Source organism: Buteo buteo, chromosome 7 (genome assembly GCF_964188355.1).
Source record: "Buteo buteo chromosome 7, bButBut1.hap1.1, whole genome shotgun sequence".
In the NCBI taxonomy this organism is placed as follows: Eukaryota; Metazoa; Chordata; class Aves; order Accipitriformes; family Accipitridae; genus Buteo; species Buteo buteo.
The window spans coordinates 5,295,564-5,354,960 of NC_134177.1; the positions used below are offsets into that span (position 1 = coordinate 5,295,564).

Sequence of the window (59,397 nt, forward strand, 5' to 3'; positions counted from 1 at the left end):
ACGTCTTCTGTTGTATTTACCAGAGGAAAAAGTCCAGATGAGTAATAAAAGCCCCAGATATCCCAAACATCTACATTCACAGCAAAATATAATGTGACATAATAAATGTGTGTGTGTATGTCATGTCAAGCAACTTCAAAGCATGTGGAAGCTAGACAGGGCAAGAGAAGGACGGGGGCTTGGGGGTGGTGGGGTTGTTTGCTTAGTAAATGTATGTGAACAGTCATCTCTGAAAGAAGCTAGTATTTTAAAAATAACTACAGTGAAAGGTATTACATGACAATATTAGGAGAAAACAAAAATCTTGGTTTCTGTTTCTAATTATAAACATCTGTGTATAAATGAAAGCCATTTCTCCCTCTATAAGCATATCTCCTCCATGTGCCTGATTCCTCTAAAGGGCAGGAATCCAGTATGGATGCTGTAAGGCCCATCATTAAGTGAGCTGGCCTCCTGATGTGCTCATTTTCCAGTTGTTACTGGTCCTCCTGTTACTCCCTCTCCTCCTTCCCCTGCCTGTAAATTAAAAAATATGCTGCCCTCCAGGTCTGGGGCCCATGCAGCTATCTCCAGATATAAGGCAGCCCTCCTAATGTCGGAAGGGTTTTTGTTAGGCTCTCTGGGAAGCTAAGGACAGAGGTCAACAGTCTCCCACAAAGTACAACGGGTGACAGTTGTATAAATACAGCCCAGGGAAGAAGCATAGCCAGCTACAGCCAGTGGACCAAGACATCTGTGGGCTCTGCCTAACAAGGTAAAAACTTGGTGAATTGAACTTTAGAGCCCCTGAAAAAAGAATAGATGAAGGGCTAGGGTGTGCATGGAGTGGCCGGGAAAGGGGGGATCGTTGAGATTGAGTTTGTTTTGTGGAAGTGCTTTCCCCACTAGACTTAGCTGTGATTTGCTCCTCCAGCCTTCGCAGATTTGCTGAAGCCTCAGTTCTTCCTAACAGTCTGAGGACAACTAGCAACCTCTGAGTGGAAACAAATAAGGAGACAACATGGTGCTACACAAGGTAAGCTAATTATTATACACTTTTTCATAGGCCATAAAGCTTAGGTTATTAATCGCTGAATGTGACTTTGCTGGAGAAAAGCAGCTGGTAAGCAAGTTTCTTGAAAGACTCTGTATTGCTGAAGGTTAACACTCTCCTTGCATTTATCTACTCTCCAAGACTACTGTCTGCTTCCCAGCATGGGACAGCATGCTGAAACACCCTCTTTGGCTACTGCGCTGTACCTCACGGCTGCATTTTGTGCTATGCAAGTGGCATATCTTTTGTTCTGTCTGCTGCGACTTTAAATCTTTCAGAAGCAGACTGCTGCTGTGTTCCCATTCAATCTCTGTTCCTTTTTGTTTCTAAATACAACCTGACTTTGGAGTGAGTGATTTCTGTGCTTGGGAAGTATGCTGTGGTAAAGAGGTATATTTGTGAAGCCATCTACCTGAGGAGAGTTGTGCCTCCTGGGGATAACTAATGGAAATTCTTGTGCTGATGATGTATGATATGCGAATGTCTTCTTTCAAAGTGCTGTGAGGGCTGGAGTTCCCTTAGGACTGGTCTGAATTCATCCTTCCTTCTCCAGCCATCTCGTGTTGTTTTAATTAAGTTGTAATTCATCTCTTTCTTGAAAATAAATTGTTTTTCTAATTTACTTGGAGACGCACCCTTTAATTTGAGATAGGACTATACAGATGGTATGCTATTTGCAGTAGAGCCAAGGTGCAAACTTTCAAAGAAAATGAATAGGGTTTCTCAGATATGCTTAGCTCTTGTCCTTTTCTAGAGATAGGTGAAGGGCAAGTCTGCCTGTCACCAGCCGGTACGTGGTTCATTCCTGAAGCACGGGGCTTTGTAACTCCCTTAGTACTAATTTTAGCTACTCACTATAGAATGTCCTTATATTCATTTCAGTATATAATCCCATTTTAACAAAGCCCATTGATTAAAAGAGAAGATATTCACAGAATTACTGGCTTAGCTGTTAGATAGATATCTGTATGAGCACTGAGAACTGTCACAGCAATTAATATTGTCTTGGGCGAAATAATATGACCTGAAATATCCAACAATAAGAATTGTAGAGAGCAGAGCAGCCACCAAACCCCGGCCAATAAACTGCAGTGCAACTGCCAAAAGTTAAAGTTAATTAGTAAAATAAAAAGAGGGTTTTTTCACTGGAATGAACTACAGTCAAAAGAAACACAGATTTCACAGAGAAACACTGAACTTTTTGACAGTAATAATCAGGTGCAATTTGCTGCTCTTCCTCTCACCCGTAAGCCACTGTGGGTCTCCTGGTTGTCAACTTTTTGCTAAAAATGTAGTCTGTTGTGTCCAGCATGCCTGAAAGAGCCTACCTGAGGTAGCTGGCCATAGGCCTTGGGCTCAAAGTGCTTTTTTTCCCTCTTTGTGCTGATTTTTTGAATTGTGGAAATTACTCTTCAAGGCTTCCTGCAGGTCTCAAAGAATTCTGTTTCACAGGATGCCCAAAGGAATAAAACCTCTTTATTATGGTGCTTCTTAAAATTAACTAGATGTTCATTTGAAAGGTCTCTCTTTAGACTCACAAGGTGCCTTTTCTGTGCAGATATTGAACTGCCAACAATCAATTACGGTAGAGCTGAGCACATTCAGTTCCTCAAAGCACCCCATGTATCTATCACAAACTCTTTCTGTTGCGTGTTGTTGAACTATTTCTTCCTACAAAATTATGAAATTGAAGTTTCCACCCACTAATTTCCACCTCAGATAAGGTCATATCAATATTTCCATTCTTCAGTTCAGGTGTGTGTTAATGAATGGCCCCGTTGTTTCTTGTTTGCACTCCTCCTGTAATCAAGCATCTTTTTTTTTCTTGCCAAAGGCAGGTGGGTTTGATGCCTGCCTCACAGGTGTATCATGTTGCTGGAATACATTATATAGTGGTCAGGACAAGGCACATTAGTGTTAGTGGTAGGGAGGTTGTGGTGGATGTTGCGTTGCTGGAGAGTTCAGGTTGGAATGGAACCCTCTGGAGGTTGTCTGGTCCAGTGTCACCTAGGTAAGGGATGATCCTGTACCCAAAAGGTTTCTTTGCCCAGCTTGGTAGCACAAACTGATGGGTCTCACAAATGTTCAAGATTCAATACGTTATACCAGGGATCTCTGTTTTCATATAATCTCTGTGTTAATGAGTGTGTTGGAAATAAACTGCACAGAGTGCAGCACTAAGCTGTGGTTTGAGAGCAGTTTTTAAGTGGTGGTGTCAAAGAAATGATATATCCCATTTTGCTCGGATATCAGTTGACAAGCTGAAAGGGACTTCAGACAATAAGTATTTACCCAGTGTTTTTCCTAGATGTAATAATGTCCAGTATAGCTTTTTCATCTGCTCGGCTGCCAGTGGGGATCAGGATGTTATATACAGGGAAAAAGAGTTCTCATAATCTGTTTTTGAGGGCTTTTGTTGTTAAGTTTTTATTGTATAATGGAGAGTCCAGGCTGCTTTAATATTATACAATGTCTTAGCACATTCAGCTGTCCATATTTCCTAATCCTTTCACAATGAAGCAAATATTTTTTCCTTTCTTGAGAGATACCAGAAATCCCACTTAAAACACAAAGCAAAGCTAAACCAAAAAAACCCTCTTGTAAAATTAAATCGAATGCAGTAATACTGAGAAGGCAGTTCAAAGACAGTGAAGCCTATACAGAAAGGTAGCTCCAGCCAGCAACTACTGTCTGCAAGAATGGTTTTAAAGTGTTTCTGTGTTTTTCATGCTCTTTTCTTTGACCTTTAGTTCAAGGCCATCTGTGCTGAGCAGCTGACTTTTCTTGGTCCCTTGAGTGGCTGTTGAAGATAGGCTTCAGTATACATAATGAGGAACAAAGCCTGTTGGAAGAGTACATTTTTAAAACTTCACCTTTCCAGATAAAGTATGATAAAACTAATTTAGCCCTTGAAGGAACAAGTCTATTAGCCCTTTGATAACTAATTTAATTCCTGATAACTTATTGTGCTGTATGAGTTGGGAAAACAGATTCAAATGTCTTTTGGATGGTAGCAGGAAATCACTATTGGGGAAAAAAAGCCACTATGGAAAAGGAAAACAGCTGAAAGATTAGGCAGAGAGAGATGGAAGTGCCCGCTTTACATGGGTTGTGTAAGGAGGTTGGCAGCTTGAAGGGGGGAGCTGAAGGCAGGGGCAGTATCTGAGGAGAGGATAAGGTGAAGAACTTGGCTTGAAGGAAAATACACTCTGGTTTTAGGCTGGTTTGTCATCTCAAGGTGTCAGGAGTTTATGCTTTTCACCATCAGATAAAAAGGCCTGTTTTAATGTCCTTGTGTGAAGAAGTAGGAGGCAATGGTTAAATCTGAGACAGCATAAATCCCTGAGGTTCTGGAAAAAAAGACAAAACAACAATTTATTTGATTTTATCTATTGTTCCCATAGACTTTTATCTCTAGATATGGCCACAAAGTGCTGATTTGTGTAGATCCCCTGTTGGGTTTTATTATTGAATCTGGAGGATGGCACTATGCTCCCTAAGTGAACAGCCAGCATCAAAACAAGTTATTTGTATGGTAATCCAAAAAGAGAGAATTTATTGGCACATGCTAGGTTTCTGGCATACGAGGGTAGGTAAATGGTCTGCCAGCAAGCTAAGCAAGCAGCAAAGCTACTCATGTTTGCAGGACATCTTGCATATTAACATGCATTTTCCTCAAATTCAGCCATCCTACCAGTTCAGTGAGCACAGTGCAGTCACTGAAGTCCATGTCTCTGCAATATGCATCTTTTCCTCTAGTAATGTATTTTGTGGCACCACAGTTGTTGCCAATCTGATTTGATGACTGCCATGTGTTGACAATTTTCCTAACATAAAACCAGCTAGCTAACACTGCATCTTTGTGCTTTGGTTAGGCTCTGGACCAGGACACAAATTTCAAGGCATGTGGGAGCCCTGCTCCCATTTCAATTTGTAGCCTTGTCATAGATGTTTTTTCTGTTTGTTTTCAGGCTGGCTGCTTTCTCTCTCAGTGCCTCCTTCTTTCAAGTTGTTAGTGAATAACTGGTTTGTTTGAAGCATAAGGTTGTTAGGCAGAGAGCAGAACACATAAAAACTAAACCCCACGGTTTAAAGAGGCGGTTGAACAGCTTGACTGATGTGATGTTCACTCCAGCATCTTCCTCGCTGCAGCTTTCAGTGGGGTCAGGTTTGAGAGGTTTTCTGCCATCTCCCAGTATTTGGGGGACCAGATGCAATATGGGCACATAGCTGCCTCTGGCTAATGCTCCAGCCCGTGGTTCCTTGCTGAAGGACAGGGCTGTTGGTGCAGGGGGGCAGCTGCCCAAAGGAGCGGGTCTGGGGGACGGAGGCTGCAGTGGCAGCAGCACCCGAGAAGCCAGCTCTTCCCAGAGGCAAAGCTCTCAGGACTGACAGGTTGTTAGGGATTCGTTTTCACTTATGAGCCATGAAATAAAGCTCATCTCCCAGGCAATTTACTACTATGCAGTCCCATTGATTTTTATAGGAGTTGCCTGTGTTTCATAGCAGAATGTAATTCTGGGTTGGGTTTTTTTTGGATGTTTCTTATTTGCCTATCATTCACTGAATGGTTCAGTCAAGAGCCCAGTGAGCCTTTTACACTATTTAAATAGGAGACATCAGCATAGCATGGATGCTTTAATGCACTTATATATGAAACTTTAATATATTATTGATCAAGTCCTTGTATTATAACAAAATGCTGTCCTCCCCATTTACACAGACAGAAAACTGAAACACAGAAGGGAAACTAATTGCAAATATCATATACAGGATTTAGCAACAAAGACTCAAACCCACTTATCCCAAATTTAGTGCCCAAACTCTGGGATCGTCCTTCTACAAAGAATAGCAAAACACCTTCTCAAAGGAAGAAGTCAGAGGGTTTTTGTGCACAGAAGAGTCGTCTTGTCTCTGTCTCTCTTGGTTATTTGTTATGCACTGCTGTGTTTGGTTTGGTGAGGCTTAATCCTGCTCTGTGCTAAGTCTTGATTTACAATTAGAAGAGAATTGTTGCAGAGGAGCTAAATCAGGTTCTAGGGTTTAAAAGGCCCTAAAGGTAATTACTAATTTATGAGGGTAAATTGTTGGTAAGATTATGTGAGCATGTGGAAACAACTCTTGGGGTCATTAAAAAACAAGAACAGATTTATTGACTGATCAGATGTCAATAAGCTTCCCTTACAAGTGTGGACATTGTATCCTGTGAGGGAGTAAGAATGGGCAGGGAAGGTATCTGCTATTGCTAATACAATATTAAATAGAAATCCTCTCTACTTAATCCTCTTATTAGGTATTGTATTACCTTGGCTGTTAGCATGTTTGCGACCTGTTGGTAATGGGAAGTAATGAAGTGTTCTATCACTTTTTGAGAACATGGTAAATGATTTGTATAAAAAGGGATGATACATCAATCAATTTGTATCAGTACTGTGCAAGAGATGATACCTGTACAGGCCTAGATCTTGTGAGGGATGGGGAAAATTTGCTAAAAGTTTAGCATTTTCTGTCTCTGACAGTTAGATGTATGTCCTGTCTTGCAGAGGATGAATGCAGTTTGCTCGCTGGCGGCTAAGTTATTGAATACGGGTCTGGTAATACGAAATGTGGAAGACCTTTATCTGCCTATGAAATCAGAAGGAACTGAACAAACCAAGCCCCTCCTGGGAGTGCTGAAGCTTTGTTTCTTTGTTTCTCTTTTTTCCTTGTGTGCATTCACGGTGATGAAATTTGTGGGTTTTGGAGGCAGAGAGGAAGGGCTGAACTCTGTGTTACAAATCCCAGTGCTCCCACCAGGCTTGCAATGGTAAGGCACTGCTGGGTGGCTGTATGGATGGGGTGTTAACTGGTGGCTGAGTGAATGGTAAATAGAAACGGGCAGGGAGGGTCTGCAGGGTCTGCTGGAAACCGAACCTGGCAGCTGCTTTGTCTTCTGGGCACAACTATCCCAAGAAAACAGCATCTGAAGGAAAAATACCATTTTATGGAGACAAGGAAACAAAAACTTCTGAAAATCGGAACCTGACTCTGTACTTCTACTCGAGTACTACTTTCTACAAGAGGCATGTGGTAGCAAAATTCAGCTGCCTGTGAACAAAGTAAGAGACTATGCAGGATGAGCAAATCATGCAGACCAGGTTCTGTGTAAATGTGTATTTGGCTATAGACAATGTGAATCACAAAAAGAATTGGCAATCTGTGAAATTGCAATTGTTCTCTGTTCACATAAACCAACTGAGCAAGGTGTGGGATTACCCTATAGAAAGACCAATGGTGATCTTTTTTTTCTCTGATGCTTAAAATAGAGTCAACCCATGCTAGATCTTCATCCATGCATCTATGATGCTGTACCTGGTATAAAAAAAAATCCACATCTGTAGCACACCAGAGAGAACCAAGGTACTTTCTAGAAAAGCCAGGGCTCCTTGAACTATCCATGAATCCTTAGCAGTTTCCTAAAATACAGAGGAATTTCAGATGATCTCCTCTTCTTTTTCCATACTATGACCTTTATAGTCCAGGAGATGTGAAACCTTTGCTATTAAACAAGACAAAAATGCTCCCTTCTTTCCTTCACTCCTTACAGCACTGATTATAATTCTGGTATTGCAGATGGCCCACTAACAATGTGGATTAGGTATGTGCAGCTCAAATTTTGAGTTTAAATTAATCTAATGGAGACATTACCTGCAAAGGGCTTCAATCCATAAGGCTCAACAAAGCAGCTTGGTACATAAGGGAAAGACCTGAGGTAGCAGTGCTGTTTGTGTGGATTTACATGAAGAAGTGGAAACCCAGTCCTCCTAAGAAAAACTGTTAAAGGCAGGAAACCTAAAGAGTATAAATAAAAACAAATTGAGACAGGACAGGAAAATGGTGCTGTGTCACATTTGGCCTACCACTACTTAACAGTTCTTCACGTTAACTGAAGCAACATGGCATGAAGGTTTGTCTGGACAGGGAGTGTAGCAGGCACTAAGGTAAATTGTGAATTTAATGACAATTGCTGTGAGGACAAGCCCTAAGGGGAATGTCTGACAGTGTGGAACCACCATGCAGAATAGCCTGGTGAACTACTAATTACATTACAGTCAAAATCAATATGGAAAATCGAAGCAAGGCTAGAAGCTATGACATATTCTTTCCTCATACTTGTATCAAGTCACCTTGCTTTGTAACAGGAGCACCAAATAACCCACAGGATCTCTTAGTTTTTTTGGTTTTCAGACCAACAGAGCTGGATCTCTCTCCTGGTAGGGTTTATGAACCCCTGTACAAAACCACCAGTGTGAAATTCCTTTGTAAGTAACTTTTCTAGTATTTTCAAACTGCAGAAGGGTATCAGGTTGTCTAATATTCTGATTTTAAAGAAACTCTCTCCAGAATAAATGTTAATGGCTTTTCAGGAATAACATGGTTTGTGGCTTTGCACATTTATCACTGAATTATAACACTTCTGTGAATACTTTCTTCAATTACAGCATTATTTTCAACAAATATATTTTAAAACCAATCAAAATATTTATCTTGAGATTGGAAACATCTCAACATTTTTAGTTATCACACCACATTCTCTAATTTTACAAGCAAATCAGTACAATAACATGGCCATCTGACATATCAGTAAAACAAGTGGAACCACTTCCATGTCTTCTAGAGCATTTGGAAGCCCAAGTTGTGTAAAGGAGTGCAGTTTTCTCTTCTGTGTCACATAATGTTACTGCTCGTCAGTGGAAGAGGCTGGTATGTAGTAGATATTCATAAAGGTCTAACTTGGATTGCAGGAGAAGGGCAGTAGCTGCAAACTTGGAACTGAGCTCATCTGCAGGTGCCTTTTGCCCAAAGATCAGGTAGATACAAGTTGGCACAAACTATTTCTTAATGTGATATATATTTCTGTGTACCTGTATGTTCTTTTTACATACCTGTATAATTTCAAGGTAGCTCAGATTACTCCATAGACACTAGAGCCAATGAAATCCGGTGTCATGTGGGTTTTATGTCCTTCATCCCCCTGCCTTTTTTTGGCACGGTAACCCTGGCTCCAGTTATTCCATTTCTGCACAGCCCCTCGGGTCCCTTCGATATCCCCCGCTTCCCAGCGGTGCTCCGGCACGACGGCTGGTGCTGAATTATGCTTGTCCTTTGTGGCTGATAAAACGACTGTGATGTCCAATACTTGCCATGAGGTCACTCTTAAGCTGTCCAAGGTGTAGCTGCTGTAATAGGCATTTGCATATGTTCATTTCTAATACCTGTTCGTTATTCCTGTGGCGAAATAGAAAACTCCTTTAATCTTTCTTTAATATCAACTTCCTGGCATAGGCCCTGGTTAGCTGTGACTGAAATACAGCAGTTTTCTTTGGCACCACTATTGCTTTTAATAGATCATTCTGAGGTGTGTCGAGGTGTCTGGCAATATTCCACCTCCCATTTGTGCTCTGCACCAACTTTTAAATGAGTACTCTGATCCCTTCTAGGTCTTCCCAGATCCTGATATTTTTTTATTATTCTTTGGCATTACAGTATAAAACTACTAGCAAAGCTAAATCCAGGTAGGATTTATTTGGGTGCGAGGACGTTGTTTAGTATTATAAACCATCTTACTGTATACGAGCCATCTCATTTCTCACCTGTCACAATAAATGACCAGAAAATTGGCTGCCTGTAACACTGGGAGGGCTGTTTGCATTCAACTTGCAATATCTCCTGTACACAAACAGCTTGGGGCTTCTGCAATCAGGAGAATCTTGTACAGGGCTGACCTGGGTTATTCACCACGATTACTACTTTAGAAAGGTACTTTGCAGCTCCTGCCAGGAAAGATTGAGCCTGTCTTTTCTACAGGTCAGGGAGAAACTGCAGGTCTTGCCATTTTCTTTGACACCAATGGAATAATGTATCCCAAGTAGTCTGTGAATTAGTTTCATAATCTCATTTTTGCACAACTTTGGCTATTTTGTTCTGATGAACAGCTAACAATACCATTTGTTCATTAATTATGGATGCTGCCTTTTCCAAAATGCCATCTAGGACTCTTTTTGTTCCCTTGACATAAGGCAGTATATAAAATTCCCTGTGAAGTTTAACCTTTCATTAAAGCTCACCTTTTTTATCTCTTTCAATTCATAGTTAAGGTCTTAATTGCGCCCATGGACAAATGTAAAATGGTCAGCTTTGACATGAATATGAACTCTTTCAGGAGAGAAACTGTGCTAACTTATTGGTGATGTAAACCAAAATCCTTTATAAGGAGAGGCACGTTTCCATTGGATGCTATGCAAATTCATGGTAAAACCCAGCAGCCTTTAGAGAAATATTAATGCAAAGGCAGACCTTCCAATTTATTTGACCACTGAGGCATGAGATCCCCTAATCCTGCTTCCATGGCAGTGGGTTATTTGGTAGATATTTTTGCTCGTTTGAGAAAAGAGAGGTTGTGGAGCCACATCTCTCACCATCACTGTCCCCAGCAGGAGGTACTGCTGGACCAGCCCTGGCCGTCTGCTTCCAGTCTTTGACCCTGTCCTCTGCATGAGGAAGATTTGCATGAGCCTCCTGCATAATGCTGACAACTTGAGGAGTCCCTACAAACATTTAGGAAATGGTAACTAGTTTATCACTATGCTTGTGGCTTGCTTGACAGCTAGGCTCTGACCTGTGGCACACTGAGAGCTCAACCCTGATCATTAGCCATGAAATTTTTTTTACGCAGAAGGTTTTTCGGCAAGCACATCCTTACAGTTGCCTTCTCCCCTTTGGAAAAGGACAAAAAAAAACCCATCAAGAAATTGCAGAACAGCTTGTTGTGTACCTCTAATCAGAGTCGACACTGACTTTTGCCTAGTATTCAATGTAGGAAGATGTTTGTTTCTTCCTGCAGCCTGGAGGAGAAGAGTGTCGTTCCTAAAAAGCACCACTATAGCACTTCCTTATAAAATGCGACCAGGGAACCACAAAGGCTGAGTGACCCAAGAGGGATGCAGAACTGCCTGTGCTTTGCACGGCGCATGATGATCGAGTGCATTGCCCACAGAACTGCAAAATGAGCGTGCTCGTTGCTCAGGGTGACTGATGGCTGTTCTGGAGGCCCATTTTCAAACGGAGAAACAAATGAACTGAGAGTTTAGGTGGCAGGGGAGAAATCTCACGTAAGTGCTAAGGGCTGAGCCATTTCCTGCTGTAGTCAGTCTGAGTCCTTCCTTTTTACCTCAAAAGCTTTACCAGTGCCTGTGACTCATGTGTTTGTGGAAGTCAAAGTTGTTTCAGTTCAATCAAGCACCGACCATGGTAGGGTGATGGGCAGCAGGAATGGAACTGGCTGGTTTTTTTCTGCAGGCAGTAATGGTTTATTTTATGAAATAAAAGAAGTGCTGAGGAGAAAGGACTGTATTTCCCAGCTGTTGTATGTAAGTGGTACCTAGAGATGGACGAGTTAGCACAGATACACAAGCAAGGCAGCATTCTTACGTTGGTGTGGTTGGTTGGGAAGGGGACTCCTACCCAACTTGAAGCAGCAGAGCTGTGTGTGGGCATCCTGTGAAAGTCTGTAGGGCTATGAAAATGCTGGCAATTGTGTCAATCACTAAAGGCAACTCTGTAAATGACAGCTCTTCTAGCCGGTTAGCTCTGTGATGGACATTCACTGGAGCATCTGCTCCTCTGGCTTCAAGGGCAGCATAAGTGTTTTCAAGGCATTTTGTGATGCTGTGGTCACCTACGTGGCCGATGTACATAGCGCTTGCGATGAAAAAATGTCCTGATGGTTTTGCCACCTCTGAAATTTTGGTGGAGCATTAATTTGTGTAGTTGAAATGTAGATATGGAGCTAAGGAAACACGTATGCCCTAGCTAATGTCAGAGGTGATGCAAAGCGAGGCCAGGAACTCTTACAAGCAAGGCCTGTAAGACTAAAATAGTGAGAGATCAACCCCAGGCCAAAAGTCTATTGCAAAATATTTTTTTGAACTCATAAAAGCATTTTGCTGTGTGCCTGAAAACATGCGGAAGATACGGTTTAATATTGCTGATCACAATCAGAAGGTACAGCAGGAGTCTGGGGCTAAACCCAGGCCCAATCTGATCTCTGTTCTCAGGTTTCCTCTTGAAAACCTTTTCCAAACCTCTTGCGCTGCCTTGCCTTTGTGCCTTTCTCTAAGATAGGGTTTAACACTTTTTACAATGACTTGAGATCTACAGATAGAAGAAACTTTGAGAACAAAATATTTATTACAGTGCAATGATTGTGTTTCAAGGATTCATAGGTTAATGATAACAACATGCCTGTGGATTTTCTATTGTGCATTTCAGCATGTAGGAACAAGTAGAGGCATTGCTGATCTGGTCAGCTGAATCCCTGACTATAACAGAGCTGATAAATACCTTTAATACGCTGAACTTCTAATAAAAATTTAAAATTACTTTCTTAGTAGATATGGCAAAGTTATTTGGGTTTTTATTCCCTTTAGAAGTGACAATGATGAGAAAATAATGAATAATTTTACATTTGAACCAGCAAGAACTATTAAAGCAAGACCTGTGGAAAGGAAACTTGTTTGAAGGCTGATGATGTGTCAGGTGTATGGAGGCAACTTTTTATCTTGCCCTGGATATGTGGCTTTGGGTTTCTCATTCCCTTCACCCTGCAAACATTTTGGCTGTAACGATATAAATTTATTTCCTGCATGTAGCTAAGTAAGAAGTTCTGTGCACAGAGTAAACACATTTTATGTGCTCAGACTTGAAAAGCTGAGTGAAGGTCATTTTTAGCAATGACTGCTCTGCAGCTCCTTTGTCATGAAAAGCTGCAGCAAAAGGGGATAAAACTTGCCAGAAACTAGTTTGTACTTCAATGACAAGTGTATCTGTGTGTTTCATTCTTAGTCACAGTGATTTTTTTTGTTTGCTTTAAAGTACAGCTGTCTAACTCAAGTTTCAGCCTGGGTTAGATCAAGGCGTAAGTTAGCATGCTGGCATTTCATAATTTGGACAAAACCCGGACACACAGTGTGCTGTTTGCACACTGGTGCTGAGAAGGTCCCTGATGGTGCACGGTGGCTTTCAGCCTGCAAGGGGTTTCAAACTCCCTGATGTACACAGAGCTGTTAAAGGCGATGTGGCAAGGAGCGGTCGTTTTACTGAGGTGAGATATTGTATCTGAACCATTGGAAGATTTCCTGACCTATGGAATGAATTCCACTGGATTTTATTTTTTCCACTGAGTGTTATTGCTTCATGTATTTTATGGCTAGAGCATGCTATTATGATCCTCTTCACTGACCTTTCAATTTATTGTAGGCAGTAGGACTTCTTTCATGATGCCCAAGCTGGGGCTGAACTAGAAAGACTTTTAAAAGATGTCTAGTGATCAAGAATTCATCACAGCCTGTAAAATAATTGCTGCAATGCCTAATTAGCTCCATTACTAAACATGTATGCTGTATTTCTGGCCTGAATTTTATTGTGGGATTTTTCTTTTGCTTTTCTCTGGGAGGCTGAGGACCCCTGTCTCATCAGGTGGTTGCCTCTTTGGGTTCTCCTAGCCCATGATCACTTCTTTCCTGAGCATGAACTTTCTATAAGCCCAGTTTTCCCATTATTTGCACCCTGTTCCCTGAATGGTCTCCAATATTTTGATGAGTGGTTGCTAGACCTGGTTACAGTATGCCAATAGCTGTCTTGCTGCTGCCAAATCCAGAAGTGATGTAACTTTTCCCTTTGAATTCATATTTTCACTCTGTTGGTGTGGGAGACTCATTAGTCCTCTTTGCCACAGCATCACGCTGGGAGTCGCGCTCTGTGAGCAGTAAAACCGAGAGCGTTTCCTTCTGCCATTCGTTCTGTACGCCCACAGGGCTGGAGCAGTGGACCATCTCCCGTTTATTTTTAGGTCACATGAACACATTAATTCCTTGATTTAGCAAAGCATTCAGCATTCCCTGTATCCCAGAAGACATCCTATGGCAATGAGGACCAGCCGTGTGGGTCCACCTTCACCACCAGCTCGTCTACCAAACGGGACCGCAAGGTCTGGCACTAAGCGACGTGTGTCGGGCAAAGAGGTCAGAATCGTTGGAGGTTGAGCAGCTACAGAGCAGGCAGTTGGGCAAGGTCTTGCGTGGTTTGCCCTTAGCCTTTGCAAAAAGGTCCTTGGAAGAACCGAGGAATTGCGGTTTGAATCACGCCAAGCCTGAGATGCTGGCAGGGAGCAACGTTGGCCAGGGAGTTGTGGGAAAGCACAATCCGTTGCTGCTAGAGCAGTGGCTGGGGCGAGTTACGGAGATTACACGCTGCTATTGTCAGCCAAGCCTGAACTCTTACTCGGAAAGTTGATCTTCAGTCAAGTAACTCTTGTCTGAAGTGAATAGGCCCTTGATTAAGGACAGAACAGGCTTTCATTAAGACTTTCTTGGCCTATTCACATTAGATGTGAACTTGTTATGCTTGCTGAAGTAAATATTGCATCCGCTGTGAATACTGGCTCATACAACGCACAATAGGAGCCCTTATTCTGCAGCTTCTCATTCTGGGCAGAGTTTTGTTGTCTCTCTGGGCTCTTGCTGCAGCCACAAGTTATCCAAGTGAAGCCCGGCAGCCTGACAGTAAACAAAAGGACATTGTCAAAGCTGCTTAATAAACATGCTCTGCGCCCAGGGGCCTGGGCAACAGCAGGGCCCACAAGCCAGCAGAACATGCAAGCACCTGTTTAATTTCATTTGCAGCCAGCAAATTGCTGAAGCAAAGGGAGAGAAGTAAGCAGCAGCTTATTTTGGTGCAAAGATGCTGTGCTGGTAGGTCACTTGTACCTGCAGATGGCTTTGGAAGTGGCTTTTTCCACACTGTAAGTGGGGCAGAACGGAGTCTTGTGTTCTCCATGTCTCCACAGGCAATGCTGTATGCATTAACGTAAATGCTTGAAGCGTATGGCTTGCTATAGGTGTGAAAGATACTGTGAAAAAGATGGAGCCCTTTGTGTTCTGGTATGTACCTGTACCTTCAGAGTTAGTTGTCTTCCTCTGCCAGGGAGGAAGGGCTCTCCTCCCAGCTTGAGCGGGCCCAACGTGGACAGCAGGGATGGCTTCCCCCACTGTGGGGTGGGCAGGAGAGAGGACAATGGGTCCTGTTTGTGGGAGAAGCTTGTGCAGAAAAGGGTTTGGGCTCTCCCTCCTCCTCTTTCACAGGCCCATGTTTGATAAAAAAGGCTTTATTGCTCTAGCTGGAGAAGGACCTCAGTTGCAACAATGACTTAAAGAGCACATCTACAGAATGCTAAAAGTGCCACTAGTGCTAATGTTGGGCCTTACCCTGCTCCGCTTCCCTGAAATCCCTGAAAAGTGGCTCTGAGCTCCCTCCCTCTCTCTGCCAGTCTCCACTGTGCTCTATTGAGTATGAATGCATCATTAGGATAACTACAACAAACCATCACACGTGTGAAAGATCAGTAACTATATTCTAGTTTATTGACTGCAGTCAAGTTTTATTATGCCTCAAATAATTAAATACTGCAACTGTGACATTAAAAATACAGGCCAATTTACCAAAATAATTGTATTCTGAAGATTATGTACATATTATACATTTTACAGTATCATGTAAACTTTTTTTTATACATAAGGTAAATCTGATTTATGGTAACTAGAAAACCCAAAGTACTTGCCGACAAAAATATTCCTATGAAACATAAGCACTGTGTCTGGGACATTAGGAAAATTGCAAAGAATGGAAACCAACTATAAAACATAATATAATTGAGTTAGTAGAAAAATGAATTAAATTACATTCATATAAAAAGTTAAACTAAAAACATTGCTATGCATCATCATTAAAAAAGGGAAAAAATCTCAAACGTTCTCCTCTTATATATTAACACACACTTTCACGGGGAGCTACTGTGCACCTCATTTCCAGCAATGGGGCATAGCCTAGGAAATCCAGATTCCCATTCTCCTTTTAACATATATTAAATAACTAGGGTTTGTACCAATACAAATATTGTATATATTCATGCACTGTGATTATGTTCATAGTAGCCTACCAAGGCACAATTTTTGTGTGGTTCCCCCCCCGCCCCTTACATTTTGGCATGCAGTGCTAGAGATGTTTGCTGTTCAAAAAAAACTTCCGTAGGATTAGTCTCTAGTCTGATTTTTCACACTAGGTGACACAGAAATCCTTCCAGCATAGACTTAAAAATAAATAAGTAAAAGAAGGTAAAGGCCTTAATTCAACATCTTGTACCAATCATGTCAACTCAGTTAACATGCCTTAACTCTTTCTACAGTTTCCAGAAAGCATGTCACTGAGGTGATGTAGTTATATTTCTCCGGTCAAACATTTTATATATTAACTAGAACAACAAAATTGTTCCTTCTGTAAATCTTCATTCATGTGACAGCTGTAGTGTTTTGATTTGGTGTAATGGATCTTCAAGTCTAAATTGGTTTCTAGCTTGCATCTCATCCTGGCATACCACCATTTGCATTATCTGCTATGTAGTGCATGTAATTAAAGTACCTAGGTATGCTCATTAAAATAAATGCATAATTTAACTGTATATAAACAGCTGCCAAAATTAACAGCTGTTAACCTGGCTGTATTTTGAAGGCTTGTAAAACTTGCATATTTTATAACTGTTCTGCACCATAAAAGGCCTGGTCCTGCAGATTGCTAGGCATGTGCTTATCTTCAAGGATTTGAAGAATCTCATGAGATAATAATGAATGAAACTACCCCTGGGCCTCTACTAGCACCGCAGATCGTGCCTCGGATGGGTAGTGTGGCCAGCCATTAGTCATAAAAGTTGTGTCAAGGAAGACAATGAGAGTTGGAGTGACTAATGTCGACTGGGTTTAGGCACTAGATATATTCCCTCAAGTGTTGAATGTATCTGAAATTAGACCAAACACCTCTGTCAGGCTTGGACAAGGTAAAAGCGTATTTCAAGATGGCCTTTATAAAACATGCCCAGCATTACAAAAAATTAAACCTATGATGTCTGTTTATGTACAGTTTTAATAGAAAAGAAATCCTAAGCTAGAGTATCAAAATACCATATTCATATAAACATATGAGAGCTTCTAATAGAAAAGTAAAAAGTGTAAAACAAACTTTTTGGGAAATTAAATATCCTAAAAAAGTTGTTGGTTTTTTTTTTTAAAACAAACAAAAACCAAAACACAGGAATTTGTGTGCTTAAAAAAAAAGACTACATCTCCCCTCGTCTACGAGTTTTTGCTGCAACAGCTCGGCCTTCCTCCTCTTCCTCCTCATAATTTTCTTCATTAACTTCTTTCTGGTTGTTCTCTTCTTGCATTTCTTGATCTGCTCCTCTGTTACTCTTTTCATCTGCCTGATTGGGGGCAGGGGGAAACAAAAAAACCCAAAACACAGATTAGTACAACTGCCAGTTTCCTTATAGTTTATTTTAGGGTGATGAGATGAAGTTAAGGAAAAGGAAAAATGACTGTCAGCTGGGGTTGTTAGTGCTGATGGACAGAAACAGGAAAAGATTTTTTCGAAGTCCTCCAGGCAGCAAGAATTGATGTGGGGGTGGAAGGATGAGCAAAAGGAAGTTGGGACAGCATGAAATTTTAAGGTCTTTGATTGAAAGCAAGCTACAACAATTATTACATAATGTCACTGTGACATGATTGCAGTTATGTTAAGTGTTTAATTGTGTCACCGAGTTTGTGGGTTTACATGGTACTTACATTTTCGTCATTTTCACCATATGGCTCTTCAGCATTGCGTTCCAGTTCTCGTTTCTTCTCTTCAGTCAAATCTTCCTGGATCTACAAAGCACAGAGATGTTCTGTGTATTTTAATTTCCTTTAAAAAAGTAGCCTGTGGTGTAAATCTACACATTTTCACAGCTACACTTTCACAGAATGAAGATTCAAAAGAAAGGGAGGAGAGGGCATGGAGATGTTAAAGGAGGAACACACCCCCCCCCCCAACAATTGGGAAACTTGCTTCCTCTCAGACCATACTTAACTTTTAACTACAATTTTCACAGCTAACACATTTAGATTTCCATTCCATGTTTTAACTTTACATACATATTATCTTCTCCTTGTCCTTCATGGTAAGACTGTTGTGACATAGCAAAGAGTCGTTAACTGACACTTTCACCCCCCCATGGACTCCTAGAACTATTTCAGTTCTGAGACGCAAGGTAGGTATTTAATGGTAACTTTGTCCACGTTTTCCCAGCAGTTGAGCAATCTTTCTGCTAATTGCTCCTGGAAAACCACAAAGGAGCAAGGGGGGACTGGGAGTGAAGAATAATCTCTTCCAACTCTATCCTTGAAGAGAGCAGGCCACACTGACTCTGTTTTCCAGGTGTTCTGATGTTGATCCAGCACTTCTTGTATGTTAGTGCTCTCCCTTGCTTCCATGTCCCTTTACGGTTAGGTGCAGATTTGAAAGAGGCATGCTTTTCAAAGTAAACTTGATTTTTTCTTTTGGACAATGCTGTTATGCATATCTGCTCCAAATGGTGCCCTGCAAGCTGGGTAAGATGCTTCTGTAAGGCCATACAGCTGTCCCCATGGAAAAAAAAGCTGTTTCACCTGGCTGGGAAGCATTCACCACTCAGTGCTGCCACCTACCCCTGCCACAAAGAGCAAGGATGAGATTGCTGCTTTCGACAGGGCTCCCTGCCTCTAGCAGCTGCTATCACCTTCTCCTGAACAACAGCAACAGCCTTCTCAGCATCATAGGGAGCAGGAGAGTATATTTAGCAATTGCTTCCGACAGGAGACAAAGCTGCTTGTGAACAAGTTCTCTGAGGTTAGGTATTGCTGCCAGCAGAAGGGCAGCCATCAAACCTGGATTGCTTTGAGCGATATATGGGAAAGATCTGAACAACAGTAATGTATAATATTAGAGTCTACCTACTAAAGAGATTATTCCTGATTACAGCATCTTAACTCTTTCTTGATTGCTCATTCAATCACTGTTCACTCTTTAATACTTCCAGTAAGCACACTGGTCATAGTCCTTTATGAAACTTGTATTAAATTACTTCCTGTAAGCCAAAGAGTAGTTGCCAAAGGCCAACTATTCCCAGTTCCTAATGACCTGATTTGATTTAAGCTACCGTATTTTGAACTGGTGAATTCTAAGTGCATACCAGCTAATCTAGACAAAGTGTTCCCCATAAGGGAGTAATGAGTAGCTGTTTCTATTGCTTTTTGTAAATCATTGTGTATGAAGTAGAAAATAGCAATTGATTAGGTATGTATTGAAGAACTGCAGGGCAACTTATGCTAGCACATGCATAATGAGCATGCCATTCAACATTCAAAAGAAAAAGTCCCTTCCCCTCCTTTTCTCCTCCAGTTCAAAGCAATGTGCTAAGAGCTTCCTGACTATTTGACTCCATGAATAGTAGGGGCTTACAGAACTTGGATTGCTTAGGAGGATAAATCAAAGTCAGAGCTAAAGAGCAAGTAACTGGCCAAAGAAGCAGTTTGCCCAGAACAGCAGCGTGCGATTAGAGATGCAAAGTTGGGGTTTTTTAGTGACCTGCAGAGGGCTTGAGGTTTTCAGGAATTTTTCCTTCTGTTGTGAATGGCTTAATCTTTTCAATTTTTGCACAATTAATACCATGTTGCATGGAAGACTAATGGATTGCAGCATATAAGTATGAGTAATACTAAATGTGTCCAGAAGTGGACACCAGAGTAATGGCAAAGACCTCCTAGGTTTCATGAAGTCAGGCCAAGTGATTTGGGTTCATCTTGTAGTTACAAAAGATACCAATGTTGAACGTGAATGGAGACATGCTATGCTACCTGAGTCCGCATATGCCTTATGTCTGTTTTCTTACCTCTTCTTCTCCTTCTTCCTGGTATTGTTCATCCACATTATCTTCCTGCTGGTCAGGATTTCCTGCCATCTGCAGAAAGATCATATAAAAATTCAGTTCTGTGTGCATGCCTATTAGCTTTAGAAGACTGAAGGTTAAAGCTTCTTGTTCTGGAACTAAAACTTTATGTAAAGCTAAAGTAACAATAATAGCATAAGAAGTTATAGTGCATTCATTAGCACTAATGATAGCCTGGCTACATGATTTAGAACTGCCCTAAATTAAAAAATAGACAGCAGAATGATTATAATAAAAATCACTTCACAGAATAAAGCAAGACTTTCTATACTAAGCAGGAAGACAATGAAATATTCACACCATTAAAGACTAATGCCATAAAAATACAGGTTATCTCTCCCTGGAGGAGTTCACAGTTTAAACATGGTTGAAACGCACAGCATTCACTGGAATGGCCATAGAAGGAAAGTGATGCCACTGCTTACAGTTGATTGAGTGGTGATGGCATGGAAGTGGCATAGAAGGGATTTGTGCAAAGACCTGATTGTATGAAGGGTGTTCTTGCGGGGGCTTGTGTGAAGGTAAAACACAGGGGCCCTGAACTATGAGATTACAGAACCTCACTGAGTGGAGCCAGTGATGAAAGACATACCAGTGTATCACCAGGAGTAATTCCACACTTTACCTGCGCACATCATATGGCTTAAAAGAAATCTTTAGAAGTCAAAGTTCAGTGTTCTCTCACCAAGCTGTGCTAAACTGTCCTCATAGAGGACCTACAAATGCTTCCTTTCCCTTTACTGACCACTAGGTGCTCTTCCATTCCTGGATGTCCTTGTTTCTGACTGGTTTGCTTGTGCTTTTCATTTTCATCTGGTAGATTTTCTTCTCTCTCTTGCTCAGCTTCCTCAAATTCATCTTCTCCCTGATTGTTGGGGTCATCAGCAGGATTCACATCTTCCATGGCTGCCTTCTGTAATTTTCAGAAGTTAATGTTAAATACTCTTATCTCACAGTCAAATTCCATTTCACTTGAAAGCTACCCCTAGCATGAGCTGTGTTAGAGCCAACTCCATACCCACTGAAACCAGCTGGAACCTCTCTACAGGTGTCAGGGGTCAGTAGATCAAACCCTAGCCAATCCACAAGTGTCAGTTCCTGAAAGAAAAAGTACTTCAGCACTGAGCACAGACAGAATTGCAGTATGGGTATCTGCTAGAAAGCAGATTGAATCCGATGACTTATTTCACATAGGCTGTAGAACTCCTTTTGTTTACTGACTATCTGACAACAACAATGCCTGATAAGACCAGGTGCAAAAAAGATAAGAGTTTAAAAGCTCAGAGCTCAAAAGAGCTGATGTGATCTTTCAGTACCAGTCTGTCCTGCGATATTGACCTTGTCTACATCTATAATAAAACAAAAGAAAACAACACTTGCTTTTCATCATACTTTGCCATTCAGAAAATGAGCATTTTCTTTCTGCTTATCATTCAGTAAAAGCATTTCTGATATCTTCATAGCTGACAAGTTAAATATCCTTTAGAAATATTTACTATACAACTCTAATTTGCTGAGGGGGAAGGGAGTGAAGATGATACGCTTTATGTTCCACAATGCCAAGTAAGATGGAACTTGGGGGAAGGTGCAGGACAATCTCCTGCATCCAGATCTCTGTGCAATCAATATCATGGCTGTGTTCAGTGCTGAGGTATGTTGCCTTCCAAGATCTTGCGCTTCTTCTGTACTGACTCCAGCTGGTTTCAGTGGCTATTCAGTTGGCTCTTACCCTCTTAACTACTCATAGCATAAAAATACTGTCACCTCCCTTTTTGACTGACCACCAATGAGTTACTCCTGTGTTTTTTTTTTAATCCAAGTTCATCTGTTCAAGTCCCAGCTAAATCCAAATCCTTTATTCCACCTAAAGCATGGATCAAAGGAATGTAGAAAAACAACTTCCAATAAGGAAGCTTTTTTTGATTTCTTCCCAAATCAGTAAGGACAACTTTAAATAGATCTTAGATGTAGTTTTAAACTGTCAAACTTGTCTTCCTAGCAGACCTCTGGTTCATCTTATTTCTGTAACGTGCAATTATGTTAGATGAGACTTCTGGGTTTTCACTTCAGTAACGACTGCAATCCATAGCATCTTAATTCATACTCACTGATTCATCAGCCTGCTGATTTTCTTCTTGATGTTCTGGTTCTTGCTGTTCATTTGGATTATTTTGATCATCATCTTCACCTTCATCCTGGTGGTGGTTGTCACGTTCATAAGCTGACAAATTTTTGATATTATTACTGTATTACAGCAGTTTTTAGTTAGCCTTTTTAAAAGCCTCCTATATACTAGCTTCCATACGTGCTTTTAACAGTTGGCAGCCTTTACCTAAAGAGCCTACCTAAACATATAATGCTAACAAGAACTGTTTTACTGCTAGTAGGATACTGACAGTGAAAGATTATACAATTTGAAGAGATCAAACAAAATCATAGGCAGAGCCAGGAATGTAACCAAGATCCACAAAGCCCGATCCTAGCAGCTCAATCGCAAGGACGCTTTTCCTTTCAGGAATGTGGATATGATCTTTAGTAACTCCTGTATTTCACTCAGTTCAACCAGTGTTATGTGAGCTTCTGATTTTAAACTGTGAGTTTATATTTCACTTGAATCCAAACTGGGTACGAAATGAATATTAAAATCTCACAGGGAACCTGCGAACATGGTAGGGACACACATTTTATCTTACCTCCTTCCTCTTCCTGAATACCTTGCTCTTCTTCCCCTTGTACAATATCATGGTCCATGTTATCATAATGAGCCTGTTGGCTGAGAAAATTGAATGCAAATACATCATTTTGGTTTCAAACCAGTGTGGTTTTGCTTTAATAAACAAACCATCCTACTGCATCTCTGCCCCTCCCAGCTCCTGCCAGAATGGGTTCCAGTTTAGCTTTCTATTACCTAGTATGTTTTCACATCACCTTTCCTGTAAGAAGATAAACTTCATAGAACAAAGACTTTCTTGTCCTACTATACTAACTTCTAAGCTTGTATTTCTCTATATATCAATGGGATCCGCTTTGTATTTTCAAAACTCCTAAGCTAGTATATTCCATAATCAAAGCACAAATACTATGAACTGGAAGCAAAGAACCTCTCACATAAAAGGTCTTAAAGACAGACTACGTGGACCAGTTATTCTGTTGAATAAGCAGTTTTAGCTTTCATCTTCAAAGGGGTTTACTTGTGTGGTTCTTGCAGGACTAGTATTTTGACTATCAATTTATGAAAGGCACTCTCATACCGAAATCCTTCTAGAACATGGGTCAAGTTAATAATTAATATTTCAATGTTTCAGCAAAGAAAATTCAATGGGCTTAAGATTCCAAAAGACAAAAAATTGTCACTAATAATTTTAAACTAAGCATAAGGGAATATGACAGGGAGGGTAAAAGGCATGTAGAAGCTACAATATCATGAATGTAACTGCATTCACAATAATTTTTTGACACTAACAGGGTGTTGGTTTCTCCTGAAATCATGCTTTTGTCTCTACAGTGCAAATAACACTAGTCACTCTTGTCCAGAAAGTCCTCATGCAATTACTTAAAAACAGCATCTCACATTTAAGAGGAACTTTAGCTTACGTACTTAATGTATATCTGATACTGGAGCTCCTCAGTATGAAGAGATCATAATTGCTGCTTAGCAGAAGGTAATTACTAATTTAAAGCAAGCTTTAAGACAAGGGACATTGTATGCCAGAAGCCCCTAACCTCTCCCAAGGATGTGCGTGGCAATGTACACTCATTATTCCAGACTTCAGAGGCTTCCATAGCAAGAGGAAAAAAAACTTAAAATAGCAATCAGATTTATCCTTGGAAAGGAGGAGATAAGGCTCACTGAATTTAGTTTATGGGCAGTCTAGGTTTATAGTGTGAAACCACCCTCTTTTCAAAGGGGGTATGGTGGAAGCCATAAAACCTAAAGCACAGACCATGACAAACTCATGTAGAAGGATTTAACCTTAGCCGGTTTTTATAGAGTTTTTCTCCTTGTTCTGCCTGTTTCTGCAGTTGAAGCTCTTTTTCTTGAAGCTGTTGCTGCCGTAATAGCTGTCCTCGCAGTCTTTGCTGGTGTAGCGATTCCTGATGTTCTCGTAGCTGATTGGCTTCCTCTGCTCTTTGGGCTGCAAGCTGTTGCTGCTCTAGTTGTTGTTCATAAGCTGGCTTATGTCTTTTTGTTACAGCTTTTGTTGATGTTATCTGTCAAAGAAATGTGTTAGTCATAGATTAATCATAATTTCAATGATCAGAAACAAGCACGCAGAAACCTGTGACAAGACAGATGCTACATGCAGTAGGCAAAATTACAGCAAAGTTATTTTAAGTTTTCTTGTCTCTGCTTAGAATTTAATTATTTTTTTGAACACAGACTGGAAGTGTTTGTATGTTTATGGAGGACATGGGGAAAGAAGAGGAGATGCTGGGAGAAGCCATGCTTTTCTTACACATCAGTAATAATAAAATGCCCCAACATATTACCAGTAAAAGAAAGTTTTGATGGCTGACAATTAAGACAGCGAATATGCTTCCATTGATTTAACTGATAATTTCAGTAGGGGTTGCTTTGAGCCTTAAGTGAGACCGCACATTTTCTACAGCCAGTAGTAACTTAAAACTAACTTTAGTTTCACAGCTTAACTTATTGCTGCTGTTCTAATCCACTGCATCTCTTCAACAATGGCTTCTCATCACACTGGGAGTTATACAATTAATCTGCTAGAAGAGTGTTTACAAAGCCTAAACTGAGATCAGTAAAATGTATCTTCCACTGGAGATCTGATCTAGGATGTAAATCCAGGATTTGCTATTTTTATTTAGAGCTGCATAGCCCAAGACTTGCCATTGCTGCGCACTGATTTCCCCTGGCTATTTTAGTCATGTTCATCTTGCAGTTAAAATTTCCTGTCAAATGACAGTGAATGTTTAGATGGAAATGTGTTTACAGAAGGTAGTTATATCTGACAAGGAAACACACTGCAATTTGCTGAGATGCATCAAATTAGTAAGGCAGGACAGCTCTCCAAAGTGCTGAAGCTAAAACTCATTCTGTCTTCTTCCCATCAGCTACCACAGGCCTCAAATTTAAAGTAGGAGATGGGATTCAACCTGACTGCTCTTTTTTTCCATCTGTTGCTTTTTATCAGCAGAATTAATGTTCATTAAGCTGCATTTGGCAAGCACTGCAGTATGTGTGTGCTGAAGTTGAGCCTGAATCCTATGCATCCAAGTGCTTTGAATCCCAAATTTTCTATAAACATGACACTGATTTTACCTAGAAATAGGCAAGTGCAATACGGGGCCAGCAATGATAAGAGATGTTTCCATTTAAAGAGCAAATCTAATAAATTAGTAGAGAAGAAAAGAGCTCCATGCCTCTGAATGGAGGTGATCACCCAACATGTTCGTTTCTTCTTCTTTCTGTTCCTGTTTTTTCCAGTCATGCTCTTCTGGTACTTGATCCTGTTCCTCCTCCAAGTGCTCAGGCTGACCTGCCTGCTCCATTTCTTCCTCTTCAAGTTCTTTTTTGCGTTCCTCTTCAACTTGATCAACACGTTGCTCATCATCCTCTCCAGCTTCTTGTTGCTCCTGAATATTTAGTTCTTTGGCACGCCGGCCCTCGTTAGCCCTTCTTTGCAGATGAAAAGGCTCAGCTCTGTCTTCTTTTTCCTGGGTATTTATTTCTTCTCTCTCTTTTTGCTTCTCATACTGCAAAACATACACAAGATTATGTGTGCAGAAGATATTATGGATTTCATATTTTCAAGAGAGCCAAGGACCAGGATAGGGATATCCTTTATTCCAGCCTGCAGTAGTGAAGCTGTTGTCAGGAGAGCCAAATGCCTGCTTTGGAACAAGCTACCCCTCCTGCGAAACGGAATCAATACCTGATTCTTGTCTCTGCACAGCTACAAAAGGTGTTGTACAATTGCATCACAAAGAAGATTAAGCCTCGTTTTATCTGAAGTGGAACAAAACTATTACAATTCCGTATCTACAAAGGAAGCTTTGTATTTTTATTTCCTGTAGGTTCTGCTGGCCAAGAACTCTTGTAAAACAAACCTAAAACTAATATTTTTAACTTCTAGACTTTACCCATGACTTTTGTTTGTTTCTTTTTGAACAATGGATAGTGTGCCAATTTTAAATATACTGACTTAAGTGTGCCACTGAAACTTTATAAAGTATGTGAAAAGGCAATTTCTTCAGAACTTGTCAAAACTTTTCTGTACCACGAGTCATCTAAAATTTGAGAGACCACTCATTATTTAAAAAATTAGGGGTTTTGGCAACTTTTTAAAACAGCTTATATAAATCAGTTTTACGTGCATTTACAGTCATGTGAGAAAAGGTCATCATGAATATAGTTTTCTACTACTCAATAAGATTAAACTGTTCCTTCCTACTTCACTCAAGAACTGACAAACATCTACAATTAAACATACACTTCTATTGGAAGTTAAGCACATAGCTAGTATTTTGCTGAATAAGTACCACTTCTTATAGCATCTGTAGCCAGTGAGTACTTTATACCTCCTTCTGCTCTTCAGCCACAGCTTCGTGGTGCATTGGAAGGTCACTGCGGGGAGACGGTGCTTGCACCTCTGATTGCTCATTTGGTCGTTCTAACTTCTCAGGCTGTCGGAAACTTGGCATTTTGTTGAGCGTGTCCTTCAACTGTTTGTATTCCTCCACCTGGGACTAAAGTCAACACATTAATTATAGTGTGTCCAAATCAATTTCTTAACAAAACGTAGTCACCTTGGAGTAAACTTGCTGGCAAGACACATAGTAGAGAGACTCAATATTCACATTAGAGCAAATATCAGGGAGGAGAAGGGACGGAAGCTTTTAAAATTGGTTGTTTCCACACGCTAGATAACATTGATTCATCACGATCTTTTCAGCCAAAGTGCACATGCATACAAAGTATATTAGAAAAATCTCTGTGGGACAAAGATGAAGATGTGTTTTATTCATGCCAAGCAGAATTGTCAAAAGGGGGGATGATGCACTTTTCCTGGCAGACTAAAGCGAGGGAAATCGAGAGCACCACAACTTCTCCTTTACTGGTAGAAAGAAGTGCAGTTTCAGAAACAGTAGTTTTAAAATATATATACATATTATGAAAACACCAAATCCTCAACATTTAGACAGGTGTTACACAAGACAACAGCCAATGTACAGAACTGAGGCAAAGGAAGTCATAGTATACTGTTGGTGAAAAGCAAGGAAAATAAAGAAGGGAAAAAAAAGAAAAAGAAGAGAGAAAATGTACATTTCTAAAGTATTCCTGAAATGCAATAGTAAAATGTTGTTTGATTGGCTGTTTAACTTTGTACAAGATCAGGATACTTTCAAAAAGCTTTAAACTGCAGTGTGAGAATCCAGACTGGTTGGTACACCAGTCCCTGTCTCTGCAGCAGACGTACAAGAAAGATTATCCCATAAAGTAAAATTTTTTGAGATGGACAGGATTTATAAAAGCTGACCAGCTGCATATACAAAAGGTGATGCCCCATGAGAGAGTTTCTCTGTTGCTCCAGGGGAGGTGGTGGGTGTGCTTACTACCCATTTTGAAGTCAGAGGTGCATCTCATAATCCTTTTCAAAATTCAGGTTAAATGGCTACAGTTTCCACTCAGTGACTGTGTATGTCGTTTTGTGTGTTATGTGGTATCATAGCAATCAATAGTACAGCAGACAGGCATGATGCATTGATGTACAATGCATAATACTCATACAAAACAATATCCACAGTGCTACAGATTGACATGATGCAATGCATAACAGCTCCGAAGCTAGACGCACCTCGAAGCATCTTCAAAAGACTATGGCATCCATTAAAACAGACGGGCCTAAAAGCAAAGCAGAATGCACAGTAATTACTCTTGTCATTCCAGAGGGATACTTCTGCTTCCTGATTAACTGCTGGAGAGTCCAATAAGAAATTTTAGAGGAAAAATATAGTATTTATTTAACGTAAGACTAATAAGCAGGTGTCTTGAACTTTTTTTTCCCCCCACTCACTGACCATGCAGAGACACTAATATGCTAGGATATTTAAACAGCGCACAGCCCGATCAGAATTCAAGTACTCCGTTCTGCTGCACGACTCGCTAAGCTGAACATTGTGATTCAAGGCCATAGCTTAAAAGGTATTAATACTCGCAGAAAGACAGGGTTTATAAAAATATATAATGAATCTGACTGGCTGTTTGAGCTATGGAAAAATACAAAGATTACAATGCCTTAAAGATTCAGGTGACAAATTCATTAGTGCAATATTGACTACTGATATTTAATGTCCAGGATACAGTTAGAAATAGAGGGGTCATTTATTGAGCTGTGTTTCTAAGCAATAATCCCTTGTGAACTTTCTGTAGCTGGTTTGCAGGAGAAACTATGCAGCTGTGCTACATACCTTCTGTTCTGAAAGAATGTGCAAGACCCTTCTCTTGAAGGAAAGGTTCTCTATATGATAAATGCCACATTCTGATTGCAGATAGAAAGGCTTTGTGTGACACAGGTTTTCTAATTAAAGAACTGAATCAATGCCAGGAGAAGTATATGGAGCTTCCCTTTGGATTTGGTGAACCTTAAATCAGAGCCTGCATCTGCCCTTGTGGAATTTCAGATGTTAGCAAATACATACCAAGTAGCTAATGTGGCCAGTGGGAAAAGAGCTTAAAAGTAGCTGCCAGCATATTTTAGTACTGGAAATTAAGATTCTTCATATATTTAGTCTATGAGGGACCTTCCTGGTCTTGCCCTGTTTTTTGAATATCTACACATATGGATATGCACCACAAGCAGAAAAAAAAAAAAAGATCCAATGCTTTTAACGCTGCTAATGATTTTGTGGACCATGAAAATACTTAAATGAAGAAAATTCATCAGGAATAAAAATAATTGCACACTGCCTCATTGCCTTTCCCTTTGATCTTTCACCAATAGTCTTCCTCTGCTCCAACGTTACTCCTACTTTCAGATTCCCTGTGGGCCACACAGCTTGTACTGGCACACCTGACTGAATCTGCAATAGTCTAGCAAAGTTTGCACTTCATGGTTAGTTCACTTGAAAATGACATTCAAGAAAGGTAATGCTGTTGCTTCCTTTTAATTAATTTGAGTTCCACCTGGAGTTTACATTCCTCCATTTATACTCTGCCTCTGTTGCACTGATGTATACAGCCTTATAAATCTCCCAGTCATACACAAAAAGAGACTTTATAGTATACCAGCATCCAGGTCTTTGTAAGTGATACATGTGAATGTCAGAGTATGGGATGTTAAACTAAGAGAAGTTTTATCAGAGAAGACAGAGAAAGAAAGGTATTTGACAGCTCTCATGGAAGCAGAGATACTCTTCTTATCAGTAATACATGCATTCTTGGGCCTATAACACTGCTTTTTATTTTCTGACAGCCCTATGATCTGTTGCAGCTTCTTTTTAAGAGCAACCCTTTAACTCATGCATTTCCCTGCAGTATGCAGCATGGTGCTAACTGCAAATTCCCCATGCGAAAGGCTACATGCAAAACATTACAGTCAGCTGAACTAGGAGAAACAAGTTTTAGGAAGGTTAGAGCCAGTAGAAGCTGCTTTCCTTTCTGACCTGTGCAGCAGCTAGTGCACTCTTGTGGTCTTCCAATGTCACTACAAGCTGGTTGTGTTGGGAGAGTAAGTTCTTATGCTGTTGCTACACAAAAAGAAGAACATTACATGTTTCACATAAAGTTCATTCTAAAGGTAAATTAGGTAGCCTGGGGGGTTTTGAACTAGGAAGATAATTCAATTTATTTCGAAAAGAAAATCCTGAGTTGGAATGACAGCATTTATTTATTTAACATGGAATGCATATCAGACAGAGAAAGCGAGCACGCCAGGAAAGAAAATTCAGAGGCCAGGATTTGCTTAACAAATAAAGTTAAAAGTTGGAGTAGAAGTTGATGAACGTTTAAAAAAACATAAGAGCTGGAAAACATTAATTTCAGCAAACTTAGTTTGCCAAAACACAATTCATAACTTGCAAAATCAAACTTCCAGTTCCAATTTCTATACTAAATACTTTTTTTTTTTTTTTTTTTTTTTAAAAAAGAGCATGTACCTAAAGTGCAGCTGGCAAAAGACAAGAAATCCAGTTCAGCCTTATTCTTCTCCTTTTTGCCACAAAACAGAAACTACAAGTCTTCAGCATAGCCCATTTCTGGCTTGTTAAAACTTGGGAAAATTTTTCTTTTCTTAATGGTCTTGAAAGTTCTCCTCAAAACAAAGCCTACCTTGACATCTTGTAGCTGGGTGTGAATGTCTTGGTGAGCTTTTCTCAACTGTCTGTTCTCCTCCCGTAAGTTATACAGGGATTCTGTTTAAAAGAAATTACATAGAGAATTTAAACCCGGTCAGATTTATACTACTAGATTAAAGGGCAAAATTAAGACTATAACACAAAATACATAAAATCCTACACAATTGCTACAGTAAAAATGGATTAGAGTAATTGTATGGTTTGTTTACATTATATCTCTCCCCAGCCCCATGAAAAGCTTTACATTTTCAAGCAGAAAATTTCATATTAGTGCCCCCAGTCTGCAACTGGAATTATGCATCACTGTTCACGCTAGGGACTGCAGACGGCAAAATTCATTACGGTAATCTGAATCCTTTAAAGGCAGAGAGGAAGCCACCCTCCTTTCTTCCCCCACATCGCATCTGGTGAGCGAGAATTTTATGTCATAGGACTAAGCTATTCTTTTGGAAGAGGTGCCCAGATGGCCAGCATGCTTAAAAAGCTTTACATTCTGGGACCACGGAGAGGGGCTTCTCTTCCCGCTTCTTACATTATGTTGATGAGGAATATTGCAAGCAGACACAGGCAAGCTCTTCCCACACTCCAAGCTGCTAGGCAGCAATCCAGCTCAGTCCAAGAGCTAGCTGTATGACTTCATTGGTGTGGTGCCAAGGCAGAACCCATAAACACAGCCTCTGCCTGCAAAATACTGTGCAGACAAAACGGCAGACAGCTCCAAAACTAACTCACTCATGTGTTAGTGACACACAGCAGAAAGTGGCTGAAGGCCCTTGATAGAGAAAGCCTCATCCTTTTGTTCTACGCAATTGTGTAATTAGGATTGAAGAGGTCTGCGAACTGCAAAGAATCTGTTTAATAGGAAACTGGACGCCAAGAGTAAAAAATTAATACTTCATCATCCAAGTACACAGATGCAACATGTTTCAGAGAAGCTGATACATATGAGAAAATTAGGTCTAAAAATGAGGTATGTAAAGTCACTTCATAAAGAGACACAATTAACTCTATGATAAAAGTGGCATTCTTAGATTACCCTTTTTTGTAAATGAAAGGCAAAGAGGCACGTCTATCTTTCCAGGTTTATACAAGTCTTAGAACTAAAAATGAAAGACTGGATAAACCATCCTCTGACAGTTGATGGGCTTTTAAGTGCTGTGTTTCTTACTATTTCTCTAGTCTAGATAGAAACACAAAGTGCACATATGAATTCAGAAAGAGGCCACAGAAAATCATCAAGAAAATGTAACTTATCATCAGGAGGGATAAGATGCATGAATGACCTGTTAGTGAGAACAGAGATGATGCCTTTCTGTCTCACATCACACAAAACACAATGACAAATACACATTTTAATATGGACAGCCAGATACAGGTTGCATTTACCCTTCAGCTTAGAGATCTCCTGCTCTTTTTCCTGCTGTAGTTGCAAGTATCTCTCCTTGTGATCACTGAATGTTCTGCTAAACTCTTCTCCTTGTTTTCGGTGATCTTCCTCAAGGTCAGCATGCTGTTTCTTTAGTTCTTCATGTTGACTCTGCAAATACCAAGTTGGAAACTGGAACAGTTCTGTATCTGCATATCTGGCTAATATTGTCTTTGGCAATTTGTTAAATAAGTCCAGATGAATAGGAAGCATTCATAACAAGAAGTTTATTATTCAAAGCATGCATATTGCAGCTCCTCTCAAACACAGAATGATCTCTGTGATGAGTAGTCTCCTGTTCTAGGGCTATGTCACCTCACCCTGCAGTTGCATTGTCCCATTGGGAGCTGCTGAATGTGTCTAAGAAATTCCTTACATGCCAAACTATGTAAAGTCTGATAAGTCAGCATACCATACAAGTAATTGCATTTGATAAGATTAAATTACCCACTGGGAAGCCTGACTAAGAAAAACTGCAGTAAATCATCTTTTAACAGTACTGTTGTAAGAGGAAGGCACCATCGATGTACTGACATTCTGGAGTGAATTACCAGAAGCCAGTGAGGCTGTATCTCCCTGACATTGCAGAATACCAGTGTCCTGTGAAACTGGGTTTCTCAGTCACCTACCTTCAACATCTGGTGTTGTACACTGAGTGCACTGTATCGACTATTTGAGTCTTGCTGTAAAATAAAAACACTAGTGATAAACAGAACAATACTGTCAATTCCTCTAACCTCTGTACATGCAGTTATTTAGGACTCACAAGCGAAGGGACCTAACTCCCCAGGAAACAAATTAATCTCTCCACTTGCTTTGGAACATAGCAAGCATATACACTTTGTGCTTACTGCGGCAACAATGTATTTTAACTTAGGTTACTCAGCTCACAAACTGCTCCCCAGTTTCAACATGAAGTAGCCATAAAATCCTAATTTACTCACTTTATAAAGAGTTCTCTACAGGTCCCTCAGTCCTTTGCCAGATACAGCTTTCCTTCTGGCACTTGGTATATAAAACAAAGTTTCTTGATGTTTTTATACTTGCCAGTTCAAAGACCACGTGTTAGAAAGTTGTCACTGTCCTTTTCCCTATGGACTAGGCTACAAGAAGATTTCTAATGCCTTCCTATTCCCCCCTTCCCCTTAAAAATTGTAACATTATGTTTGAATTACCATAATATAAACAGGAGGATATTTTCTAAATTAATTTTCTGGAAAGATATTAGTACCTCCTACTACAGCTCAAATGATTAGGAATTGCAGAGCACTTACGCATGCAGAGTAGAAATGGGATAAGTGAGAGCTCTTTCAATTAGTATTTTGTAAGACCTCTTCCTTTGAACAGTTATAATTGCAAAGTATTTCCTTTTTCTCACGACGCAAATAGCATCAACTATTAAAAACTTGTATTAGGAATGATAACTTACCCTTCCTTTATTTAGCGTTTCCTGTGCTTCTAGTTTATAAACAAGAAAATCTACAACATAAAAGGGAAAATACTGATTAAAACTGACAAAGATTAGAATCTGTACTTAAATAACATAACTGTTGCGTACATAAATTCTCTTAAGAGCTGAATACTTAAGCAGTTACAATTTTCTAAAAGATCTTTAAAAAAAAAGCTACGGAGAGTTTAATTAAATGCTCAAATTTTGACAAAATATTTTAATTAAAGAGTTTCATAGTTTCATAAAATATTTTCATATCTTAGTGTGAGATATAGGGGGTACAGGCTCAAGACTATGGACAGGTAATTAAATCTGTTACATGAACTCTCTCAGTAGAGGCCCAGTAGCATCATTCAAAAGTAAAAAGACATTTATAAATCGTGTATTCTTGTATTAGGACAAAAAAAATGTACTTTAAGAAGTGTGAAAGTCTAGACTAAGTTTAAATAAAACAAAAATTTCCCCTTTTGTTCCCTGATCCTCTTTTCAGGATTTGAAAATGCCAACTCACCCTTGCATAGCAATGAGACAGCTCTACACTAGATGGCACCAGAAAGCTATCGAGAACTGCACAGTAAGAATAATTTCTTACAGGTTCTTAATCTTTGCTAAAGTAGTTGTTTTAATTCAGCGGTTGAGTCCTCAGTTTTAGCCTTAGTTTAGCCTAAGTTTCAGGCTTTACTCTGAAAATCGTAGTGAATTCAACATAACAAAAGACTCAGAGAACTCAGAGGATTGCATTCTGCTGAAGTTTCATAGAGGGCAGACGTGTAAGAAATACAATGTGTGCCAACATTTCCCCCTCACACACACCTAGAACTTAGTTTTAATTGGAAAAAGAATGTAAGCATGTGTTTACCCTTAAGCATGTGTAAAAATTCTGATTTAGGGTCTAATTTCACATTGATGGAATGCAGGAAAAGATCCCATGTTTTTGGTACAAGTTTTAAATTTTCAGCATGCCAGAACAGGATTTACACATGCCCGTACTTCACATACATGTTAGGTTTATGAACATTGATATATACATATTCTCTATGTATACTATGCCATGTTGCAGTGATCTGTAAACAGTACTAAAATATGATGAATACTTTTTCAAGAGTTAAAAAAATAAATAAATAGATGTACTAAAAAGACCACCACAGACCTGCCAAGGTGGTCCTGCTAATGTGTTATACATTGGTAACTCATTTAAAATGGAACAAAATACATCTGAAGTTACTTTCTAAAGCAATCAAGTTATCTTAAATGTCAATGTGAAAAGCACTTTTTTACCTTCTTTTGCTTTCTTATGTTCAAGCCTTTCCTTTTGTAATGACTTTTCTAATCTTGACCTGTGCTCATATACAACTGAAAAGAGAAATTTTGTACACAATTCATTTTAAAAGTAATACATACATAAAACATCACCCACCCCCAGCATCCCCAGAGAGCATTGGCACAGAAGGTACCAGGAAAATACAAGTGGAATGAGATCATAGGATAAAGGACTGTTTGTGTCATTTGGGACAGTAACTTTTTTTCTTTTTTGCATGCTTTATTGATCCTGAATTCTGGGTTATTTCCATTGCATAAACATAGAATGTGATAACCATGTAAGTGATTTGTTTACAGAGACAGTCAGCGATGGTGGATCTACATGAAAGCTACCAAATCCTCCTTCCTTCTTAGGTATGCAGGTACATATTTTCCCATGCTTTCATTCTCTCCTCCCTTGTTTGTAAAGAGACAAGGAAATAAGACAGGACAACCTTACTGCCAGCGTAAATCCCTGCAGCAAACAAATTGTCACAAGGAGGGAAGAGAGATGCACAAGAGCAGGACAGCTTAGAAAGGTGCAGAAGTACACTAGACAGGCTGCTTAGACTAAGACACAAAGAACCTGAGATCCATTCCTAAATCCTTCCAAAAACTTGGACAACTCAGTTTTCTGCAACCTTCTTTTTTGTAAAGCCTGGGTAACAGTAGCCTTTCACACCACAGTGCAGTTGAAGACCCACAGGCTGCACAGTTAAATGCTTAGGTATAGTGTCCTGTATTTCTTAGTAAGCATGCGCTGACAGCAAGTATACATATGCTAAAGCACCCTGTACTCACAATATCCATGTAATCTGAGGAGGATTTGGGGGGGGGGGGGGTTGAGGGATTTTTCATGCCCCAGTTAAGGAGATAAGACAGGAAGAACAAAAGAAATCATCTGAAGGGCTAGGATAGCTAAAGTATAAAGCTAACCTGGATGCTTCTCTGTAAGGCTAGGGTATATGAGACTGCTCATCATGAAATCATTTCAGTTTGAGACTAAAATTTAATCTTCACTGATTTTTAAATGCATTTATGCATTTTCTTTAATGGAGTCAAAATACCCATACGATAGTGTAGAGATGAATGAAGAAGTGGTCTGTGTATAGCGCTTCAGACAAAAAGCACCAGCAAAAGCTGAGGTTTTAGGGGCACTACTCACAGTAAAACCCGCAACATCCTCAGCGGACCAGGTAACAGTAGTCATGCAGTGTGTCATGTGGTGTGTCACTGTCCCCTCCAGCAGGGTCACTGACTACAAAAAAATGTGTATGTTTTTTTGAAAAGATGCTCTGACATCTTTGCCAAACTCTGCAAGCCCTTTGAGCTGACACTGCTACCAGAAGAGGTGGTTCTGCTGCTTGTTCTCGTACTGTCCTTCCCTTCGCTCTCACTCCTGTGGGTGATGGGACAGCAGGACCTAGCAGCTGGGGACAGGGTGCATAATGATTTTGGGTGGCAGTGCCAGCTTGTACAGTTCTTAAGAGAGCAGCAGTGATGACTGGCAGTGACCTGGAACTCTGGGTGGCACAGCAGGAGACAGACTGTTCCAGGTTTGATCGCAGAAAGCAGAGACAACTTTATTCCTAGGTTTTTTTACGGTATGACAACCGCTCTTGGTTGTATCAATGGTCCAACGCACCAACCGTGCCATCTCTCAAGACCTGACAAGAGCAGATGCCTAATACAGAATTTACACAATGAGTTTACAGTATTTCTTTGGCACTGTCTCCCAGCAATTTATGCCTCCCAAAGACTGTCCGAGGTGCCCGCAGGTCCTTTGCATGCACCATACCAAAATCGATTTTACATTTATTAATTTGTCTAATTGTTTGTTGTATCCATGTGATTTTAGGACATCCAGTATCCTCTGGCGGGAAGTCCCGCCATTTAGCTGCCAGTAAAGCAGCATTTCATTCAGCTTGTGTTTTGAACATCTAGTTTCTCACAAGTGATGGGGCACATCAGTCCCTATTTACTCTTTCCTCACCACTCACTAGACTGAAGGATCATTTTCTGAAATAGCCTACCAAGTTTGCAGTAAAGCAAAGATATTCATTAAAACTCCTGCAAATGTACAATTATATTGGTTCAAGCTCAGTTTAACACATATACATTTCACTGTCCAAATTATAATTTGCACTCCTTTAAAGAGTTATTAATTTGTATTAATGGAATGTGTGATTTTTCAAAACTAGGAAACTCATTTTCCGAGAAGTAAACCATTGGTGAACATAAGCCTTTAACAGGAAGCATCCAATAAAGACTTGTATCTTGCCAGCCACAGAAAACTCCTCTTGCACCTTAAAACATGTTCTTAATTCCACCAAGGTGCATTCTGCAGGCTCTTTTGCTACTGGCTTATCTACAAGTGTTTACGTTTTGGCTTAGGAGCTGGATTGCTAATCAATCCTTGTCACCTATCTCTACTTTGCTATTTATCTTCTGAAGTCAAGGGCATCAGTCAAGATGAACTAATGTATCAACATCCTCTGCAACAAAACAAGCATGTAATGAATATTCACAAAGTCACCAGCAAGTAAGCTTTCAGAGGAGGAAAAAAAAACATGGCAGCACCACAGTAATGGTTTTATCTAGGCACCAAAGATTGTGAATGCTGAATTACATTGCAAAAGGAACAGTAGTTGTAGCATAGCAACTCAGGACAGAAATGAAAATCCATAATGGGTTTCCCCTCCCATGCAATCAGGGGCAGAAATAGGCTTTTTGGCAAACAGACTAAACCACAAACAGATTCAGAGGTAATATTTTGCATTTCACTTCTTTGTCTGCAAGCCTACCTTCCTCAGCTCCTCCTAGTGTTTTAACAAGTAGGGGGGGAAGGGGGAAACCCTGCACAACAAACCCATGAGAGCAGGAAGAAAGGAGAAAGAGAATGCAATAGTTTGGGTTTTAGGGACCGCAGTGCTCTGTACCTTTCACAGCTAATTGCATCTCTGCTGAGCTTCAGCTTTCCTGTCTTCACCCTGCACTTTCAAGCAATGCCTCTACATCCCTCCCAGGTAGTGCATCCTCACTGCTACCTTCTGCGTGCTAACCTTTGAAATACTGGAACAAAGCTGGCAAGGTCTTAATATAGCCCTTCAGATGGCCAGAAAGGACTAAGAAAAACTTCTTCCTACACCTCTCCCCTTCTACTTCATTTACTTGTCAATTCAGCAACGTTTTTCTCCGATAAAAGTTCATAACGTGCAACGTAATGAAGATTTTGGTGAAGAATAATTATTAAGAAAGCATGACTTCCACATTTTCTCACTTGCTCTTTTGGCGAGTAGGTTGCAGGTCAGATTTTTAAGTACATATAGGAGCTTATCTCCCATAAACCTAAATTATTCCCACCAGTCAGGAACTTCCTAGACAAGAAGAGTCCAAACTACAAGGCTCTTGTTACTACAGCAGGGGATTTCTCTTTCTTCACTACCAACCTGGATACAAGCTGTCTGAGCAAAATTCTCAAAGAAACAAATACACTAAAAACCATGTTTTCTATTATAGGTTTCCCAGCTGGGGGGCAGAACCTATATAAGCAATCTGACAAATTCCTACTGGTGTGATGCACCGACAGGGCACTTCAACTTCACAAATAATTTGTTCCTAGGGTAAGTTCTTAATTTTGTACTGATCCTTGCACAAATACTTGAACTTCGTTTCTATGTTATATTTAATAGAATGGTACAGTGGTCATCTAATGGCTAATAGGCACTATTCCAAAGCTGCAATAACTGCAGGTTTCGGTTTATTCTTAAAGTTACCTATATAATGTAACCTACATGAATGAACAAAGAACAACAAACTCACAGAAAGGTGATCCAGCCTGAAAGAGCAGAGCCCAGAAACAGAACTGGTAATATCACAGCTAGTTAAAACACCCTTCTCCTTCAACAAGGAAATATTTAACAGTTCTTGAATTGATCCCAGTTAAACCAAGTCCTTGATTTAACATTTTTCTCATACAGAAAAGAAAGTGGAGGAGAAGGGGGGTGGGGGGTGCGATGCTCTGTAGGTTATCAGAAGATTACACCACTTTGACCACTGCTGAACGTTAACTGCAACACAGGAGTCAAGTGATGTGATGAAAGCAAAGCTTATTTAACAGTCATGGTTATTTCTTTTATCTTTGCTTTGAAGATCTAAGCAGTAAAACTGTTATTGAGCAACATATGCCATTATTGTACATTTAAAAGAAAGTATCTCCTATTTTACGTTACCAGCAATTTTGCAGCTGTGTTACTTTGGTATTTTGGTCTGTCAGAAGCATGATTCCAGAGTCTAAAATACCTCAGTTCCCACTATCTTATATACTGGAAAATTAAGTTTACATTGGGATTTAAATATACATGATGCCAGAAATTTTATTAATTTCAATGTTATTGTTTCTTATGCAATTCTGCAATCTTTCTCTGAGCTTAGAGTAATACCTTTCATTTAAAACCAGCAGATTTCAGTAGTCTTGGCAACATTCAATGTTGCTTTCTCACAGACTGTGGCAGAGTTGAACTGAACCAGCAGCGTGTGGTAAGCCACACTGGCACTTTTCTAGTAACACTACAAAGGTCTGTAGAACATAGACTTGTTATAAAAATACAGATAATTTCCAATTCTTGTCACTGCAAATAGAACCATTTAAAATGTGAACCCATGCAAATAGCTTTTCTGCTGAGTGCAAAGCATTTCCATGAGCCAAGGAAGAATCCCTTCAATATGGGATGTAGGATAGATTTTCTAGTCCAATGACAATAATTAATATTTTGATCTCAGAAGATATTTCTTGACTCATCTGATGCTAACGTTTCATGCTGTGAGAACACATTATTAATATAACAAGACCTCCTCCCCAAGCTTCCAGCTCTGTGTTAGATTAAGTCAGTGAATCTGGCTTCAAACAAGGAGATCCACTATTTCACTGCTAATAATCTTATCAGAAACAGATTATCAAACTGTGGGTAGCTCCTGGACAAGTATCAGGATTCCCTACCACAGTACAACCCATATGGTCACAGCATATTCTCCATCTATTTCAAAGACTCTCAATTGAGAGTTTAGCAATAAATGGATATTCCAGTGACATTGCAAACATCTAAGAAACAATGGATGTATTCCCACAATAAAGACTAGGAAAACTGTGGTTTAAGTATAGCGCAAGAAAATAACATTACAGAAACCATATCTTTACAATATATTGAACAAAATATTGAAGCTGTTTCATATTTTATACCCTTGAAGTTTTCAGTTTTGAATTTATACAAAAAGGGCAGAAATAGAAGCCAACATAATGTGAAACTGATTGCATGTGAAAAACAAGCATTTTTCTGGCTTAATTATGGAACAATTTTACATACAGGCAGGGATGGACTGCTCTCACTTTGCTCACTGAAAAGCACAACTAGCATTGCATGACAATTACATTTACTTTAAAACAAACTCCTACACTTTTCAATTTACTCACATGAAGAATGATCAAGTAATAGCTTTGTCAAATTACAGCCAGTCACCGCAAAAGAGCAGAATTCCTCCTAGCAAACTAAACCATGCATCAGCAGTTGTGCTTAAAAATAACCACTGCTTTGACTTAATTTGCTAGGCATTTATGTTGCTCAGAGTATTAATAATTTTAAGAGAGAAGTTTGTATTTAATACCTGGATCTTCACATTCAGGGCTTTTGTAGTGTCTGTCATAGACCTACCACTGATTTCAGTTGCACAAGGAGAAAGCATAACATCTACCGCTTTCAAAGATCCTGCACCAAAAATAGCCTATCAATTAAAATAAACCTGTTCCTCTAATAAGTTAGTCAGTACTCCACACTAAGAAACTACAACTGGAGAATGGGACTTGAGCAAATTATGGAGATTTGGGTCTGACTAGCTTGAGTGCAGGCAGCGACGTCCTGCCACACCATGCTCCTAATGCACAGAGTGGTTCTACACGAATGAGATGCACCACTGCTGCTAAAACAGCTCCACACAGAGCTGTAGACAGAGACTGATCAAGTGCCTGCACTTAGGTCAAAGTTTAGCCGTGAACTACATATGATCTACCCAAAGATAACAGAGAATTGACTATGTGCATTTTTAGGTAGTATTTTCCATCTTGGAACACTGGAATTTTTTCTGGGTAAGTTGGAATATACCTGAAAAACCAAAGAATAGTTTGGGAATTACCTGTATCCTGCTAGTTGACATGACACTGAGTGTTGGGAATCCATTAAAGCTCATAGCTGACTCCTTAACTAAAGCTCTGAGACTCCTGCTTTTGGCTCTACAAACTCCAACTCAGTCCCTGGTGTCTTGCCCAGGACAAGAATTATCACTGATGCTCTCTATGAAACTTGCTTTCTATCAAGGGGGTTTTTCCCACACTAACTTTGCAGAGCTTGGTAACAGATTAGACAAGGTATCAGAGCCATGAGAGAGAATCATGAGAGAACTTCAAAAAGCTCTGGAATGTGTGGAGAGTTCAGATAAGCATATAAGAATATTCACATACTTATCAAACCTTCAGCTTTGCATCCTCAAAAAGAAAAGAGGAAATCTGAACCACACCGTGGAGAAGCGTTGCAGATCTTAAAAATTTTGCTTTGACTGCAGTTTTGGAAATGGGGGAATGCTAGGGAGTTTGGCACACTGATGTAGCTCGCCCCAGAAACACATGCTTATATTTCTAAGAAATAGTTGTCGCCTCTATTCAATTATAGGGATGACATGAAAATTAATTTCTAAACTGGAGTAATCACCTACATTTAATAGAATCCTTTCACTCCACCCTGCCTCAGGTACTCCCTTTCTCAGAAGTCAATAACACCTCTAGGAAACAACAGATTTAAAAACAAATTGCAAGATATCTTGGGATATAGGGAGGTATTTATCATGTTGAAGCAGTAAACTGTAATAGCTGCTGCTAACAATAAAAGTTTGAGAAGCAGTATTAAATGCAATTAAATATTTAATCCCTAACAGTTAGGCTTCAGACATGACTTTTATTAGGAAAGAGATCACGTTTTCCATCCCAGAAAAGATTTCCTGCGCACTCCACAAAAGATTTCTTCCAATCTTTGATGCCACCCGCGGTTATGACATGCTGGGTCAGATTAGCATCTCACCTTGCATATGCTGTTTTCTATACACCTATCTATGCTAAAGATTTTCTTTTGAAGTGATGATGAATGCAAATAGTTCAAACAAAACCTGTGTAGTCATTTTAGACTTAAATTCTTAAGGTTAGCAGATTTACTTCTAGAACAATTTCATTCCCTTTTCTTCTTATGATTTTCCCTCCATTATTCTGCCATTTTTGCCATGACACACCAGCTCATTTTGAAGAAAACACACAAACATTCAGAAGAGCTGCAGAGACAAGTTTCCTTCTCACATCATCTCTGAATGTCCGAGTCTGCTCCACTCTCAGCTCCAGGAAACAAGGGCCTGTTCTTTCTCTCAAAAACTGGTTTAGCCTTTTTTTCAATTTTATGCAGATGTCTCGTGATTCTATCTACATGGTGTTAGGATCTATGTAAATATATATATATATTAAAAAACTAGTGCAAAACTGACACTGAAGAAAAGCTGTAAATCTTAAAAAAGGTGTAATCTGTATATATACACACACATTGTTTTAACGGTCTCTCCTAACTGAAACATACATCTGAATTTTTATTGTAATGGAATATAGCAAAAACTGATGTAATAGCTATGGTTATCACCTTACAAAACTGCTAAACCACTTCCTTAAATTAGTTCTCGAGAGCTCTAACACAGGGGACTTGGAGTCACCTCCAGTTGTATGTTTTGAAAAACTGCATACAGAAATCAATAGTTTGAGTTAGTGGTTCATAATTTATTTATTTTTTTGGTAACAGAATATCACTGTCAAACCTCAAAATATGCATCCAAGTATGACAGATTAACTGAAACACTGAAAATGGCATTTTTCAGCATCGTGGCATGGATAGGAATAGACTATGCCCTCCAGGAGCACAAGCAGGCACAACATCTCTGTAATTAAGCCCTGGAAATGACTGCCAAATTCAGGGTCTGAGTCACCTCAGGAAAATAAGATACTAGGCTAATTTCAGATACCTTGGTGGGGGGGCAGGCGGAATGCAGAGGAAGAGGTGGAGTAATTGCAGTTTCTTTTATTTCTTAATTAATGATACATAGTAGAAAGTCTCGGGAAGTTTGGTTTATGCTAGATCACCAGAAAAAGATCAGAATTGCATCCAGCTCAGAAGACCCTCTTTAAACAAGGAACAGCATCCAAAAAGGCTGAATTCCTTAAGTGCTTACCTTAGGCTCCAACATGGCTAGAAATTCATGCCCTGAATCCTAAAAATCCCAAGAAAAATCACCTAACAAAAGATTCTGCATTAATTAGGCAGAAGTTGTTCCGCATAGTTCATTTTTTCCAGTAATGTGAATTATTTAGCTTTCATTACCATTAAACCTCAAAACAGCACCTGACTTTCAGCAGGACAGATTTAATTACTTTTTCTATGCGAGGATCCTATTCCAAAAATGAGCAAAGTGAACTGCATTAGCCACAAATTGCTGGCAATATCTTCACCACTATGTAAGAGATGCTATAATGTGTACTCAAATCTCAGAGTGGGTGGAAACCTTACTCATAAGGTTGCCCCACCCAGACATACATACCCCTGCCCAGCAAAACAACCAGCCCAATGAGACAATGCGTTTGGAACATCACATTTAAAACTTAAGAATTCAGTCAGTTTTGCTCACATAGGAAGTAAGGAAGCAATTCCACTCTGTTGTTTAGGCTTTGGTTTTAACAGTAAACCAACAATCTCCACACCAGGAGTGCCTAACTCTCAAATATTAACTTTAAAGTTTTGTCAGTACAGTTCCAAAGTCACAACCTCCCTAAGACTCTTCCCACACTGTGTGCTTAGCACAGCCAGACATCACTTAAGCTATGCTGTTGCCTACAGGATTTCTGGCTCAGTTTGCAGCTACAATTTTCAGATCACGACCGTGGCAGTTTCATCCTCTGCTTCTCTACTGGTCTCCCTCCAACAAAGCTGATGGTGTTTTAGGTGATGCAGAAACTTCTGTCAAACCTTTGCCTGCTAGGAACATGTGACAGAAGTCGACTGTCAAAGCAGCCAGAATGCAAACTCACCAAAGCATCCACCCATCTTGCCCCCCTCCTCCTCTCTCAGCTCCGAAGTCTTCATAATCACGGACAGATCAATCACTTAGAAGCTTTAAAAGGCTTAAATCATCATCAGTAACAAACAGTTCCAGGATATTGGCTCTATCTTGCATCAGTCTGCTAGCTACCAGGCCCAATATTAAACTGGGGAGGGGGAACAACAAAACCCAGAGAACAAAACCACCCTATTACCAAATGCTGCTTAATATTCCTTCAGACTACATGCTCTGTGATCTTCAGCCCAGATTCCAACTTGGGTGCAGATGTAACATTGCAGCACTAGTAGAAATTTATCCTAGAATTATTATGTCCGCAAGGAAAGTGATTGAAGGGCACTTGGGCACACATTACAGGAATGAAGAAAAAAAAAACAAACCAAAAAATGAGCATTTGCTCAATTTATTTTTCCAGTAATAGGATTCAGCTGCTGGGACTCTCATTTACTATGGACCTAGAAGCAACAAACCAGCTCCCTGAGTTAACTGAACCAAACAAAGCTCTAGCACCTTTTCTGTACCCGGATTATTAAGAAATGTTAGTAATTCCAGAAAACCCAAAATCTTCGGGCTCAGCTTCAAAACAGACATATATCTATCAAAATATACATTTTATACATACATATATGTATGTACAAATGCATATATGTATACACATTTACAGCATATAGATCTTCCATACTAAAATTTTGCACAAATAATTGTAAACGTTTAATGTGTTTTAAGCATTTAGAACATTAAATACCCAGTGGAAAATGTGAATGGAAGTACAAAAGACAGATTCTTAGATGAGGTTACAAACCAAAGCATACCATTTCAGGAAGCCAGGTAGCAGAATCAGGGATGCTGTATTTACCATTTCCTGCAGTACTGTACTTGGTGTTGAAGTAGACCCACGTGCCAATAGTACACAGAGAACTAACCTCTACTATTACAGTGCTACCACAGATCTTTCAGATCTCAGATAGCAACAAAACACAATCAAAATAAGTGCTGTAGTGTTACGTGCAATCTGAAACCAATAGGAATGACAGGAATTCAGGCTGCTGTTATTACAGAGAACAACCAAACCATACAGGAGCTGCACAGATGTAGCTCTACTTGTATGACGCATGTGAAAAATAAGCCATCAAAAGTACTGTTAGTTCTTCCTAGCTCTGCCAACTTATGGGACAAGTTTAAATAGAGTACTCTAAAAGAGGGGTGAGATAGGGAAGTACATCCACATCTGTATGTGCCTCACTAAGAACAGCTTTGGCATCTGTGTAGTTAGCATGCAGAAAGACATAATAAATATTAACCAATAAAGTCACACGGAACTATGATCTAGTGATGTGAACTATGAACTGTGATGCATTACGCAAGCCTCTATACATAGAGCTGCTATAGATCTGATCAACCTCTAGGAGGTCACCTCCAAGGAGGGGCCTCGGTTTAGGACAAGTGGCACAACAGGCACAGAGGAATTCTACATTTGCTTTTCAGCTGGTGCTTTGTAGCACTGGATCAGACAGCTTTGAGGAAACCCACACCTTGTCTACAGTAGGACAAACTCTGAACTCTCAAGTCCAGAGTCCCTGCTGGCTGGCTCCCAAGATTACAGTACGGTCTCAGACTGCACAGAGATTGCCTGAAGCCACCAGATACGTTAAGACTCCAAGATAAAGAGCAAGAAAATTAAGGTAGTAAAAGGCACTAAATGTAGGCTGCTATTAGAATTAGGGATTAAAACAGATTAAACAGATTAAAATAGTACACAAGGGGTTATTTAATACCCAGAGGATGAGAAGACAGAAGCTGTAAGGGCTAAAAAGACATTTGTAGATACATTCAATCTTGAAGCAGTCAAAGATACAATCAGGTTCATCTACAGCTGTTAATGCATTTCTGTTCTAGCAACTGAAGTCTGTTCCTATATGGCCAATAATTTAAGACTTAGTTTGACGCATCTTTGTAGGAGGCAAAGAGTGTCAAATTTTGTGTTTATCATTTTAAGAAATACTAAATAAGATTATCTTCATTTTTTGAACATATAATGCTCAGAGAATGAGATTTAAAAACAATCAGCTTACTGGGAAGATCAGCTTCTCTACAAAAGACCTTATAGATATGAATGACTTCAGGTTTTCTTAGCAGCCAAGAAATTTTGTGTCATCTCTAAATTTTGCCCCTGGTATTCCCTTTGTGGGTTACAAAAGCTGCCCTACTTTCTCCATGCCCATCAGAACTTTGTTAAAGAGATAAAAATGCCAAAGTTTGACATTCTTTTTTGTGGGAAGTTTCACTTTCAAATACAAAACCTTCTACAACGTGAACTGTCTAAAGGAGGTGAGCTTATGATCCCAGCCTCTCCAAGCCAGTTATTCTTACCATGTTCCCCAAGTCTGCCATCCTTCCATTCGCACCCTGGTCTTACTTCAAGAGGCCCAAATACCTCTCAGCTGAGTAGCTGAAGCTGTGAAGACCAGAAAAAGCAGAACTCCCTACAACCACAGTCATATGCAGCCCTCTTCAGTTCAGGTGCATGGGTTAAATGATTTTGAGACCTCTTCCTGCACCATTTTTCAGTGATCTGTATATTCTCCCTTGGTGGATGAGAGTGCTATTTTCCCACCTATACAGAAGATTTAGCCTGCTTCATGTGCTGTGTTTGAGCAAAACGAGTAAATGAGAAAGATAAAAATCCAAGACGACTGGCTTTTCGAGCAAAAACAGAAAACGCTGCTCATTCAGGCATGAAGAACAGGCAAGTACCAAAAAGAAGGTTCTTACCACCTACATAGATGAAAAACCTAAAAAACCTGTATGTACAAAGACAGAAAAATAGTAGAGGGGACAGTAGTAAGCGAAGGGAGGCTGCACTCCAAGCTACATCTGAGGATCCTTCTTAAGATTTTGGGCAGACCAAAGGCATTCAGGTGCAAAACTGTGACCTTGTACATAAACTTAGGAGTGGCCTATGATCCTTAAGCATTTCATAAACTGACTCAAGTTTCACCCAGAAGCCCTGAGAGTGTTCCTCTGTGTACAAACAGGAAAACAAATGTCTTTATAGGCACCAACAGTCACAGCAAAACCCAACCAAAATTCAGAAAACAGGTGATATTTCACTGTCATCCAAGCATTTCAATCCAGTCGGCCTTCCAGGAGCAGAGCTAGCCTGGCACAATACAGCTTCAGGATCCTCAAAAGATCAACTTTAAAGAGTTGCCTTTTTTTTTTTTTTTTTATTTAAAACAATAAAAGCCTACTGATGAAACAGTTGTTCAGGAAGTAGAAGTCCAAGGTTCAGTTCTCTCCTCAGCTTTTAATGAGCTGTGAAGTCTTATTTAATCACCCAGAAGAGAGCTGTAAACACTAAGAAATCAACCACTGTTGATACTGCACCCTCTTTTCCTCCTGGCAATGCTATGTCAGTGACCTTGCCCTTTAACTGGTTCCTGTTTAAAAGATTTCAGAGTGCTCCTATCATACTCCACACCCCAAAGTTACCTCCAGACCAGTATCTACAGAGAAACTAATTACACTGCATGGAAAAGGTAAGCTGCACTACTTTAGTAGTGATGCATTTTATTGTTCTCATAAAAGAATAATCTCTCATGTTGTTAATGTCATAAAACAGATGTAGCCTAGAAATTCTTAGAGGTTTTTTTTTTTTGTTTGGCAACAGAAACATTGTTGATTTAAAATCCAGGCCATTTAAAATCAAAAGTTCAAAGTGCAGTCAAATACTGCACCTGCAAACACAGGATTTTCTGTCAGCATTTTATGTTGTTTCAAAGTCTCGTGTTTAAAGAAAATGCCTTCCTATTGTTCCATATCAAGAGTTAAATAGGAAAGGTTCAGAAATGGTTTTGGTGTTGTACATCATCAGTTAGCATGGTGCTTGCGTATCTCTGGGCGAGTTGCGCATAGGCACAGGTTCTGAATTATATATGTTCTCCTCACTAATAAACTCCTACTGCAAAAATCCAAGCAACTATACAGGGAAGGCAATCCCAGAAAGAGTCACTAAAGGTACAGGAAAAGACAGGTAAGAAAAGTTTATTTCTAGCACACTAGGCCCAAATCCTCTGAAGTCCTTAGGCATATAGCTTCCATTTACTTTAGTGGGAGATTAGGCATCTAACGCTTGCTGCTGCGTTTAGTGTGTCTCTGGGCTCTCAGCCTCACCCTCTTTTAGGTATGTTAGCTATTGCCATAATACAGGCAAATTTAAAGAACCAATTTTATTGTTACATTGTATTTTTCCCTGTATTCTGTGACTTAATTGCTAGTAATTATTTTTCTTTAAACAAAGTTTACTGCTACCATACTAGCATAGATCAGATCTCCTGCTTAATAGGCTTGATACATTGGCATGGGTCCCAGAACCACGTGAATTTATTGCATTGATAATCAAACGTATTAATGTTTTTGGATTCCAGCCTGTATTTTACATTTCTCATTGCTATACTGAAACAAGGAAGAGAATACTTACATAAAATGCAGCACTGTCACCGCATTTATCAACTACTAGTTACCTGCTGCTTCCATGAACTTGCTGGGATAGATGATGGCTACTCAAAATAATGTTTCAGATGTGGAAAGTTTAAACTAACAGTCCAGACCCAATATAATCTGATCAAGAGAATCTCTCTTCTGTGTTAGGATAAAGTTTGTTGCATGCTCCTCTTTGGTATAGCCAGAGCAACAGAAAAAGCTAACTTGTTGAATTTTAGCTTGAGAACAAGATGTTCCTGTGTCCTCCTCAAATACTGTTGGCAAATATACAGACTAGCAAAAGTAGCCCTTTAGCCGTCTGCCACATACCCACCTCCTGGCCAAACATTTACATCTTTTTCGTGACTAAAATGGAGGTTTCTGTCAAATGTTTCCATGGCACTACCTGGAAACGTCCTGAAAATGTAATACTAAGTAACAATGGTCTCAGATCGTAGCTAAATGTATTCAAGTAACAAATCACTATAAGAATCTAACAGCATAAGCCCGATTCTGCACTCTCTGCATAAGAACTGTATGCTTCTATGCACACTTTTATGTATGCTTTCACAAGGAAAAGTATGGTTGAAGATCACCCTGAAGTTAAGTACTGTTACAGCTGCTACAGCAGACCACTCTTATTCTTGTTTTATAGAGATTTGAGAAATAAAACTCTAAAGAGTTTTGAAAGTTGGCTCTGGACTTTGTATATGCTGACCTGATAACCTTGCACTTGACAATTAGAGAGGCGCTGAGGTCTTGCACTTCCTAGAGCACTGATGCTTCACATGTATACCTGCTGCTTTGCATCTGATTTCTGGACACGCAGATGTCAGACATTGGCATCTTTTCATCTTCAAGTACAGGATGCCGATATTTGGTGCCTCCTTAAACCAAGATACACAAGGATCTGTATTTATGTGGCACCTTTAAGCCAAGAAATTCAAAGTTATGCCAAAAGCAATAGAATAGCCATATCCAAATAACTTATTTGAACTTTACTTTCAAACTACCCTTTAAAAAAATGCTTTATTAGCATACTCCTCTCCTCCCTCCTGGAGCTATTTAAGGTTTATGCTGCCCAGGAACTGCAGCCTTGCATTTTTGCAGCCGCATGTTCTCTCAGCAGCATAAAATTAATACTGCTAAGACAACACAGAAGCACGCAAAGGTCCCACAACTAGACGTGGTCTGTACTGTTAGATGAGCGGTGGGCAGCACGCCTGCCTTTTCCGTTTATACCGGGAATTCCAAAGTGATGCGCAGTCCTTTGGGAGTAAGAGTCACTCTATAAAACGTGTGGGAGCGAGGGGGAACGCGAGCTCTCTAGCAGTCCGCGACACAAACTCACACTGACTTCAGCAGGGCTAGGATCCTTCCTACCCGGGTTAGATACCAACACCCCACAGGCTGGAGGGAGAGAAGGGTTAGAAGCGCCTAAGGAGCGGATCTTTGCGAGAGGCTGGACAGCTGGAGCCCAGACTTCCCCAGAGGAGGAAGGAGGGTATTCCGCAAGCCATAGGAAAGGGCGGCAGAGGCTCCTGCCGAGGTAAGTACCTTGTAACTGAGCTGAGAGGGACTCTTGATGCTGCTGGTACTTGAGCGCCGTGGCCTCAGCCTTCCTCAGCTGGCCCTGCAGCTCGTAGTAGAGCATCGCCCCGTAGAGGAAGCCGAACACCACAGTCAAGAGCAGGAGGGTCTGGAAAATCCGCTTCTGTTTTCGGGAGCACATCCCGTTGCCCATGTCCCCGGCGGGGTCCCGAGGGCCCCCGCCCCTCACGGCTTAGCAGCGGGCAGCTGGAGGAGGAGGCGGCGGACGACGAGGCGGCAGCGGCGGCATCGGAGGCCCCGGGCCCGCGCCGGGAGGAGGAGGAGGAGGAGGAGGAGGAAGAGGAGGGAGGGAGGGAGGGAGGAGCCGGCCGAGCGCCTCAGCCCCTGGGCACCGCGGCGGCCGCGACGCCCCGGGCGGCTTCCCCCTGCGTCGGAGCGGAGCCGGCGGGACTCTGCGCGGCTCGGGGCGGGTTCCCCAGCCGCATGCTGCGGCCGCAAGGCTGCCCGGTGCTGCCCGCCCCAACCGGCCACCGGTTGACTGTCCCGGCCTGAGGCAGGGGAGGAGACGAGAGGAGCGGCGGGGGCGGCTTCCCGCTCTCTCCTCAGGCGGCGCCTTCAGCCCAGCCCGGCCCCGCCCGGCCGGCGGCTGCTGCTGCTGCTGCTGCTGCTGCTCGGCCGCCGCCCGCTACCCGAGAGGAACAAAGGCAACTTCCCCGGCCCCGCACTTACGTGTCACCTCCGCTCCGCCGCGGCTCGCCCCGCCGCGGTGATCCCCGAAGGAAGTCCCGCTCCGGGCGCGGCCTCATTGGGCCCAACCGCGGGTCTCTCTCCTCCCTTCGGGGCGGCAGCGCCTGAGCGCATTGGGTACCCGCCGCGTCCGTCCGCCGCTCGGCCGGGCGCTTCGCTTCCCTCCGCCCGCCTCCTCTCCTCACGCCCGGCCCGGCCCGCTGCGGTGTGAGGGGGCTGCCGGGGCGGCGGCGGGGCGGTCCCTCCTCGGCGGCCGGGGCCTGTGTGCCCGCCCGGCCCCCGTGTGAGGGAGCCGGGGAGGGGGCTGAGTGGGGGCGTGGGACGCGCTGCGGGACGAGGCGTGTGGAGCCGTGACAGCCGCTGGGGCGGGGGGCGGCGAGGCCTGTGGCGGCTGGAGGGGGCCTGCGGGACCCCCGGCTCCTGGGGGGGGTCTCGTACTGAGAAGGCAAAGTCCCCAAGAGGCTGTTTTTATAAGCAAGCACCTGATTTATTTACCCTCTTCATCACATTAATCTGTTTTTCTCATAGGTCGTTGGCCGCCCCTTTGTTTCGGGGTGCTGGCTGCACCCAAGAGGTACTGCGTGTCACGGCCTTCGCCGCTCTTTGCCTTGTCCTCCTCCAAGCTCAGGCCGCTGGTGAATCTTAATTCAGGGGCAGAGCTTGTCTCTGCTTAACACAGTGCTCCCAAGTGCCACTGTCGTGCGTAAAAAGGTGAGACAGGTCTTACGGCGTTTGTCCTTAGTCAGCATGATTTCAAGAATTAGCGTAACTAGAGTTCTCTCTACTAGTGTGTTTTATTACAGGAAAAAAAACCAAACCACAACCAAGACTCAAGCTGAACTAGAAGTCATAATAAGCAAAAAAATCAAAGACATACTCCAAAGTTATTTTTTCGAAAAATATCCAACTCATTGATCTGTGTTTTTCACAGACATTATTCTGGCCTTAAAAGAAAAACTACATCAAAGAGGCTTTAAAATTTGTTATTCAAATATTCCACATATACCAGTAATTAACAGCAGTCAGTACCACAAGATGGTATGACTTCTATCTAAATGTATTTCAAATTTGTATTTGTTGTCTTTTAATTTAACGGAATGCCTTGCTCTCCGTTTGAGGACTGAAGTGCTCAAAATCATGAGTTAGACACTCAGGAAGAAATTGTAATTGCTTTGAAATAGTGATACCTTAAAAAAAATCATACTCTTTTCCCTTGCCTTTAAGAAGCTTCCTGAAGTTCTTGAAGTTCTATTTTAAAACTTCTGTTCAAAACCATGAGTGTTTCAAATTGACTTGTCTTCATGCAGGTTTATAGTATCCATTTCTTTCACAAAGTAGTCCCAGTAGGGACTAGGTTTCTTAGTATCACCCAAACTCCAGCTTCCCTTCCTCTCCCAGGCTCCTTCAGAGACGTCCAGTGCATTTTTGCATTACCAGGCTCCTCAGGCTGAGCGCAGTTAAGTAGAATGAGACAATTCTTTATTTCTAGACTGAGACTTTGAAATCACTGAAGGTGATTTATGCTTCAGTACTGCCACTATTCAAAGTATTCAGTTTCTTGTGTTTCCACTTGTTGCTTATGTTGCCTTTCATAAAACCAGTCTACGCCTTTAGTTTTGATCGCTGTGCTGGAGAACAATTGGCTAACCAGCAATTTCATCTGAATATGGCAGTCACTTTGGGTTATCATTATGATGAATAGACGTTATTTTATACCTATTCCAAATACATTCAATTGATTATGTTGTAAATGTACTTTATCTGCTTGTAGAAATTGGCAGTACCATTAACAAATGCTGAGAAAAAAAGCAAATTGGTATCTCCTTTTGCTTAATCAAATATTACTTATTTTCAGTAATAGCTAGTGATATATCTCCTCTTCAGCTCATGTAAATTGTGATTCTTCACGAGCAAACCAATTACAGTTAAAATGAGGAATTTATTGGGAACAAGGGACTATTATGCGAAGCTATTTGGCAAATTTGAATTGCAAGTCCCAAAATAGAAAGGTTTGGACCTAAAAGAGACTGTAATATATTAAAAAGCATTAAATTAGTTGCTAGGAGAGGAACATTACTTTGACTGATCACTGAAAAAGTTACTGATATAATCAGAAAAGTTGGGGGATAAGTGCTTTCTGAGCCATGTTGTACCATGGGAAGCATGCTCGGAGGCTGCAACAGGGAATTCATGGCCAGGCATTAATACACACCTATTTATCATCTTTAGCTTAATTTCCTAAGCAAATGAGGCTTGTGCAATCAAACCGCCTGTCAGTTTACACCTTGTAGTACAAGCAGTTGGCCAATGCATTGGCCAATTTCAGACAAATTTATCCAGGTTGTAGAAATGTTGAGCAAAATGAAGTTCCTATAGGTTTTGAGAAACTAGAGGGGCAACCTATAAAGTATAACCCTGTAAGTTCACTAACAGAAGGAAAGGCTACACGTGCTCAGACTCTGTCAGGTAACATAGAACCTGTTCAGGGGAAAGATGTTAGAAATATCCCATTTCTTTGGGACATGGGTTCTTGCCGTCAACCACAAGATGTATGAAGCCAGTCCTCAGTAAGTTTGGACATCACAGAACTACATGGGTTTTCCTCCTCTTAATGTAATTCTCTTGTATTTTCTTCTGCTTTTTCACTGTCAGTTTTACTAAGCTTGATTCCATGATTATTTTGTAGCTAGGGATACCAGTTTCTAAAGAAAATGATCATTGAACAGCTTTGAGTTTTTCCAGAATGATCCAATGAACACAGCAGTTAAATAGATCAGGCAGCAGGTCTTTTTTTTTTTTTTTTTTTTTTTTTTTTTTAAATCCTACCAATCAATGGGTCAGGGATCCAAAGTGATGGAAATGTACAGTGAAGGTTGTCCCATACAAGTCACAGCCCATTCATTTGGTTGCCAGAAGTTAAGGAATGTACTGGCAAGGCATATGTTATTACCTCTCTAGCTACAAAGTACATTCCAGCCACAGATGTTAGGCAAGAATGACCTTTTTGTCCAGTGACTGAAGCTTACTAATGCGTACAAAGGTTGTTTTAACACTCAGTGTCATTTATTAGTGGTCAGGAACTGAAGGAATAAAGAGGTTGGACTTGAAGAGGTGAATGCTCCTGGGAAAATAGAATTTATCCTTGCCTGAGGTCATACTTTGTGACATTAGGGGAAGTCAGGCTTTTTATAGCTGACCTATCAGCTGCCTGTGTCCGAGTGTCCAGCTTAAGTAATCGGTTGAACTCTGTTTGCTGATGTCCTAATTTGAGGTGAGGACAAGGAGAGCTGTGTTTTAATATAGAAAGTGCTGTGCTACTTAATATTCTGAAAAAAAAAAATAATCAAACATAAGGTATCCCAAACTGGACACTCAAAGTTAACACAGCTTTGACATTTGTTTTCTGGTGCCTCAGTTCTGGCTGTAGAACAGTAGATGATGACTGACTTCTACCTCATGGATGCATATAAAGATACATTTTTCTAAATCACTCAGCATTCATGGTAGGAATGAGGAGGACACACAGTCAGAAAATTATGCATAGGTACATAGAATAATTTAAACAGTGTTCCATACTGAGATGAGAAAACGTGGTTACTATTGGAGATGAGTAAGGAGGCTACACTTTGACTTTGAATATCTTGTTTCTGGTGCTTCCTGACTTAAATAGTCTTGTCATTTTACTGGCTCCAAAACATTATCCTTTGTAAATAATTAATGCAGGTAAGCAGATGCACTAAAAAGTACAGTTGTTTTAATAGGACTGGGAAGTAACGGAGCTATGTATGCCACAGATCTACAAATTCGCTATACATGTGCCATAGAGGACGCACTTGGAATTGCCATACATTACATCATTGCCATACAGTCACCACAGATGAACTTCAAGGGGCAGTACTCCAGGAGCTATTAGTTGCTTGTCAAGGCAGAACAACTTCTAAGAAACACTAGAATTTGATCAGCTTCTTGCTGCAATCCCCAGAAAAAAAACTCATACCGTTACGTGCTCCATTGTTCTTAACATGACAGCTACCATAAAAACTGTTAGTAAACACTTAAATATTAGGATCCCAAATCATTTAAATACCATGTTAAATCATGAATTGACTTTAAGCAATGGTCAAATGATCCACCTTATAAGAAACTTGCAATTGGAAACCCTGTGTTCCTGAGGGATGGTGATTTACAATAAAGAAAAATAATAATGTTTGGGTGCTAATGATAATACAAATGCTCTTAGGATTAAGGGGCTGGATATTTCAGCCTTTAGGCATTTACCTAACAGCATGTTATTTGCATAGAACAGAAGTGTTCTGAGACAGGGATCTGTGTGTATTTTGCTTCTGTGTGTTTTTACTACAGATCAATCTGAACCACTAAGTGAAATGCAAACAACAATAACGCTCACTTGGCCCCATGCAGGTGGATGTGTTTTGTAGCATGGGCAGCTACACATAAAAGACATGGGGCTGTGCCTGCAGTGAGGTGGGAACAGGAGAAAAATCTAACTCCTGGGGGAGCACCATGCAAACATAAGAACGGTTTGGACGCAGGAGCCTGGTGGTTTTTCCACATGGTCGAGTGTTGGGTAATCCTGTGTCCTAGCTGAAAAATTCTGCAAGGGAAGTGGGCTTCCCCATTTTACTGTTTCAAAAGATAGCAGTTGCATTCCATATTATATGAGTTAGAGGAAAATATTGAACTTGGGAACACTGACTACAGACATTGTTTTTTCTGATACATAGAGTAATCCCCAGTGATTACATTTTCCTGGTGCATTTCCCATTGGGCTGTCCAGACTGGAGGCCATGGCAGGTGGAGGAGTAAATAGGTCAGTGAATTTTGAATTGTTCCATTCCCTGCTTTTTCCAGCCTTGTCACTTGTCCATTTTTTTCACAGTCTTTTGGTTTTCCAGCACCTGAATAAAAGCCAGGGTCTGATATCCTACAGCTGTAAAACTGTCTGGCCTTCCAGAAAAGAGAAATCTCCTCTTCATAATTGTTTCCATTATCATTGCACTGTAAGATAAGGTAGTGACTGATGAACTAATGTACATTTCACTGATGTTTATATCCATGATATCTTTGTGATTTTTTAAGGATCTGAAATGGAAACTTTTAAGCAGAGTTTGGAAAGAACTGTTTACTTGCAGAGTTAATTTGAGGAGAGAAAACAAGCACTCAGGAATTTATGTATAAAATCTGAAGAAATGTAGATAAAGAACTTTAAATGAAATTAAAATGAACTCAGGACTTCAACAGCCATATTCACATTCATTTCATCTTCATAGGAGTGCCATCTCCATTAGTGATATTATCATGGCCTGCCAGACTCAGAAATAGAAACTGTTTTTCCAGTCAGTTACAGGATTATCCCTGGATTGTAGTTTTATTTTAATTTTAGTTATTTACTTCTACCTTTTCTGCTGCTCTTATACACCAGGAAAATATGTGCAGGCTTGTCTCACAAAGCATGACTATCTGTCCTAATTGTTAGTCTTGGAAGTGCTTTACTCTTACATTACAAACTAAAATTAGTTCCAGTGCAAAGGAATTTTACAGATTTGTTTGGGAACATAAAAGAGTATAGAGGAGTGGATAAAATAGCTGAATATGAGAAAGACCTGTCAGAAAAATCTTAAGCTCTTCTGAAAGATTTGTAAAATTTTGTGTTTCAAGTGTCACTGTTGAATTTGGTAGGAGTGGTTGCACTTAACCACATATGTACCTGTTTGCAGTGTCTAGGCCTCAATTTGTAAAAGGCTATCTAGGAACTCACTGAGCTCTTGCTAAAGAAAAGAAGTCCTTAATTTAAGTGAAAACCCTATTCATTTGTTGTGTGTCAGAAAATTCTGCCATTTCCCCCCCCCCTTTTTTTTTTTTTCCCCAAGTCTTTAGTACTTCATTGTGGGGTGGGGGGGGGGTTGGTTGTTTTTTTGGTTAGCGTTTACTTTTTGTGCAAGTATTTATCTTACCAGTAGCTCAAATGCCTTGAAGAATTTGAGCGGAATTCTTTACCACATGAGCTGCTGTAGGATTAACATGGTCCCGGTGTTCAGATGGTTCAATGCACATGACTGGACACCTTAACAAGATGCGATGATTCCGGTCCCCAGGTTTGCAAACCTTTTCTCCATTTTGCTGATACAAGTACAGCTCTTCACTGTGTTTTAAATAGTTCATCTTTGTGCACTGTGAATATTTTATGCCTGAGATAGCCAAAATGACTTCAGTCCTGTTGGTGAGGAATTACTCTTGACTGCTTCCTCTTGAGAGAAGTAGTATTTTTTTTGTTTGCTACCGAAAGCTCATTGAGCCACTTTTTGCCAGATTCAGTTGCTGTTTGAGTTCCCTTCAAAGGGTTTTGTGTAGGGCTTTCTCCCCCTCCTCCCATTTACCAGAAGATAAATGCCTGCTGGCAGCTCTCAGTCACTGCCACACTGGTTTTCCTCACAGCTTTCCCTGTTTGTCCAGCTCATCAGGCTGTCTGGGATAACGGGTATTCTTGCAGAGGTTAGGTTTATTATGCATGCACACGTAAGTGAGTATGACAAAGTAAAGAACCACTAAGGACTTGTACGAAGATGGTCCTGAAAGAAGTAATTAATGGTTATACCAGTAAGGTTCTTGAACTAGCTGTAGAAATGGCATTGGAAATTGATCTTTTTGTCTGTGAAAAAGCATAGCTTGTCTTTTGGCTTGGATCCGAGCAGCACTGTAAGGACAGGAAAAAAGATCCCAGGAGCTGTTTGTTTTTGCAGTTACTAAAACCGATGAGCTCAGTGTTTGGAAATGCTGCAAAAAGGGAGAGAAGACCTGGAGCAAAGCAAGGGAAATTCACATGCAGGGTGGAGAGAAAATGACTGTCAGATAATCGGTGCCACCTAGTGGGAGCTCTCCAGAAGATTGAGTAGAACCAGGCTGCTGCTTTACACCCTAAAGAAATCTCATAGAGGTCAGGCTGTGAAATAAAGAAATCATTGATGAGGGTGTGGGTGCTCAGCAGCATTAGCAAGCGAGGCAGGGAGTTTGTGAGATGAAGGCAACAGCTGGTGGACCATGTGTGGGTGAAAAAAGTAAAGTTAATTAAATCTCTGATACAGCTCCTTTATAAGAGGACTTGTGTCTTTTAGAGTTAGCCAACAAAAAAACCCCAAACATTGGTCAGTCAGTGGAGAGGAGCTCTTTGCCTGTGGTGTGACACAAACCAACTGGAGTATTGCCCTGAAAGGTTAGGGAGAGACAGGAGACAGTGTGCACATGCATGATTTGTTAATCATACCTGAATTGTAAGTGCTTTGAGGCAATGGAGCTCATAAAGTTTTACAAGCATTTACACAGCACATTTACACTGTGAATAAAGAAGTGCTATGGCTGCTATTAAGAACCTTTGTATGGAATTACTGCATAATAAATAATGAGCCTTGAGAGTAAAACCTACTCATCTATGTTGTCAGACATTCTTGTGTTCTGGCCATGATGATGAACAGTCTCTGAGAGGCATGAAGTCCAGCTCAGTGCATGACTTTTTTGTTTGACTTTTGGGTTGTTTTTTTTTAAATTTAGTTTCCTTAGGAAATGATGCTGCAGTCAGCCAAGGGTGTTGTGTTAATGTGTTGTTCTCTTTAAAACCTTGCAATTCATTGTCTGATTTAAGCAGACTTATTAGAGGGAAGCAATCTCAGATATTACATTCCTGAAAGTTTCAAGCAAATAGGTGGCAGGGTAGAGGAGAGTGAGCCATGAGGGAAGGGCTGAAATGTGGTATCAACTAGCATCTGATAACACGGAAAAATACTTTATAAATACTGGAAGCACAGGAAAAGCTACAATTACTTTTGGTAGTAAACTATAAACCACAAGATTTTCAAAGATGAGCTTCTGTTGGAACTATTTGTTTAGGCAAAAATAACAGAAAACTGGTAGTAAAACAGGAATGTGAACAGGATTAGGGTATTAAGCAGCATCAGTGGTTTTACTCCTGATTGCAGTCTCTGAAGTGGAATCACGTTGCTGGAGTACAGTTGTCATCATACCCCAGCACACTGCCTGGTACCGTGGTACCATTTAGTGCTACAAAAGTTCTTAGCTGGAATACATTTATATCCTGGCAGAAACCCAAGGACGGTGTTTGTCTTACCTAGATTTCTCTTGCTGTGTCATAGTAGAATATCCTAGTATACTGTGAACATATTCTTGCTATTTTCCACTCATTCTATTTTAAACTTTAAGGTAAACCTTGTCCCCAGTTGGGGGTTCAGAACTATAATATGTGACTGCCAGCAGACTGAGGAACTGATGGTCCCTGAAGAAGGTGCCCTGTGATTTAAAAGAGGGTGGCAATTCACATAGTCCTAGGAAGAACAAATAGGAATGGACTGAACTCCCTATCTCTATGCTACTGCTGGGACTCTTGCCTCTCTCCTCTCCAGGCTCAATGGGGATCTCCCTTCTTCCCTATCTATTCAGCCCTTGATCTGAAAAGAGGGGGTTTTGATTCATGGGGCAGTTAGCCTTGCATCTGTAGGAATCAAAGTTGTATTTACCCTAAGTCAAGCCAATCCTTGAGGAGGAGAGGGGGAAAGAGAAAAGATACCAGCAACCCAGTGGCCCAGATCATTGGTGACAGTCCACATGTTTCAGCAAATATCCCAGATCCCTGCAGCATCAGGTACACTATTGTTTCTCTTTGGATATTTTGTGCTTTTTGGAGTCTCACTTATGCTGACCTGCTAGGGGGCTGGGACATGAGATTTTGTAAGACAATTATATATGCATGTTTCTTCTAGCATGTTGTTTATTATCTACTCTTCAAAAGGAATCTCCTTTTCAAACAGCCCCACAGAAGTTCCTGTATTTAAAAATAACAACCACAAAGAGCTTGCATTCTGCTTTTGGCTTTTCTTCTTACATATTGCATGATTCAAGAAAAAGCCTGAACATAGAGGGAGGAAGTGACACAGACATACTGTTCATGATAAGAGCACTAAGCAAATGGAAAACAGAAAACAGAA

General features: G+C 40.5%; 1 protein-coding gene across 3 annotated transcripts; it reads right to left on the minus strand.

Moving 5' to 3' along the window:
• Positions 1 to 15,463: 15,463 nt before the first annotated feature.
• Positions 15,464 to 50,439, minus strand: GOLIM4 (golgi integral membrane protein 4). Of its 3 annotated transcripts, XM_075031352.1 has the most exons (17): positions 50,366 to 50,409; positions 49,643 to 49,784; positions 34,394 to 34,468; positions 33,095 to 33,144; positions 32,295 to 32,348; positions 31,626 to 31,776; positions 30,214 to 30,296; positions 29,550 to 29,633; positions 26,466 to 26,633; positions 25,308 to 25,640; positions 23,896 to 24,134; positions 22,616 to 22,695; positions 22,031 to 22,143; positions 20,668 to 20,835; positions 19,866 to 19,934; positions 17,743 to 17,823; positions 15,464 to 17,381 (listed from the first exon to the last, which is right to left on the minus strand). In XM_075031352.1, exons 2-17 carry the CDS (start codon positions 49,737 to 49,739, stop codon positions 17,238 to 17,240), a joined length of 1,989 nt encoding a protein of 662 aa, XP_074887453.1. In that variant the 5' UTR covers positions 49,740 to 49,784; positions 50,366 to 50,409; the 3' UTR covers positions 15,464 to 17,237. The 3 variants fall into 3 exon arrangements, with proteins under 3 accessions (XP_074887453.1, XP_074887451.1, XP_074887452.1); XM_075031350.1 differs by having other exon boundaries at positions 49,643 to 50,437; XM_075031351.1 differs by lacking the exon at positions 29,550 to 29,633 and having other exon boundaries at positions 49,643 to 50,439.
• Between the last annotated feature and the right edge of the window lie 8,958 nt (positions 50,440 to 59,397).

Excerpts from the sequence above, each read along its gene's own strand:
- GOLIM4 (XM_075031350.1), bottom strand. The coding sequence starts at position 49,829 with ATGGGCAACGGGATGTGCTCCCGAAAACAGAAGCGGATTTTCCAGACC. Across the intron at positions 25,641-26,465 it reads TGGCTGAAGAGCAGAAGGAG|TATGAGAAGCAAAAAGAGAG; the intron begins GTATAAAGTACT and ends TATGTTTTGCAG. Across the intron at positions 22,696-23,895 it reads CTCTATAAAAACCGGCTAAG|CCAACAGGCTCATTATGATA; the intron begins GTTAAATCCTTC and ends CAATTTTCTCAG.